Raw genomic sequence first — 63,764 nt, 5'->3', positions numbered from 1 at the left:
ATGCTGAGTACGAACGATGGACAAACATGGTTCAGCTTTCAGATTCTTACTAGATAAGCATCCAGATCTCTTGCTGCTCACCCATACTGACTATGCAGCTTGAGTCTAAAAATTGGGCCAGGCAGGGCTCATGCACAGCTTTTCTTATTGAAATTTGCCATTTCTGGTTCAATAAATGAGAAATGAAAATATACTCATGCAAATATCAAGTATTCAAAACTCTTCCAGCTGGATCTTGGGCCTTAAATTGGGCAAAACTTAATGGAGGATGTTGTCCATTCTTCATTTTATTTGCATTGTGGCAGTGCCAAAGAACTTAGGATTCCATTATACAAAACACTGTTCAAATAGAGAACAAAAAAAGGCTGTCCCTGCTCCAAAAATCCTATTGTATTCCAATAGTTCTCCAGCCCTTGTTTGATGATTTCAGAGTAAACTGTATATACCCTGCAGTGAAGCTTGTTGGTTTTTAACATAAAAAGGGTCAAACTGTGCCTTTGTTCCCTGGAAGTGTTGGGGTTCAGGGTGTATGAGGCTAAGAAAGGGTTACAGTTAGACCTAACCCTAGTTAGGTCAATCTATCTAAATGATCCGTACAGACATTTGGGGAAGATCAGGCAAAAAATGGCTTTCTCACTCTAACTTAGTTCACCTGAGAAGATGAACGAAGATCAGCAGAAGTTAACCCAATCTAATGAACATCTGCACGTGTTCAGAGCACAGCTCTGGGGCTCAGAAAGCCTAGCTGCTCACCGCAGCCCTGGGTCTATGCTCTTCCTATCCCCATCATGCTGGCCGGGTGACCTTTAGCCCCCCAACCCCACCGCTTCTGAATTGACACCCCACCCCCACCCCACAGACCTGCCAGCTCCCCCACTGGCAGGTGGCACTGCCAATGATCACTGAGGACCCACTAGCCCCCTGATCCTATCTACCCCCACAGCCTTGACTTGTTTAAATCATGTTCCTGGCGTGGCTCCCAGCACCAGTGACCGTGAGCACAAGTTGGACCTGATCTACAATCATGTGGCTTAAAGTAAGCAGCATGATCATAGCCTGAGTATCATGGCCATGTACATGTAACCTAGGAGTGTGTTTTGACAACATGAAAAGTATAGGCATGCAGAAAAGTTCTTTCAAGAGCCCTTAGCTCTTCAGAAAAGTTAACAACATTCAGAACAGTTTTCTAATCATTTTCCTCCAAAAATTTGGCAAAAAATTCACCGTGAAATGCTTAGAAATTTACATTTTGACGCTCCATAAATCAAACTTACTTTACATATTAGAACAGAATTACAGTCTGCTTTACCTTCTTCATGATGTCTTTTAGTATTACCTATTCTTCCGCACTAGTGGATTTAGTATCTCCTTCCACTGGCATACTTAAGATTTCTTAATATAATTCATAGATTCATAGATGTTAGGGTCGGAAGGGACCTCAATAGATCATCGAGTCCAACCCCCTGCATAGGCAGGAAAGAGTGCTGGGTCTAGATGACCCCAGCTAGATGCTCATCTAACCTCCTCTTGAAGACCCCCAGGGTAGGGGAGAGCACCACCTCCCTTGGGAGCCCGTTTCAGACCTTGGCCACTCGAACTGTGAAGTTCTTCCTAATGTCCAATCTAAATCTGCTCTCTGCTAGCTTGTGGCCATTGTTTCTTGTAACCCCTGGGGGCACCTTGGTGAATAAATCCTCCCCAATTCCCTTCTGTGCCCCCGTGATGAACTTATAGGCAGCCACAAGGTCGCCTCTCAACCTTCTCTTGAGGAGGCTGAAAAGGTCCAGGTTCTCTAGTCTTGCCTCGTAGGGCTTGGTCTGCAAGCCCTTAACCATACGAGTGGCCCTTCTCTGGACTCTCTCCAGGTTATCCGCATCCCTCTTGAAGTGTGGCGCCCAGAATTGCACGCAGTACTCCAACTGCAGTCTGACCAGCGCCCGATAGAGGGGAAGTATCACCTCCTTGGATCTATTCGTCATGCATCTGCTGATGCACGATAAAGTGCCATTGGCTTTTCTGATGGCTTCGTCACACTGCCGACTCATGTTCATCTTGGAGTCCACTAGGACTCCAAGGTCCCTTTCCACTTCCGTGCCACCCAGCAGGTCATTCCCTAGGCTGTAGGTGTGCCGGACATTTTTCCTCCCTAGGTGCAGCACTTTGCATTTCTCCTTGTTGAACTGCATTCTGTTGTTTTCTGCCCACTTGTCCAACCTGTCCAGGTCTGCTTGCAGCTGTTCCCTGCCCTCCGGCGTGTCCACTTCTCCCCATAGCTTTGTGTCATCTGCAAACTTGGACAGAATACATTTGACTCCCTCGTCCAAGTCACTGATGAAGACATTAAAGAGTATCGGTCCAAGGACTGAGCCCTGCGGGACCCCACTGCCCACACCCTTCCAGGTCGAAACTGACCCATCCACCACGACTCTCTGGGTGCGACCCTCTTGCCAATTCGCCACCCACCAGACTGTGTAGTCATCCAAGTCACAGCCTCTTAACTTGTTCACCAGTATGGGGTGGGATACCGTATCGAAGTCCTTCCTGAAGCCTAAGTACACGACATCCACCCCTCCTCCTGTGTCCAGGTGTTTCGTAACCTGGTCATAAAGAGAGACCAGATTAGTCAGGCATGATCTGCCTGCTACGAACCCGTGCTGGTTTCCCCTCAGCATAATTTGTCCTGCCGGGCTCTCGCAAATGTGAGCCTTGATAATTTTTTTTAAGATTTTGCCGAGGATGGAGGTGAGACTGACTGGCCTATAGTTGCCTGGGTCCTCCTTCCTCCCCTTCTTGAAAATGGGGACCACATTGGCCCTTTTCCAGTCCTCCGGGACTTTGCCCGTGAGCCACGAGCGTTCACATATTCCCGCCAGTGGCTCTGCTATGATGTCGGCCAGTGCCTTCAGCACCCTTGGATGAAGCTCATCCGGGCCTGCCGACTTAAAGGCATCCAGTTCTTCCAAGTGACTCTGCACTATCTCAGGGTCTACGCATGGCAGTCTGGCGCCTTGCTGCTGCCTCTCTACAACCCCAGTGTGAGATTTGTCCTGCCCCTCACTTAGGAACACTGAGGCAAAGAACTCTTTGAGGAGTTCAGCCTTGTCTCCCCTGTCCGTCACCAATAATATCCATTCAATTTCTCAATCACATAAAAATAATTCCTCAGAATTTGCCTTCCTGAAATCAGATTCTGTTCTGGTACTGAATTCTATGAATCCATCTTTGTTAAGGTGAATTTGAGGAAACCATGATCAGTCATGCTGAACTTTATTATTTTCAGATTCTCATTAGCTATTCCCTACTGTATTTTTATTTTCTATCATATCAAAGGTGATTTACAAATAGAATGAAACTGCAGACCAAAAAATGGCTTCTCCTCCAGTTAGGGCCTCATTACATCTTACATTGTGAGTTGCTCAAATGTCCATCTGTTAGTACTAGCTTGAGTTTGGAGCAATCACACTTCAGGCCAGCAGGGGTCTAGAGGAGTGGAAGGTAAGAATCCTCCCCCTGCCCCCATTCTAGGCTTTCCTCCTGCCTCTACCCTGGGGCTCCCCCATTCCACCCCCTGCCCCAGGGGCTCTCCCTTGCTACTCAAGGCTCCCCCGTCTCCTGCCTCTCTTCAGCCCCGTGACCTTACTTACTTGTGGCTGCTGGCTGTCTGTCCCAGGGGAGCAGGCAGGGAAGGGTTAACCCAGCTGCCTGGCCAGAGCTGCTGCTTGGATGCTGTTCATCTAACCCAGAGAGCAGCAGCAGAGGAAGCCACAAGGAAGCAGGGGAGTGGGGGACAGTGAGCTGGGATCTGGGGTGCTGGGAAGGCAAGGGAGTAGGCAATGGGCTGGATCCAGGCCAGCAGAGAAGGAGGGGCAGCAGGGTGTTTACACTAAAGTGTAGCCTATAGTGGCTACACCTTAGTGTAATGCAAGCTGGGTAACATGGATCAGAGATAATCTTGCCGTGGAGTGATATGACTTTAAGCCATATAATGAGTGCTAAAAACTAGTTTCAGGTGTTAATGTGCAGACAGTCCATGGTTTAAGAGCTCCAGGAGCCACCCAGAATTTCCATATTCTGTAACAAGGCCCTTAAAATACCTACTCTCTGGTTCATGACATTTTCTTCTTGGTGATATATTTGACTGCATTGTAAATTGATGTGTGTGTGCATGTGCACCCATGTACAAACAAAGGGCAGAGAGTGTGTGCTTGTACAAGTTTTACATACAGCTTAATGTAGATTTGTAAAATTCTTTTCAGATGTGATTTTTGTTAAAATAAAATAGAAACATTCCCCCTTTTCAAGGGATTGGATGAGCAAAGCATATCATGTAACGAAAAAAAAGTGCTGGGAAAATAATAGTAACTTTCAGACACTAACAAGCTGGGTTTGGTTTACGTTAGTTATCTAGAATTAAGAAATACTATATCTGTTTACCAGTATCCTGAACCACTACTTTCACATTGCACCACATTTTTGTAAGATTATAGGAATTTTAACTTAGAAAGGCAAAAGAACTCTGGGGTTGAGCTCAGTTGGTTGCATTTTCCAATTCTATTTTAAAATAATCCTATTACATCTGATAGCCCATACTTGTCTGTGGGGGCATCTACATGTGCACTTCATCGTAGAGTTGACTAATTAGCTCCAGAGTAAAGTGTTACCATCTACATGTACAATGCTATTAGGCCACAGTAAGCTAATTAACTCCATTGTAGAACAGTCCTGCCCAACACAAGTACTATCCTACAGCAGAGTTATTTAGTGCAGTGTTTCTCAACCCATGGTACGCATACCCCTGGGGGTACACGAGACACAGGCAGGGGTATGCGGGTGCTGCATTTTGGTCTTTGCCTGCTCAGGCTAGAAGTTCTGGCTGCTGCCCCTCCTGCCATGTCCGGTGTGCCAGGGCTTTTACTCCTCAGCATCAATGTGCTGGGTGATAGGGAGAGAGGCCCTGCACAGGCTGCTTTGCCTCAGGCCGCGGTGGAAAAAGTGGGACTTGGCTTGCAGCACTGAAACCAGAAGTGCCATGGTGGGACTTCTGGTTTTGCTTTTGCCACATCGATCAGCAGGGAGTACGTAAGGTACCAAAGGTTGAGAACCACTGATTTAGTGCACCACAATGCACGTGTAGATGGTGACTGGGTCTGGCTGGGGCATGAGGGTGCTACAGTGTGGGGCTGGCTTCTAGCTAGACCCATACTATATCACCCTTGTGCCCCAGCCAGCCCCTCTGCAGTATATAGAGCCAGGCCAGAGCAGCTCTGGGTTGGCAGGCTGACTCCCTGGGCCAGCTGGAGCTGTGCTGCCTCAGCTTAACATGCTGCAGTCCCATGCACATATATAGACTCTGCACCTGGGAGCAATATAGTCAGGTGCAGGCTGTGCCGGAGTTTATTCAGCCACACTAATTGTACATGTAGATGCACCCTGTCAGAAATGTAATATGTATATATCTTCCATGCATAAACAATATATAAATGGCATAGCACTATATTAACTATCTAACTTCCACTGTCTGGAGAATAGTCTTAATCTTGCTGAGTTAATGAGGGAAATCAGTGTTGCAGTCTAAGTGTCACATAAATAATGGTTTCTTTTCCAAAAAAACTGTAGTACCACACCCTGGCCAAAAGCTCTAAAGGTTTCCCATGGAAGAATATATAAACCAAGGCTAGATTTTCTTTTTTCTCCAAAACATCTAGTTTTGTCTGTCTCCCCCTCTCTCAATCTCTTCTTTGTGATGGTCTAGTTAAATTGTTGTGTCGGTTTTCTGCAAGCAAAGATAAAATACACCCTGATGTAGAACATCCTTTCCCTGGCCTTGAGGTCATTAACCAAACCCATGGTGTTATATAAAATGGCGCACAACACCATCTACACCCTCTTTGCAAAATCCTAGATCCTCCTACAGGCCCTTTAGATAATAACTAGAGTGACTGTATAAACTCTTTTAATGGGACAATCCCATATTATCATGAGGTCCTAGAACTGCTTCAGAAATACCAGAAATTACTATGTATTATTTGTATTGAAATAGGAACTAGGAACCTCATTCATGAGCCAGAATCCCCTTGCATTAGTCACTGCACAAATAATTACAAGCAGAAAGTCCTTGCTTCGAATTGTTTCCAATTGTCTGAGACCAGGGATAACAAGCCAATACAGATAGGCAGAAGGTAACAGTGAAAAAATACTAGTGCTTTCATATTGAAATGTTCCGTATTTTTTATTTAATTAAATGAAATGTCTGGGGAATTTTGTAAAAGGCATATCAATACACAGAGTAAAATTTGTTTTGCATTTACCAAGAGCAAACAGTTATATGTAACGAGCATTGAGTACGATGAGGAATGTTTGTAAAGTTGTAAATGCATGGACCCAATCAAAGATGTTCTTTGCTCAAAGAAAATGCTAACCACCCTTGTTTGGTGTTATGATACTCATTTAGAAAAGTATGCCACTTTATAAAGCTTCCCACTTTAAGAAATACATATACATTTCTGTTGAGTAAATGGCTACAAAATCACAATATCAGTGCACATTGAAAGGCAGGCTTTTGTCTTCTGAATGGGTATTTTACAAAGCTAAAAAATATCACCAGTGCATTTTTATTTATAGGGCTGTCAATTAATCACAGTTAATGTGTGCGATTAATGCAAGATCCAATTAACACATTAACTGCACACACGTTAATTGCACACATGATTTTGGAGCCTGTACCTGGGCTCCCTTCTCCCATCATCACCAGGCCACCAAGTGAGGAGGCACAAGGCAGCGTGGGCTCCAGGCTGCTGCAGCAGCAGGGGTGGGCACAAACGCACCGTAGAGGTGCACTGATATATTGGTGCCATATTGGGACACTGCATGCAGGTGCTCAGCTACAGTATGCATGTGACCAGAAGTGCAGCCTGGTGGCATGTAGAGCAGGACCCAGCACATAAATCTATGGAGAGGAAGAGAAAGGGGCAGACCCCGGCTCGCAGCGGGCAGCCCGCCTCTGCCCTACACACAAATCTAGGGGGCACATGTACCTGGGTGTGCGAGCAGTGGTGGAGAGCCATCCCCCTTGCACCTCTGGATGAGACTCCTGCAGCTCCGTCCTATGACCTGCCCCAGCCTGAGTCCTTTTCATCCCAGCCCCTCCCTCCCTCACCATGGGGCCCTCCATCTGCCCCCCTGCCCCTTCCTTCTCCTTCTGCCCTTTCCCCTTCCCCTCCATAGACTTATCTACTGGGCACTTCTCCATGTACCACCAGGCTGCATTCTTGTAGGGTTTCCATATTTCCAGTTTAAAAAAAGATGACACTGGTGGGGGGTGGGCTATATGATTGTGGGGGGGCAGTGATATGCCTGTGTCCATCCCTGCCATTCACTCCCAAGCCACAGTGCCCCCCCCACCCCTGCTGCTGCCCCTCACTCCTGACCCACTGTACCCCGCATCCTGCCAGGGTCCCCTTTTCTCAGGCTGTAAACCCTACAGCCTCTGCACACTTTCACAAATTCCCCAGACATACACCCTACACCCATCCCTCAACCATACAGAGTACCTGCATAATTTTGCATATTTTTTAGTTTTTCTGTGTATAATTTTGAGTTTTTAGCTGTGTGATTAAAATAGTGATTAATTGCAACTAATATTTTTAACCATGCAACTAATCACAGCCAACTTTTTTTAATCATTTGACAGCCCTAATATTTTACTTTAAAATTATAGTTTAAAATATACTATAGTTTATTTTATAAAACCAGACAGAATTTTAAAGTCACAATTTATCTATAAAGGACAAATTTGTGGTGTCTCTAGACAATGTTTATAGATACATAGATTCATAGATTCATACAAATAGGGTCAGAAGGGACCTTGTAGATCATCAAGTCCAACCCCCAGCCTTGGGCAGGAGAGAAACTGGGTTCAAATGGCCCCAGCCAGGTAGACATCAAGCCTCCTTTTAAACACCCCCAGAGTAGGAGCCATCACCACTTCCCTTGGAAGTTGGTTCCAGATCCTAGCCACCCTGACTGTGAAGTAGTGCCTTCGGATGTCTTGTCTAAACCTATTCTCTAACAATTTGTGGCCGTTATTACTTGTTACCCCGGGGGCACTAGGGGGAACAGGGTCTCTCCCAAACCCTGCTGGTCCCCCCCGGTGAGTTTATAGATGGCCACCAGGTCCCCCCTCAGCCTTCTCTTGCGAAGGCTGAACATAGGGTCTGCCCTGCTGTCCCCAGATCACACATGTGGCCCTCCTCTGGATCCTCTCAATGCTGTCCACATCCCTCCTGAAGTGCAGCACCCGGAACTGAACACAGTACTCCAGCTGCAGCCTGACCAGTGGCGCATAGAGTGGATGCTCAACAAGGTATGGTTAGCCCTACTGACCGTCACCTTGCATTGTCGGCCCATGTTCATCTTGGAGTCAATAATGACTCCAAGATCTCTTTCTGCCACCGTGCTCTCAAGAAGGGAGCTTACCAGCTTATAAGCGTGCTGCTGGTTCCTACTGCCCAAGTGCAGCACCCTGCACTTGTCAGTATTGAAACCCATCCTATTTTCGTTGGCCCTGTAACAGCCCTGTAACCTGTCCAGGTCCTTCTGTAATCTGTCCTTCCCTACTAGCATGCCCACCTCACCCCAAATCTTGGTATCATCATTTTACCTCGTTGTCCAAGTCACTAATAAAGAAATTGAACGGTGCGGGCCAAGGACCGAGCCCTCGGGGACTCCACTGCCTACTTCCCTCCAGGTCGAAAAAGACCCATCCACCTCTACCCTCTGAGTATGACCCTTCAGCCAATTTGCAATCCATCTGACTGTGTAGGCATCAATGCCACAGTCACCTAGTTTTTTGATGAGAATGGGGTGGGAGACAGTGTCAAAGGCCTTGCTGAAGTCCAGAAAGACTACATCCACCGCGGCACCTGCATCCAATGCTTTTGTGACCTGATCGTAGAAGGCAATCAGGTTGGTCTGACAGGACCTGCCCCTAATGAAACCATGCTGGTTGCCCTTGAGCATCATCCCTGCTGCTGGCCCATCACAGATGTGCTCCTTGATGATGTTCTCAAAGAGTTTCCCCAGGATTGAAGTAAGACTAATGGGCCTATAGTTGCCTGGGTCCTCCCTCTTCCCTTTTTTGAAGATGGGGACCATGTTGGCTTTCTTCCAATCATCTGGCACCTGGCCTGAGTACCACGAGCGCTCATAAAGCTGTGCCAAGGGCCCTGCAATAACCCCTGCTAGCTCCCTCAACACCCTGGGATGGAGAGCATCTGGAACTGCTGATTTGAACACGTCCAGCCCCTCCAGAAGCTCTCTAACGCGGTCCTCCCTGACCTTAGGCCTGGCGGTGTTTCTCCCGAGTCCATCTGGAATCTTGGTCAGAGAGTCCCAGTCCCTGCATAAGAAAATGAAGGCGAAGAATTTGTTAAAGAGGTCTGCTTTCTCCTCTGGTGCAACCACCAGATTGCCAAGCATATCCTGCAGGGGCCCCACATTACCCAGTGTCTTCTTCATTCTCCCTATATATTTAAAAAAGGACTTTTTTATTATCTTTGATCCTTGATGCTAGCCCTAGCTCCACATCTGCCTTAGCTTTTCTAACAGCACCCCTACAGACCTGAGCGGTGGAGGTATACTCCTCTTTGGTGATAGCCCCTCCCTTCCACTGGGTGTACGCTTCCTTTTTGGCAATCAGGCATTTGCGAATGCCCTTGGTGAGCTGGGGGTCTTTTGGGCACTCTTGCCCCCCTTGCTTCTTGTTGGGACTGTCATCCCTTGTGCTCTGAGTATCGTCTCCTTAAGGAACGACTACTCGTCTTGGGCACTGAGCTCCCCTACTCTCGAGGATCCCAGCACCTCTCCCACTAATCTCAACTCATTGAAGTTGACCCTCTTAAAGTCTAGGGCTACTGCCTTGCTGCAGGCCCTTGGCACCCTGCACTGGATGGTGAATTCCAGCAAGCGATGATTGCTATCACCCAGGTGGTTGAGGACCTGGAGCCCTCTTACCAGGTCGTCGCCTGTGGCCAGGACCAGGTCCAGCAGGGCATCCCCCCTGGTAGGACTGTGCACCTCCTGGGTTAAGTGGAGGTCCTGTATCTCAGCCAGGAACCTCCGTGAGTGGTCCGACCTGGCTGACTGCTTCTCCCAGCAGATGTCTGGGTAATTTAGATCACCCATGACAACTACATCCCTTGCCTTAAGTGCCTCCGCAAGCTGACCCGAGAATTCACGGTCCAGCTCTTCCCCTTGGTTGGGAGGTCTGTAGTAGACCCCCACCATTAAGTCCATTTCCCCACAACCCCCCTGTATCCTGACCCAGAGCACTTCAGCCTGCCCCTCCTCTGACCCCATCCTGCTGGTAGATGATGTATATTGCTCTTTGATGTAGAGCGCCACACCCCAGCCTTTCCTTCCTGTTCTATCTCACCTGTAAAGCCTATAGCCCCTAATATTAACCACCCAGTTGTGGGATGAATCCCACCAGGTTTCTGTGAGCCCTACTATGTCTGGGTTTGAACAAGCTATTCGGAGGGTGAGTTCCTCCTGCTTATTCCCCATATTACGAGCATTTGTGTAGGGGCATTTAAGGCCTTGGATTGCTGCGCGTGCCACCCCCCAATTTTCAAGACTATCTGGACCCCTGTTATGTACCTGGGTACTCCTTGCGTATGTCACCTGTCTTGGTCGGGAGGTGTCCTTAAGTCTTCCTGCAGCCCCATTCCCTGGTGAAGCTAGTTTAAAGCTCGCTGCATGAGATCAGCCAACCTGAAAGAGAAGACACACTTGCCTTCAGGAGAGAGGTGTAGCCCATCCCACCCAAGCAAGTCCCCTGAAAGCCGGGGTCGTTATCCAGGAACCCGAGGCCTGCCTGGTGGCACCAACTCCATAACCACCGGTTTACCTCGCCAATGCAGGCCTTGTGTCACCGTCCATGCCTACTCACTGGGAGAACAGAGGAGAATACCGCCTGTGCCCCCATCTCCTTAAGTTTGGGCCCCAGAACCTTGAAGTCCTTCATGATGTGGTCTGGGTTGCCCCTGGCCATGTCATTCATTCCCACGTGGATGAGAACCATGGGGTACTGGTCTGCAGGCCGGATGTAGGCTGGGATTCTCTCCATGATGTCCTGAACCTGAGCCCCAGGATGAAGCAGACCTCTTGTGCCATGGGGTCGGGACGGCAGATGGGACCCTCCAGTCCTCGTAGGATGGAGTCCCCAATGACAAGGACCCGGCATTTCTTCCTGCTGGTGTTCATTCTCTGTGCCGTCTGTGTTGTGTGGGGACTGGCATCATCCCCACTGGAGGCATCCCCTTCATCGTTCTCCGTCACGGTTGCCAGGGCCTACTTTCAAACAACTTGTGGCCATTATTCCTTGTTACTCCAGGAGCTGCTCGGGGGAACAAGGTCTCTCCCATTCCCCACTGGTCCCCCCTGGTAAGGTTATATATGGCACCTCAGCCTTCTCTTGTAAAGGCTGAACAGGTTTAGGTCCCATAGCCTCTCTTCATAGGGTCTGCCCTGCTGATCCTGGATCTTGCGGGTGGCCCTCCTCTGGACCCTCTCAATGCTGTCCACATCCCTCCTGAAGTGCGGCGCCCAGAACTGAACACAGTACTCCAGCTGCAGCCTGACCAGTGTCACATACAGGGGGAGGATCACGTCCTTGGCCCTGCTTGAGATGCATCTGTGGATGCTCGACAAGGTATGGTTAGCCCTGCTGACCGTGACCTCACATTGTCGGCCCATATTCATCTTGGAATAGATAATGACTCCAAGATCTCTTTCTGCCACTGTGCTTTCAAGAAGGGAGTTCCCCAGCCTATAGGTATGCTGCTGGTTCTTATTGCCCAAGTGCAGTACCCTGCACTTGTCAGTATTGAATCCCATCCTATTCTCATTCGCCCACCCCTGTAACCTGTCCAGGTCCAGCTGTATCCTGTCCCTCCCTTCTAGCATGCCCACCTTGCCCCAAATCTTGGTGTCGTCAGTGAATTTGAACAGGGTGCTTTTCACCCCCTCATCCAAGTCGCTAATTAAGAAATTGAACAGTGTGGGCTTGAGGACCGAGCCCTGGGGGAGTCCACTGCCCACATCCCTCCAGGTCAAATATGACCTGTCCACCACCTTCTTTGGTTAGATGCGATATCTTTTATTAGACCAACTGAGTAGTTGAAAAATCCCATGCTGCAACTGGAGACCATTGCTCCTTTTTCTCTCATCTCCCACCACTGAGAACAGTCTAGCTCCATCCTCTTTCAAACTACCCTTCAGGTAGCTGAAGGCTGCTATTAAATACTCCCTCATTCTTCTCTTCTTTAGACTATGTAAGTGCTTGTAGACATGCAGGGAGGCGGCTTCAATGTGTTTTAATGAATTCAGTTTGCTGGAGTGTGCTAATTAGCACATTCCAGCAGCCTCCACATCTTGTGTATCAGCATTTTGTACCAGTATCTCATGTACCCATGGTTCAAAATGGCGGTGGAGATGAGCTTTAATTAAAACTCGCCACCATTTTGAAGTGTGGGAATGCTGGTACATGAGATACTGCAGGTGCTTTAATTAAAGCTACTCTTGGAGCTGCTCTAATTAAAGCACTCCCCCTGCACCCCTAGAGCATGTGTAAAAATGCCAATTAAGCCCAGTTCCCTCAGCCTCTTCTCATTAGTTATTTTCCCCAGCCCTCTAACCACTTTTGTTGCCCTCTGCTGGACTCTCTCCAGTTTGTCCTCATTTTTCTGTAGTGGGGGGCCCAAAACCAGACACAGTACTCCAGGGGTAGCCTCACCAGTGCCGAATAGAGGAGAATAATCACTTGCCTTCATCTGCTGACAACACTTCTGCTAATGTACCCCAGTATGCTGTTAGTCTTCTTTGCATCAAGGGCATGCTGTTGGCTCCTGTTCAACTTATTGTCCACTGTATTGAACAAAACCAGCCCCAGGATCAATCCCTGGGGCACTCCACTGGATAGCAGCTGCCAACTAGGCATCGAGGCATTGATTATTACCCTTTGAGGATGATGATCCAACCAGTTTTCTATCTACCTTACACACCATTCATCCTCAGAAATGGTACTCAATGTCACTTTGGTGGGGCCAATCTGGCCCAGCTGAAACACTTGTTCCCTTCAGGCCTCAAACTTTTGTTGGGGCTTCAGCTTTCCTAGCTTTGGCCCCCTTTTTCTGGGTGTGCTCCCTTAGCTCATGTCCACTGCCTCAGACCTCAGCTTCTGGGCCCCAGCCTCAGTCTCGTGCTCTCAGGGCGCAGGCTCTGGACCTCTTCGCTCTGGCCTGCCCCACCTTGGTCATACTATACATGACCCCTTTGCAGGGCTTGAAGCCCTAAGTACCCAAGGTACCTTAGCACGTGGCCTCCAATCCTCCCCTATATCCACAATCCAGTCCTCCGATGTTAAACTTAACCATAATACAAATATAAGACAACCGCTTCCAAACTAAAATTTATCCCCACTCAGGCTCAATGCTCCCACTCCAAGCCATACTTCCCCCTTAGCTGTCTCCATCCAGCTCCCTTGGGTATCTTGGGTGTCTGTGGGCTGGTTTCCTGAAGCCCCTCTCTCCCAGGAGCTCCTTCCCCAGCAGCCTGCAGGGCCAGACTGCCCTCCTTGCTCCAGGCACTGGTCTTATATGTTTCTAAGCAATGTCTCTTCTGGTCAGGTGACTCTTCAGCCACCCAAAAGTGTTTCCCCTTTCTTAATGGCCAGCCTGCCCTCTGCTGCAGCTCCACACAGCAAGCTTAGCCCACTGTACTTTCCACTTACACACAAAGCAGGGCCCACAAGAACAGGACTCCAACACTGACTTGATGTTTGACTATATGCAAGTCACTTCAACTCTCTGTGACCCTCTTTTTCCTCTTGTCCTGTTTTTTCTGGTTAAACAGTGAGCACGTTAGCTAGGGTAGGGCCTGTCTTTTAATGTGTGTTTGTACAGTATGAAGAACAAGACATTTTTGACCCCAGTTGAGACCTCTTGGTATCATAGCAACAGCAAGACGCTATTCCAAATGCAGTTTTACAATGTTAGGCCAAGTGACACCATGTTTATCAGTCCTTCAGACACTAAATCTACTCCCAAGACTACTGACACTTACCATCACAAAGTGTATTTAGAACTAGTTTATAGAAAGGGATATAAATCTCATTGGTCTGAGCTTGTGTATTCATTTTTGTGCAAAGTGAATGAAAACTGGGGATAGAATGCTTCAGAATTTTGCCAACATAAGGTCCAAAGCAGCGGAGAATTAGTCTCAAGTGTCTGACATCAGAGAATCAATTGCATTTTTCTTCTTGATGATGTGCAGGGAGATAAGAATTATTTTATTTAAAACAGTCATTTCTATCCTATTCCACAATTTCATTTATGTGATTCAAGAGAGACTAGCCTCAAAAACATTTCTGTAGTATAAATGCTTTAAAAAATTCTGCCATGATATTTTCCTACTACCAGAGTGTGCCTCTCTACTTTTGGGTGTATGTTCATTCCTTCAATAGACATAAATGAGTTTATGCAGATTAACAAGACTTTCCCATGAGAATTTATGAACAATTGTAACATATATTGCAACATTTTATTAGTACCTATTCTATGAGTTACTACTTACTATGATTAACCTAGGGTCATAGCTAAGCAAACAGACATGGAGAAGCTTTAAAAACTGTGGGGTAGGAGCAAATAATATGAATAATAGCCAGTGTAGATGACCACAGGAAATTATAATTTTGAGGTGAAATTTCCTGCATTTAAAACAATTTTTAATATAAAAAAAATCCAAACTTCATACATAAATACTTAAAAATCAGGTATAATGGATATTTCTCTTGAATTCTTTATAATAATTACTTGCCAATGATATATTATGTTATATTTGGCAACAGACACTGCTCATCAAAAGAGAGAGCCCCAAAGAGCCGTTCGTATTGCTCAGGCACACATACTGACATACGTACATTACCTCACATCAATTTTCATACCCATTGCTTCATATCTTTCAAGCTGAAGTTTCAAATGACCCTCATTGCTTCAGTATCTCAGGGCATGTCTACCCAGTACACTTACAAGGCCCGAATGTACTCATGCATTCCAATGCCCAAACTAGAAGCACTGTCAACATTTTCAAAACATGCTCTGCAAGGGCAGACTAATTAGCACTGCTGGGAGTTGGTGCTAATTAGCCCTTTGCAGCCAATCATCAACACGGCTATGCTATTTCCAGTTTGGGAGCTAGTATGCATGGAGCAGTATGGCATGTTTGACTATGCAGGTAATTTACATTCTATTATATTTACCAGACCCCCATAAGGCCTTAAGCACCTAAGTGCTACATTCCACCCTGCTAAGTTCCTGAAATCATGTTACAAAAGGTGGGTGAATCTAGCTTCTCCTTACTTTTTTGTGACTTGTTTTAAAGTTAAAATAGTAGTATGTTACCAAAATGGATGCATCAATGTATTTTAGGGAACTTAGGGTGAAATAGGATCCTGGTTAGTTATTTATGTCAGCTTAGACACCTAATAATGGAGTGAGATTTGTCGCTAAGATCTCTGAGGCAGATACGGTTTCTTATTATGTATATGTTCATGAACTAATACAATGGGAATCCCAGTCTCAGTAGAAGCCTCTAAAACCTAGTATAATATAAAACATAGCATAAATAATTCACCAAAAAACTATCATTATGACTAATACATGCAATAAGAAAGACAACTTTTTTGTGTGATACTGCACTAGTAAGAAGAGAATAAGCAAGGAGGATGAAAGATGGTGGTACATGTATTTTTTCTATAATGATATCTTTCTAGTCTTCCTGGAGATATTTTTTTCAGTTTCTGTATCAGTGGGTTTTTGTTGTTTTTAATTTTTGTTTCAATTTTCAAACTAACATTCTAATAATTATTTTTGCAATTCAACATTTTTTCCCAAGGATTGGAAATTTCAATCCTTGGAAATAGATTACAATATTTGGGATTACAATATTTTGATGAAAAAGTTAAAAGGTGCCCTTTAAATCACAGGAATTCCACCAACATAAATTATCTGTACATATCAAAGACAAGTCAATCACTTTTTCAAATATTGGGTTTCTTTGAATTTTCCTCTGTTTCCTGAAAAGTATGCTATTTAGTTCAATACTTTTGAAATGTGTATTCAACTCTTAGTATTGCTGGTAACCACTTTAACGGGATCCTTGCATTCAAACCATATACACTACAGAATACTGTAGCTGATTTTATAGCATGGAATTTAATTTTAATGCTAGCTGTTATACCTGAAATACAGTAAACTGATTTCTTCAACTTATATTACCCATCGTAAACTTTTTTAACCTGTGACTCATTTTCAAAATAATAAACGTAACTATTCCATAAAAATATCTCAACACAGAAGAGCCAGAAAAGTGAAGGACATGAACAGATGGCACATCAATCTTCTACATTTATACAATTTGTTTTTTAATGCAAATAGTGTGGGTTGCCTGCTCTTGCCTTGGATATTGTTCCAAAGACGAGCACATTTTCTTATCTTTCTGGATCAATGTGACATTTGCAGTTATCATAAAGTGGGAGCCCATTTAATGATGTTAATGCTTCCTTAATGTAAAAATAAAATCACCTCCTTTATAAAAGCAAACAGATTAAAAGTCCCAAAGAGACCATTGAAATCTGTGACATTTACAGTTACTGGTGGCTAGATAGCTTGATTATACATAGGTAAAAGATATCTTAAAAGCATTGTTTACGCTCATTAATCAGAGCATTAAATAGGAATGTTAGAGTCTCCTCAGCTAGAAAAAGCTTCAATAAAATTGTTTTAATACTAAGAACTGAGAGATTTTTTAGGCTGTTGCCAGTTTAGGATATGTATTTATTAGTATTTATGGTCTCATATCAGTGTGGTATACCATATATGTTCAGATCTCACTTGGAGCATGAATTCTGCATTCTTTTTGTCTATGAAGCTAAAAGAAACTCAGCCAGAAGTACCTTATCGGTTACAATGTCTGCCGTAATACTATGAAATTATTTGCATTATTATTATTTCTATCACTATGGTACTGATCAAAAGCCAAAATTCTGTTCTGCAAAAAATGCTGAAGAAGAAATGATTTTGTTTCCGAACAACAGAATTTTCTAAAAAGTTCCCGTGGAAGGGCAAATATAAACATATAATTTCAAAATAATCAAAATATCTCATTTTTTTAGATTAAATTAAATTGAGCCTGGGAACCCAAACTCAAAGGCTCCAACATAAGGTCAGCTGCAGCTGCCAGGGTGAGCTCATGTACTGCTAGATTTCGCTGGAAATTTTTTATTTCACTCTATATAAGACGCACAATTTTTTCATCCAAAATATTTATGTGGACATTTTCAAATTGCCTGACATTTTCCATGATGAAGAATTCTCTTAATGGCCTTTTTTTCCTTAGGGATGTTAATTGCCACAGGCCTTGGAAATGTTAGTCTTCAGGCTAGAGAAGTGCTTTTTCTTTATCCTTGGAAATTCCTTTCAAATTTATCTGAGTTGTAAAGTATTAAAAAAGACTATTCTCCTTTTCTGACTTGGGTCCCTCAGTCTGCTTAAATCATTAGATGATCTAACTATGGTACCCTGGTGTCAGAACTGTAGGCAGGCACTTTGGTGCCCAGCGCAGGTCATGTGCTGAGTACCCCACTATATGCTATTACGTACGATTACTTCCATCTGATATGGTGCACTCCCCTGCCCTTGCATGCAAAGGTACCTGGTGCCAATGCATCACTGGCACTGCCCTTGCTATGGTACTGCCTGCTGTCATCAAACCAGCAGCAGAAACAGTATGGAGAACATTTTAGAACAGCCAGAATAGCTTTGAAAGGAACAGGTGGAAAGATAGCCAAGTTAGGCTTCCCTAAAGAACCATGCTCTGTCCCCAACTCAACCAGAGGATCACATGGAGCAGAAGTGCACCAGTTTCTTGAGATGTGCAAATGAGCAGGGTAGGCATGGTGCCTCCAATCACCCTCTTTCTACAACCCATCCTTATCTTATCTTGTTGCCAGCTAATCCTGTACTTTATGTGAAAGAAGTACATGCTGAAGTGTAAAAATTCAGATCTTGATGAAAGATGGGGAAACTGTTTTAGTTGTGCAGAGCAAATTTTTTTTTACTATTTCCCCTTTAAAAATAATTTAAGATATTACATACAAAAACTATATTAAAAGAACATTATTTAAGTGGCAGTGTGCACCCAGGAGTTAAGCAATGGAAGATAATTGTTAATACAAACTTGGCTCATCTACTCTGTGCATATGTCATGAGAGCCCCTATGTGAATGATCATATCTTTCTTCCACAGGTGTCTTGGCTCATTCAGTGCATAGGATGGATGCCCAAAGAGGCTGAACTAACATTACATGAACACTGCAAATCTTTCTTTTCTTAACTTTTGAGTACTTCATTTCCAGCCTCAATAGCACATATATAACACAGGCTTGTGTTTGTGTAGGGAAGTATTTAAACATATCAGCAGCACAACATGGAAGTTAAGCTGAATCATATAAAATTTAAATTCAAAATCAATAAATTAAAATGTGCTAATCCCCTGTGTGGAGGCTCTCATTAAGGTTCATTAAGGTGTACAGAGCCATGTATCTGAATGGATTAAGCTACAGTCATTTTAGGGTTGCTTTGCAGCTAAATGAGAAATATCACATGGGGGGTTAAAATACATATGTGCTTTAGGGCTACACCTGATTTACTTCAACTTCCTTGAACAAACAAGCCCCAAGTATATATGATGTAAAGCAACATTTGATGGGCAAACCCTGGAGAGGAGAACTATAGCTGCTAATGGACTAAGGTAGAATAATTCCATTCCATATTTCTGATTTTGTATTCTATAATGATGAGTGTTTGTCATGATGAGAAGGAGATGAAGCAAGTACTTGCATTGTTGCACATAATAAACTTGAGTAACTACTGATTATTTTACCCTCATCCCAGTTTCCCCCCGAACTTTGTCTTCCATTCCAACTCATAGCTTCCTGAAAATCTTGTTGTTCTTTCAGCAAGATACTATACCTGAACCTGCTCAGCTGATGATGAGCATTAAAAATAATAAATATGAAAACATGTGACAATATTGATAGTTCTATGCACAGCTAAGATCTTCAACAGTACAGAGTAGTGTACCTAACGGGGAGTTATAAGAGGACTTAAAATGGAATTAAACTGTATGCATCTGTCTCCCCCCTCTTTCCAAATCCTTAATATATTGTCTCAAATTATAGCAAGGTGGTGTCACTGTTATTTCCATAACAGTGATCCTCAAAACAGAGCCTAAGTCAAGAAAGAATAGAAAAATGTCTCTCTCATTCCCTGTCCTTCTCCTTCCTCTTCTGAATGAGCTGTTAAAAGACCAAGGAAAGCTGTTGTAGAGATACCATAAAAAACAAAGAACTCTCAGCTCAGGGTGTGTCCGATGGGTTGGCATGGAGAGACAGCCCCCACATGGAAAAGCTCTGTCACCCCATCTGAGATATCACTTAACTGTGGCAGCACTCCAGAGGCAGAATGACTCCCACCTGTTTGCAATGTGTTTAGCTATTAATATTTATATAGTAGTTCAAGGGAGTAAAAAAAATTGTATGTCAAAATCAAATTGTATGTCATCTTTGGTGCTTTAAATTAAAATCTCTGCAGTGTAGAGAGAAGGAATTGATGTAGTTTCTTGTCTCCACAGGAAGAAAGTTTGCTACCCACAAAAGTTCAAGTCCTAGAAATGTCTCTACATCAAGCATGTTGTTTTGACAGTCATCTCAAAATGATCCGTATACTGAGACCCAAGCTATGTACCAAAACCACAAGGTAGTCCTAGTTTCATGCAATACGGCATAGGTCTGCGTGAATAACTGATTTTTCAGTTCAGCAGTTAAACTGAAAAACTGAAAACAAATGTGTTTGGACCTATCTAAATTCCTCCCCCCCCCCCCTTTCCTCCCTGAAAGGATGAACAAGAACAAAATGATAGTTTTAGGATGAATAAAACATTGTGCTTATTTAGGGGATCTTTAACAGCAGCAAAGAAGGGATAGATGTGGCACAAATCACGCTAGTGATAGTTCGGTATAAAATACTTAAGTATTCCTTGAGCCACAGAGAAAACAAAAATGGCGCTCAGATCATGGTGTTTATACAGCACTCACCTTGGTTCCAGGACATGTTTCAAAGAGTATTTAAGTGTTTTATGCAAAATGGAACAGTTTCAACAGGAGCGAATGAGAGACCTGCCCCAGACTAGACGGCTGGAAACCTACGTACAAGAACTTGCTCCAAATCCGACGATTTGGAAATCTGAAAACAGGCCTCCCACATTCTATGTTAGCACCCTAACCACAAAGCCATTCATTGTCCCTGACTCAATTAATATTTAATTCATTCAAAACAGTGTTTCAGTAGAAAACACTGAACATGACCAAGTACTAATCCATTTCTATTTAGGTTACAGATTCCTTGGAGCGGGCACCATCTTTTATGTTGTATATAGGTACTATATCCACTCTGATCTCATCCCTGTAATGCTGATAATTAATTTTAATACCATATTGATGTTGTATTTGATTCACTTTGTTTGTACAATGCCTAGCAGAATGAGAATTCAATGCAAGGTAAGGCTTCTAGGTGGTAAACAGCTGGTCTGGAATTTTCCGACAGACTCCGATTTTGTTGGAAAACACAGATTTGGCAAAACTTGACTGTTTGGAGGAAATTTCTCAGTTTCAACAAACTTCTGATGAAACACAGGCACTGCTCCATTGGAAAGCTGCCTGGGTAATCTGGCTTAAACCAGGACTCTCAGGGCTTCCAAGATCCTGGCACCATGTACTTCAACATCCAAACTCTGATTCTTCTGATTCAGCAGTAGTTTCCAGGAATTTAAGGCTGCCCCCTCCCCAGCCTTTTCTTTCTAAACCAGTTTTTGTCCAAACTGCTTGGTTGAGAATTCTCCCAGCAGTGATGGGAAAGACAGAGGACTCTTTGATGGCATAAAAAATATAGAGCTGGCCTCCTTCCCTGAATCTCTTTTGCCTAAGTGTAAGGCACATGTCATGATGTATCAGGGTGGGATGGATTGCAGTTCTGCACTGCCAGTTCATGACTGGTAAATGGATTGTTGCTGTAAATTATGGCAGCCCCTACAGATCTCTCAGGGATTATCTACATAAAGAAACCATATTCATCTAAGTGAAAGTTAAAAAACAAATTAATTAAACTGGTCCAAATCCTTTTATGTATGTTCAGATCTGACTAGATCACACATGTGAAATATACCCATTTTGTATGTGTAGATTAAGCCTCAATTATGTCATAGTTATTAAAGACAAAATCTAAAAACTAAACCCTAAGTAAAGTTTTCTAAATTAACCTCAACACTAAGGTGATGGACAAGAATTTATTTCTAGCACTGTGAAATTTCTGGCACTAGAAAATGAGGTTGGGAGTTGGATGTATACCAGCACTTTGGATGCTCATTGGATCACCCCTGTCCTTAAAGGAGTCCAGTGATTGACAGCCTGCCCTCTATCCTGCCAGGGCTATAAGAGAGCTCTAGCTCCGGGGACATCTGCATCCCATCCTGTGCACTCCTTTGGGGTAACCTGGAGGGATGCAAAAAGCGGGGGGCATTCTGGAGTGATGGGATGGTTCCCACCATGGGAGAATAACCTCCCCTGCCCATCCTGCCAATTATCTGGTTGATGGGGTGGGTGGGCAGGAGGCATCCTCCTAGGGTTGGAATGCTCCTGGGTTTTAGGAGGATTTGAGCCCTGGGCACATCTGCCTCCCACTCCTTCAGATATAAACTTTTGTTTACATCTCTGCCTGTATTTCAATATATGATTGTGATCCATATGATTTCTCCTGTTTTATAATAAATCTTTTTGTTGTTTTCTTATGCTTATTGTAAATGGCTAAGTATGATTTCAACAGTAGCATAACGAGGGTGGGGTGAGCAGGTGCCAGTTAAGAGGGCACCAGAACCACCTCTGGAAGCATTTGCCACAAAAATCAGGCAGAACAGTGCTGCACCAGGCAGTGTATCTGAGGGGTTGGGGGTGAGTGGAGCTAGCAGAACAGGGAACCTTAGTCAGAGCAGGCACAGCCCTGCACCCACCATGCATGTATGGGGGGTGGGGAGAGCAAACAGGGCACTAGAGTCAGCTATCACGGAGCCTGGCCATAGGGCTGCTACAACCAGAATGGAGCTGCTGCATGGCAGTACAGTGGCTGCACCAGCCTGAGAAGGTAAACCTTCCCAACCATTCACCCACATCCCCTTCCCCTCACCCCTATATTCAACTGTTGGCTTACCCTGTACCCCCACCGCACCCCAGGTGCTTAGTGAGCTGGATATACCTCTAGATTTTAGAGTATTTGATCATACAGACAGGTCTTTTCTAAAGAGGAGAGGATTTATAATTTCTTGCATAAAATGAACCAAGGGTGTGATTCTTTAAGGTAGTAAAATCTCCTCTACTGACAGCTGTCAAGGCCTAAGTGACACAGCTAAAGCTGAGGCACCCTGGTCCGAGGAAATGATCCCTGGCACATCTCCGCTTGTTCACAGTAGTGAAGAAGCAGGCAGTGGAGATGCCTTTAGGGCTCAAGGACACCCCTGAAGTGGTGCACAATCCTAATCTAATCTCTCAGTGAATATCTATTTTTGTTCCAAGAGGCCTAGTTAATGTCTTATTGTTTACATTCATAATTGTTACCGTATATTTTCATATTTTCAGAAACATACAGTAATGGATTTTATGAAGCCTACATTAAAATAAAATTACAAATCCTCTTGTGCTGAATTCATTTCTACAAAAGCACTTACCTCTATCGCACAGGCATATTTTATTATTGTTGTTTTGAAACCTGAGTGACTGCCTTCTTCCAAAAAACAAAGAGTAGGAAAGTCCTTCCTCTGTTTTCAGCTTCAATCCGCTTAAACCTTTTCAGACATTACAGTTATAAACAATGGCTTCATGTTACTTTCTCTCATTTCATTCAACATACATGAACAGGCATCTAAAATCTCAGCCCTAACGAGATCCTCCAATTGGCACAGACGGTTAAATAAATTTCATTTTGTGTAAGCAAGGAGAAATCTTTTCTTGGAGGTAAAGAGGATCTAAAATCATAAATACAAATCAACCTAACATTGCAACACATCCATGATTAATAAGATTGATATACAGAATAAGAGACAGAACAGCAATCCATCCAAATGGAAAATGCTTCCAGAACATAGCTAACAAGCTCATTTGGTTATTTTGTGAAATTCTCTCTCCTGCCCAACCAAATTGGTACTGGGCATAAGCCAATCCGATGGTGAGGCTGGAAGGAAGTTTAACTTTTTCTCCTATATGCTTTGGGCCCTGGCCAGGACTCAAAATATCAGGCAGTTACTCTTGTGGTATTTCTTGCCCAATGTGGATCACGGACTATCAGAGGTCTCACAAGAGAGGAGTTTGTTTTCTCACACTTCTCAGCTGAATTCTGAAGACACAAAAACTCTGAACAGTTTGGGAAATCTTCAAATAAATAGCACAATAATAATTTATTCCAACTACACTGAAGCAAATCAAAAAACATCCTATTTCTTCTTCCTTTCAATTTAATACAAAATGCATGTTGCTAAGGTTGTAGCCTTGTGTATGTGTAAATGGAGGGAACTAGAACTGTTTAGCTGTGCATTAGATAAGATAGAGAGAATTCTCCTGATCAAGCAGAAGGACGAGTTGAACTCTGCCCCATGGTAGATGCAAAATTCTAAAAGGCCACAGAGTGCAGCAAAGGCACTAACTGGAATTACAAAGCTGGTGACAAATGTGTTACAAGGCATTTTCAAAAATACCTTCTGACCTTGGTCTCAAACAATTCAACACAATAAAGGTACAACCATGATAGGGCACATCCAGACAAGTATGCACATGCGTTTCCCCAGGGACAAATAGCAGCGGCACATAGTTGTGCCGCTGCTACTTGTCTGCAGGGAATGCCCCTGCATGCATGCTCTGGCATGCAGCAAATTGCCCTGGATGGGGTAGGGAAGGCTGGTGCCTGCACCTGGACTAGCCCCTGAAGTCCTGGGGTCCTCCTAGGGATACAGCAGCAGTGATCCAGGTGTGTGCAGCCCAGGCTCTGGTTTTGGGTGGTGCATACTGCTGCCACATTCACTGTCCCACTTTTTTCTGGCACATTTTGTTTTTGACACACAGATCCCAGTGTCGAATTAGCAGTGTGGCGAATGCATGCATCTACAGCACATGCAGTTTGCAGTGGCATAGATGTGTTTGTGGCACCGCAAACTTCATGTGCACGCTCATGGGGATGTGCTCATAAAGTCAACACTGAGTGTAGCTCCTAAACACTTTAAGCTACAAATGAAAATAAAGTCAGAAAGAGTCCCGTTGGTACTGACCTATTGGTTCTCACATTGAAAGGTATCTTTCACTAAGGAAATACACAACATGCCAACCGTTAGCATAATTTTAAATAAAGCTGATGCTGATCTATCTTTTCCTGGTCAGTTCAGTGGTATACAGGTTTCATGCTGCATTTCTATAAAACTTGACGTCTTTTATGATGACAAAATCCAAATTTGTATCTGAATTTCCCTGAAGTTTTAGCTGAGATGCAGTTTGCATTTTTCTCTCTAAGAATGAACCCTCTCACCAGGGAGTACTGTTTTTTTTAGCATTATTGGTGAATAGAAAAACAATCTAATTTTCAAATAATCTTAATGTTCAAAATGCCTGAAACAGATAACCTCCTTTTACATTCTGTTTCCAGCCGGGCAGACCATGATTGCCTTTCTCCACTAATACATTCCACACAGTCCCAATACAAATCCTGACCCTAAGTGTTTTACCTTAGTGCTTGCCCACCATTATGCTATACTTTACTTTCCTGGCCTGTCTCCCAAACACATTTCAAAACAAAAATACATATCTTTGTTTCAATTAGACCATAACTCCAGGACAGGATAGCATGGCCAGAATTAGGACAGAACATCACCAAAAGGTTTAATTTAATCCATCCTCCTATATAGTATCTGATGAGCTGCTATCTTGAAGACTAACTGCTAGTGAAAGATTCATAAAGCAGCAGGGACATTTGCTTGCATTCCGTTGGAACATGAGCATTTCAAAGGAGACATACGTACCAGCTGTGACAGGCAGCACTGTGCGCATTTTGCTTGCCTCGTGTATCTGCTATGTGATGCAGAAGAGATATGGTTAAACAGCCAAATATATTACTGCTTTACACATTAAATTAATTCCACCTACATTCATTGAGTGTCAGAAACCTTGTATGGCTGGCAATTCCTAGAAGAGGACAGATCTTTTCCAAAAGCTAAGCTGAACTTAAAGTAGATACAATATAATAGTATATATTTTCTCTCTCTCCCTCTCTTCCCAGCCCTAAGATTAGCATAAAAATGTGCTATCCTAACTAAGCAGTCTGTTAACTGATAAGCTATCAAAAAATCATCTGTTATTTTTATAGCTCAAAGGCAGATGCCATTTCAAGAACCAGAGCTGATTGAGTAGGATTTTTAGAGCTTCATAGATTTATCATTGTAAACTTGAGGTATTTTAAAACAGAATGATTCAAGACTTGAAATATTACCCCAAGAGCAATCAAGCATTAGGATTTTGCTAGTCTTAAGTTTTATCCTGGATGAAATCATAAAGAATATCAGTAGTTTTCTTATACTTGCACTGAAAATCTTTTCTGCATCAAGTCCAGACCAATGCAATTAATCAAAAGCCTGGGAGTTAAAGCTTCCCAAGATTGTCCTATAGGGCCCCTTATGCCAGTAGCATGTTTATGGGCACGCAAAATGACAAAATGTGATCAAACTTACTGTCAAAAAATAATGGTTTGAGCAACATGGGTTAGACTGAGATGCCTCTTCAGTATGGGCATGTCCAGATGAGTGCGCATGTGCCTCTTGCCCCGTCTCAGACCCCTTTGAGGCAGGGAAACAGGCATGTGCGGGAATGAAAAAATGTTTCCCATGCTGCAAGTTTGCAGTGCGGGGAAAAAATTAGACCCCTGGATATTCAGGGGTCTAAAGAAATCAAAGTTTAAAAAAGCAGAGCAACCGGAGGCTGGGTCCTCCACGGAGACACCAGGCCGTGTGTTTCAGCACCAGGGCTCCAGTGCTGCTGAGTAAGGGGTCGGGGGGCTGAAGGAGGGGGGAGAGACCATGGGGGGGGCCCCCAATGGCCCCAGCCACTCTCCCAACCCCCCTCAACCCCTGCCCTAGTCAGTCCCTCCCCCCGCCAGCCCCCCCCGAGGCCCCCTCCCCCTGCCCTGGCTGGCCCCTCCCCCCAGACCCCTCGATCTCTGCCCACCCACCCCATAGTTTTAAAAAACCAAACCCGCACACCCGACACTTACCAACAGCTGGAGCTGCCATTTGGCTGACTGGGGCCCTGACCGCACAGTGCGGGGCAGGGTGACAGCCCCAGCGGCCCCAGCCCCCGTTGTCCTGTGCTGCCTGGGGGGCTCTGCCAGGAGGCTCTGGAGCCACCCCCACCCCTGCTTCTAAGGTAGGTAGAGGCTTTTTTTTCCATTTTTTTCTGTGTTTTTTTTTTTTTTAAGTGACGGTGCCTGGGGTTGTGAAGGCAGCCGTGGGGGCCTGGGGGTGCACCTTGGGGGGTGAGGCTGGGTGGGGCAGCCATTGGGGGGGCCTGGGGGTGCAAGTTGGGGGGTGGGGCTGGGTGGGGAAGCCATTGGGGGGGCTGCAGCAGATGGTGGGGGATGAAGCCAGGTGGGGCAGCAATCGGGGGGCTGGGGTGGGGCATGTGGGCCTTGCAGGGGGGTGATAGCCCCTGTGGGTGCCATTTGGTCCCTATTGGGGGCCATACCCCTTGTGTGGGGGCTGTAGCCCTGTTGGGGGGGCTGAACCCCCTGTTGGGGGGGATAAACCCCTTGTGTGGGAGCCAAACCCCTTGTGTGGGGGCCGAACCCCCTGTTGGGGGGGCCATAGCCCTTGTATGGGGGCCAAACCCCCTGTTGGGGGGCCGTAACCCCTGTGTGGGAACCATCACTCTTGTGGGAGGGCAGCAAAATATATATTCATGAATTTATGAAACATGTATTTAGAGTTCACTTTATTATTATGATAAGAGACTTGCTCTAACACAATAGATATATCAATAAAACATTGTCCAACTGATCTCTGTCTCTGTCTCACTCTCTTTCTTTATAGTAGTCTTTTGTTTTACTTGTGGAGGAACATGGATTTGGGGTATTTTACAGAGTGACTTTGAGATTTTTTTTATCAGGGATGTTTCAGTTTTCCAATAGGGAACACCAGAATTCCTGCTAGGAAGGCGAGTGGCAGGACTCTGCCTGCTCAGAGCTGGCACCTTGGACCCAGCTGGCTGTGGCTGACCTCCTGGCCAAATGGGGCCAGGGGACATGCTTTGACAGGTAAAAGCACATCTTCTGGGTGATAGCTGCCCAGATGGCTGGGCAGGAGGCACACGTGACAGTAGTGCTGCACAGAGGCCAAACCTGCAACCACAGTCCACTGGCAGCTGGCCCAGAGGGGCAGATGCCTCTACTGGCTGTGCAGTCCCCATCCAGGTCTGGCAGGTGCACAGCAGGTCATAGCCAGGCAGCAGCCCCCACTGCCAGACCCCTGCAGTGGGTAGAGGGTGCAGGGAACTCTCAGGGCTGCTTCAGCAGTCCAGCTGGCACAAGGGGTAGTGTCCTCAGGAACCAATTGGCTGTGCACCAGAAGCTCCTGAGAGCTAGTAGCTCTGAGCTACTTGCCAAGGCATCTTTTTATACTGCTGGGGCCAGGACAGGGCAGCTTTTTATACTGCTGGGGACAGCACAGGTGCTGGCCCCAGGCTCTAGTTCCCCCTGGCTGCAGATGTGAGAGAAGTCAGGCAGGGTTATTTTGCCCCAAGTGGCACAATTTGCTCCACACCAAAGTACATGTCCAAGCAAAAAGCCCTGGCTCAAATTTGCACCGCTTCTATTTGACCTGCTGCAAGCACACGTGCATGCATGTGTGGATGCACCCTATCTGTCCTGTGGTCCTGTTCCAAGAAGGGCAAACCTTACATTGTAAAAGCTATGAATGGCCTAGGTAAGGATACTATTATAGGGAAACACAGAAGATGTCAAGAAAAAAACAACAGTTCCAGACACTAATTAAAATAGGCTGAATTTTCTGTAGCTTTCAGGAAGTGAGAAACCCAGCAAATGAAGGGATAGGAAAACACAAAAGAATGCTACCCTGTGTTATGTGTGACATGGGAAAGTTCATATCACCATGAACAAGGATCAATGATGCAAGCAGCTTTGAAGAGTTTCTTTGTGTTTTTTCTTTTACAACAAGGTACCGTTGCCAATGTGATTTAAGAGTTCGCAATTAGTTATTGTGATTAATAAAGATGTTTGTGTGGTCTATGAACCATTTACATTAAAACATAGATATACTGGCCTTCCAAGGAAATCTTCTATATCCAGAAGGACAGTTCAAATATGTTGATAATTTTTGGATAGAATCATGACATTACCAAAGAGAATTAACATAAATGTTATCATCTGGATTTCTAAGATATGTGCCTGCAAAACTTTATGATATTTGCAGCATCATTAATATGCTATGATTACTAGGAGGTACCCCTCTTTCCCTCTTACTGGATTAAGCCCAGTTCAGAACTCCTTGCATAAGAAAGAATTCTGCTCCTGCTTGTTCAGTGAACTGCATGTTTTCAAAAATGTTAAGACCACAGATCTGCTCATTTTTCCTGTCAGGCCTGACTACTGGACTTCTACTAATTTTCTGCATGGCTGCATATGCAGATGTACATACAGACATGCAAACAATGACAAGCTTGTCGGTAGTGAAAGTTCCCAAACTATGGTCCATGAATCACTGGTAGCTCTCAGAGCACTTGCTGGTGTACAGTGGAGAACCAGTTATCACATGGTACTAATTCCTCCTTGCTTCCATTTCCAGCTGCAAGCATCCTAGCTATTCATTATGACAACAAACATGGATTCCTGTAAAAGCAGCTGGAAACAAGGAGGAGGAGCTGATCTAGCTGTCTCCATTAATAATTATTATCATATACAGTAGAATGAAAGGCAGCAACAGCTGCCTTCAGGCATTACAATCATTAGTGGAACCATTAATAATAATTAAATATGTTTCTAATATTATTCATCAGGCTGAGTACCCCAGTGATGTGATATGACCGTGAATCAGTAAGGATGTGGTCCCGATGGTCATTAATATGAGGGCAGGTGATCTATAAGTAGGGCTGGGTCTGAATTGCAGGGCCAGCTCACTAATATTGTAGCTCAATCATGGCCAGGGCTGTCACTTTCAAGCCCAGATTGTGGGCCCCTCCCCTCCCCTGCCCCCAATTGGCTGAGGGGGCAGGCTTACAGCCAGGTTTAACTGCAGCTGCTGCAGGCTCAGGAAAACATTTCCCAGCCATCAGCAAAAGCCAAGCAGCCCAGGGGAGGGGGGAAGTGGTTGCAAGAGAGACAGAGCTGAGGAGAGAGCTTGGGGATGGGGAAGGGCTGTTTGCTCCTCCAGGTGAAAAAACTGGGGCATGGGAGCCTGGGGGCACCTGGGGGCTGCCTTACCAGACGGCCCTGGCACCAGGTAGTGGAGGGGGTATTTGTTCCTCCATGAGTGTGTTCTGTCCCACACCCAACAAGTAACCATATAGTGGAATTTGGTTAGACATCAATTTTTTTGTGTGAAAACCATTGAATTTCCATGAAAAATGCAAAATCACAATTTAAACTAGGCCCTATCCATAAAACACTGTCTAGATGTAGTCCATACTATGAAAACATCAGAGAACCTCTGCTCTGGGCTATGGGTTGACTGTGAAGAGGCCTCAGTGGATTCTTCTTGCATGGGTAATGATCTACATCAGGGGTGTCCAACCTTTTTGAATGTGGGGCCGGATCATGAACTTTTTATCACCCAGTGGGCCGGAGAGCCATATTCAAAGACCTTACAGGCAGTGGTATCACATCAGGAAGTGATGTCACGTGGCCTTTGACACCAATGAAGTTGCAGGAAGTGACAATGAAATGGGTCTAACCAGTTCAAAACTCTCCCTCTAAATGACTCATTTCCTGGATCTTAGCAAGTAAGCTGGAGTTCTCAGATAATATGCAAGCATCACAGAGCCATTAATGTCACAGTCCATTAGTCCAGTTGCCCTGTGCTTTAGAGTCCCAGCGAAGATGTTAGCATTATTTCTGGCTGTGCAATGTCTGAGTATCCCCAGTGGAGGGAAGGCATCCCACTACAATTCATTCATTTTACCCAACAACATATATCAAATCCTTCCAGGGAAACATCTATTTCACTCCACCACCTTTCCTGCCAGGAACTCTTCTCCCCTTTGCTACACACCTCCAACGTCAAGGAGGGGCCGTGGGGTCTGGTGGGTCTCTGCCCCCTGAAGAAGCTTTGTCACTGCTAGAGACTATTGGGGAGGGCTGCCCCCTCACCCCCCATATTGCGGCTAGCCGTAGTTTTCCTTTAACTAAAGTTTCGGGGCCGCACCTGGCACCACGCAAATGCCTGGACATTCCGGCGCAGGGAGGCAAGGAGGAGCCGCTGGGGCTGGCGCAGAAGGGAAGCGTGGCCGCACACATGGAGCCCGGAGTCTGTGCAAGGGCCTGCAGAGACACTCAGGCCCCGTGCCTGTAAACGGAGCAGGATTTGGCCTGAGGGGTTAGGGCGCCTCTTGGAGCTGAACGTGATGGTAGTAAGAGAGGTAATGGCCCCTACTCATGCAGATGTCTCAAAATATTTCAGAAGTTCTACTTCCAGGCTTATGGATATTGGTGCCTGAAAGAAAGTCATGCTACATGTTTTGTTTCCTTGCACTGAAAATGCAACTTCCAAAATGTGTTTCCATTGGCTCCTCTGCCATGGCTGTTCAGGATCCCACCCTCTTATTAAATTAGATAAATTAATAAGAGTGACACAGTGTTTACAGGAAATACTGCTGTGACACATCATCCCAAGCCTAGCAAAGCCTCAATGACACAATGTATATGTAAAGGACTCCTGTAGACTCATGAGGAAACCAAAACGAACTTGGTAAGTCAGTAGTAGGTTCTCCACCCTCTTACTGTGAGTGATGTCTGCAGTCTACCAATATTTCAGCTCATTTGCTCCTCTCTTGATCAAATCACTGCAGTCATCAGAGGGCCAGTGGCAGAGGATTTGACTGGCCTTATCTGACAAGAAGGGTGCATTTGAATTCCATTTGAATCACTAATACACTGGCTAACCCACTAGTAGGAAAACATAGTAGAGACAGGGCAACTGAGTTTTACTGTGAGATGCACTAGGCAAGTTCATCTCCTGGCAGAGATGTGGAGCAAACCTCATTTAGCTACAATGAGGTAAATACTGCAAGTGCCTTGTCTGTACTTAAGGTTTTACAGCTATTATGACATTGATTATAATCTTTTTAAGCAGCAAGGATAAAACCTGAGTAACAGTAGATTGCTCACTAAAAAGTGATGGGCAGACATTTCTTTTAACCCCTTTGACACACAAAGAACTATTTTTGCTTTCTTTTTGCTTTACGCATGCATTAAAGTTTGCACCATTTGCAAAAATAAATCAGTGCTTTAGTATAAGCAACTGAAACTTGTATTTAAGGTAGCTTAATATGGATTTACATTCCCCTCGGCCTGACCAAAAAATCAGGCATAATAAAATATCTAATCAGGTTAAAAGCAGATGGATTAAATAGGATAGACTGTTAACAGCATAAGACCACCTCCTTTACTACATGAATTTGGCCCATCAGTTCTAGAAACTAGTCCACAGGGGCCTCAGCCTTTGTTCCCTGTCTCCCAAAGGCAAGGGCAGAGATGTTTTTCTTGCCAAAAATAGTTAGAAGTCATCAAATAGCTCTGTACTTACAAGGCCAACCTTTCTTGACCTTTCTGGCTAGACCAACTCCTGTTACATTAACCTCTGACTTCAAGCCCTCTTAATAGCAATATTCCTGGACACTGTAATTTCCCTCCCACTGTGCTGGCCCAGGGAAATATTTACTATCTAGGCTTCAGAATTTATTTTTCAACAGAGGTGGCAGGGACCACCCCATACTGCTCTCTCCTCATTTGATACAAGAAAAAGTAATTCCTGAGATATAATTTTACCGGAACAAATGTGCTTCAGAGTCTCCTTTAGCATTATAAGAAGACCTGATTTCCTATCAAATTCAAACAAGGACCTTGTCAGATTTGAGATGGATATAAACAAGAAATGGGAGCCCATAATTGGTGATGGAAATCAGATAAGCCCTTTTTAAATACAACCATTGATAGAGAAATGGGAACCCAAATTACCTTTGATTAAGTCGCTTAAGAAAATAAAGCTGTGGGGAGAAGGCTTGGTAAAACTGCCCTGGTGGATAAAATCACAGGAAAGGGGGTGGGAGAGATCTATTCCATTTGTCAGACTCACAAGCTTAGGAGAAGCAGAACTGAAGTCAATGAAAAATGTGACTGTATTGATTTTTATCTTGCATAAGCATATCTAATATCTCAGCTGCCTGTACATAAGAAGGGTCTCTGGGCTTCCAATTCATTCCTTCGTCTTTTGTTTCCTGGCCTCATTCCTTGGGGGTAGGGTAGCACAGTGGGAGGGAGCCAGGCTACTTATGCTGCACACCTGACAAGGGAGGGCACTGGGTTGCTTGTGTGCTAAGGGAGGGAAACAAGCTACCTATGCTCCACACACAGCAAAAGGGGGGGGGGGAGGGGCTGAGCATATGCATGGCAGGGTGGAGCTGGGATGACCATGCTGTGGGCATGGTGGAATGGGAAATACCCTGGATACCCACGTGGCCTTTGATGCCTACCTGCAGCCCATGTGGTATGTGACCCCCCAACAGACCAGATATTGGACAGCCCTGATTGAACATGTGAATGTACTTCACAATTTTTAACAATCCCAGTAGTAGTCTGAGGTAGGGAAACATGCTCCTCCCCCATTTATAGATGGAAAGCAAAGGCACAGAACAGCAAAATGACTTGCTAAAGGCTCTGCAGGAATTTTGTGGCAGATCTGGGAACTGAATGTTTGTTTCTTCAGTCCTTGGACTACGCCAAACTTTATTTTGGCTGAAACTGGATGGCATAAATGATATTACTTGTTGCAAGGTCAGGGTCTGCTTCACCACTTTACCTCCTTGTAAATCCAAATTTCAAACCTGCTATAGAGGAATGGAGAAGGCCACAGTCTGATATTCTTAAGACCAGTTACACAACCGGTTTTGTGGAATGCCTGGGACTAGTTGATAGAAATCTAAAAATTAGACAAGAAATATCTGATGCTTAAGATTTGCAAACCTTTTGGATTAATTTGAGCTCCCCACCATCCCCATCACCCCCATCAATACAGCTCCCCACCATCCCCATCAGGTGGTTTTTCAAGCAAAAGGGAAGCTTGAACCACTTTTTTATAGGTTGCATGTGAAAATGGGATGTCAAGTGCATGTGACAATGTGATAGAGAGAGGATTGCTTCACTCCTATTCTATCTTTTACATTGCATTCAGGTTGTAGATGGGATACATCAAGTGTAAGCCTTAATTAACACTCATCCTGGAAATATAGAGTAATTGTGATACAGCAAGTGTGCGCATATAAAATTAATTAATTCCTAATAGGGTTAAATTCTGATGAGGCTCAGAAGCCAAGCAATATGGGTGTAGCATTCCTGTATGCTTTCATAGAGAGGTAGGTTGATTACTACTATAAAATGTTCTCTTCAGAAATGGAGAGTAAATTCAGACTTACTCTCATGAAGGGATTCCCCCCTACCCCTCTTTTTAGGTTGAATAGGAAAAAACCTGAAGTTCTTCCCTAAACACACAGGATTAAGTCTTTATGGCAATATTTGCTTGAGACTTGAGAAAAATTACCCAGAAGAGACTGAATTCTTACAAAAGAGGTTAATGAGACAAAGTTTGCTTATTCCTGCAGTGAAGTAGAAGAGGAAAGTGGGAAAAGAGTGCAAAAGGAGTTTGTTTCTTCCCTACCCACCAACGGGGAGCAGGCTAAATCTGGAAGGCTGCTTTAAGAGCTTAGAGCAGTAGGTAGGGAGTAAAGGTGCTAGCAGCTAGGGAGAGGGCTGGTGCCCTATGGTGAGGGAGGAGGTGGGGTCTATTTTTACTTGTATAACAGTAGGGCTTAAAGGTTCCTACAGAGATGGAAACTCCATTGTGGTAGGCACTGTATACACATATAATGATATACAGACCCTGCCCTACAGTGCATAAAGTCTAAATAGTGTCATCAGCTGCTTTTACATAGCAGGGCAGTCTTCCATTATTACCAGCAAATATTAGCAAGACAGCATTAAAGGGGAGCTACAATACAGTTTTTCAGTACCCACAGTGCTTCTACCAGTGTCTTTGGAGGCATATTAACACCTAACTAGGGTGCTGATTAGCTAGGGCAGCTCTTCTACCACTCCAACCCACCCTGCCTTTGTAATAGAACTGCATATCTGAAATACATAACCATGCCAAAAGTCAAATAATGTTCACACTGCAGGTGACACATATCATATTCTATTTTAGGAATGTATTTCCAAACAACAGCAACAACTTTGTAGAATACCTAATGCCAGGTCCTTCACTGATTAATATTAACCTAGCCTCACTGAAGTCAACGTCAGCTTCCACCACCCAAGGACTGTACCCACACAACATTGTCACTTAGGCTCCTTGAACTATAAGTAAAATAAGTTAAACATTCTATCAAATTGCATGGGTTTGGATTAGGCCCTTTGAGCACTCATACGTAGGGCCCTACCAAATTCACGGCAGAAGTGGGCTGTACTGCAGCTCCTTTAATCTTGCAAGTTCCCTCATGCATCCTCCCCACCTCTGCCATTGATTGGTGGAGGGGCCCCACTTGCAACTTGCTCCTGATCCATAGGGAAACAAAAACCATGGTTTTAAACATGGCACCATTTTTGCCTCCTTGCCGGTCAGCAGCAAGCAGTTGAGCAACTGGGGCCCCTTTGCCCATCAGAGGAGGGAGGCAAAACCAGTGCCATATTTAAAACTGCAGTTTACGCCTCCCTTCTGATCAAGAATCAAGCCACAAGCAGGGCCCCTCCACCAATCAGCAGTGCGGTGGGGGTGCCTGGGAGAACCTGATGACAAGGGCCGCAGCCCAGCCCACTTCCGCTGTGAATTTGGTAGGGCTGTACACAATCCAAATATAATTTCCAAGATACTGAAAGTAAAACCTTTAGCTTAAATCCAGGAACTATGTTTGTGGGTCAGTATTGTGTCAGAAAAAACAAGCATTTTCACATAGTATTAAACAGTTCCCTTTCTTTTGGCTGCTAATATTGGATACCACTCAAGAATGTCCCTAATGACTACAATAATCATTCTTATCTTTATTCTAATCAGTGTCGTATGCAACCTTATCGTGCACACATCTTGGTAAGTACATACTGTTTAAACAAATGTAAGGTCACTAGGAACTACAGTATTTCAACCAAGCCAGCAAACACATATTTTTTTCTTAAGAGCTTTAAAACAAAACAAACTTCAGACCATAGAAAAGCATATAATTTAGAGATATTTTACTGAAGAACAACTGCATGCAAAACTGATCTCTATAGTGACTGATGGGTCCCTTTGTGCAGATAAAACTCAGATTTTAAATATTTTTTTAATTGTTATTGTCTTTGTGCTCAAGGACTGATTGTGGGAAAAATGCCATTCTCTGACCATAAAAATAAAAAGAAAATATAATAAAGCAGTAATTGGTCAATGATGATTGAACTAACGACTTTATAGTGCCAGTCACACACACATAATAATTGCTCTTTGGACTCTTTATGAAGGTACAGTACTGTTTCATAAGACTAATCCAGCATTATAAATTCCCCATTTTATGTCAGTTTCTACCATTATCATATAAACCTTATGATAAATTATGTATGTTATTAAAGGTTCCTAAATTAGGCTACATAATCTATGAAAAATGAAAGGCTATCTATACAAAAAGTGCAAGAGTGAATCATATGCAAGTTGTCTTTCAAATAATAAAGATGTAAACAACAATTCTAAAATTTATGTTCTGAATGTGTTTTAAAGATTTGTGATTTCCATCTTGCTTTTGCAACTGAACAGAGTCAGGCAGATCATGCTGGGTTCCCCACAAATTGCTGAGATTTATGGTACAGTAACTGATCTCACTGTGTAATCATGACCTTTAGGTGAAACGGAAACATGCATGTGCGCACACACACACACACACACACACACACACACACACACTATGTCTACAAATCAACCTCACATAAGACAAATTCATGAAGAGCTATAAAGTTCTTGGTGCAGGAAACCTTTTGAATATTATTACTTTGCAATTCAAACTGCTTCTCAATACAGTATGTTTATCACGCCCATTTCTTTCTACAAAACTTGACCAAAACTACATCTCAGACCTTTAATCCCTCATAGGATATGCCAGTATTTGAGGCACAAAAAAAGAGCTCAAAACTACTTCACACTCTTGCAGAGATCAAAATTATCTAAGAGGTGTTTTCCACAGTTCATTTAAATATAAACCTGCAAAAATACAAGCTTTCTTAGTTTTTTATACTTTACACATAAGGAAGAGCAGATACTAGTTTTATAATTTTTCATTGAATTAAATGAAAAAAGGAAAAAGTATTCCAGATAACTGCTATTGGTAAGAGTAGTAGTAGTAGTAGTGGGAGCGGGACTACATGGGGGGCTGCAAGCACCCAAAAATAGCTCAGTCCTGCACCCCAGCTGTGCAGGGCCTGCCCCTGCTCCAGCCCCACACTGTCCCTCACCTTCATTGAGAGGGGGCAGATCAAGGCCCCAGTGGTAAAGGAGGAAGTGGGGTTAGGGCTGGGGCCTTGATTTACTCTGCCTCCCCTCCGCATGGCCCTTTCCCCTCCCCCCACAGTCTTACATTCTGCGGGGGCATGCCCTGAAATAATTTTTTCTCCCTCTGCCTTGATCTGCCCCTCCTTCCCTCCCCACCGACTTACTTGCTGGGCATTGGCGGGGGAGGTAGATCTTGGGTTGCTTTGAAATGCCAAAGGTGATCTTCTACTTAAAAAGCTTAGAGACCACTGGTCTACATGCAGCATTACTAGCTAAAATTTGCATGAGACCTCCTCATCCTGATGTGATTGAGAAAGCAACTTCATATCTCCTCAAGCAGTGTAGGATCCACAGGGTGCAGTGGCATGGCTACACCCTGCTTTTGGGGTGCATTGCATCATGGGAGCCTATGGGGACTTTTAAAAAATCCTTCCTCCCTTCCACTTCCAGCTCAAAGGCATGCCCTCTCTCTGCCCACTTCCCTCCCCCACCTGACTTCCTCTACTGTCCCATGCATCAGAGTTGTTCCTTCCCACTGTGCCAAGGCTGGGCTCAGCTACAGCCAGGGACAACAGCAGCAGGGATGGACTGGAGGGATCCCTTTCCTGTGCATGCTCTGGGCAAGGTGAGGGGAACTACTCTCCTGCCATGCTGTTACTGCTGTACCTTCACCAGAAGGACCCATCCCCTGCCCAGCCTGGCTGGTTCTGGAGATTTGCTATCCCACAGCAATGGAGAAAGCAGTAGTGGCAAGCACAGGAGTTGAGGGGGAGGGGAAGTGGAAGGGATGGGATATGCCTCTGAGCAGAAAAGGAAAGGGAGGCAGGACTTTCACCTGCTTTTGGGATTTGAAAATAGTTTGCACTGGTGTGGGGAAGTGGATGCTGGGAGCAGGGGGTGCAATGAAGATTGCTGCAGTGAAAGTTGCTGCTCCCACACCCCTCCTTGGGGAAATCTGGGATCTGGCCCTGTCCCCAAGTCCTGACTCTGCAATTCTGGGAGGCCTTGGCATGTGCTGCACAAGGAGGAGAATTTCCTGTGCTGTCTCTCTTCCTCTTCCATGCAAGTTCCATTCACAGTCTGGGGGCAAGAAAATTCCCCTCTGGCATTTGTCACCTTGTAAAAAAAGACTTCATATAACTCCTGCATTTGTTATATTTGATGAGTAGCTATATTTGAAATCTAAGGTGACTTCTGAAATGGTTTCACAAAATTACATGTGTGAAAGGTGAAATGGGGCTGCTTAGTCATATTTGGACTAAAATGTGGCAATGTCTAAGAAATTCTGTAGTACCAGACTGACAAAGTTTGCACAGTATCTTGTCTTGGACAGGGTGTCAGAATTAGAGCTGTACAAAGGATGGGCATCCCAGTATGCAAAGGCTATTGAGATACCAACATGTGATTTGTCTCCACATTGGAGGACACGTCAATTTTCCACGAGAGGAAAACTGTGGAATCTCCATCCTTGGAGGTTTTTAAGACTGGGATGGACAAAGCTTTGGCTGGGATGATATAGTTGGGGATGGTCCTGCTTTGAGCAGGGGGGTGGACTAGATGACCTCCTGAAGTCCTTTCCAACCCTAATTTTCTATGATGCTATGTTTCTATGAAAATCTTGGCCAGGGGGTGGAGGCGGGGGGAGGAGAAGAGGGAAATGCTCAATCTACATTTCATATTTAAAACTCTGTATTATAATTAATTCAATGCAAAATACAAAGCTCACACCAAAATAAAAAATCTATAGCATTTCTTTCTGAAGATGCTGACAACTTTATGAGGTTGCTTCTGAAATAAATTCTGGCAAAATAAACCTGATTTTGTAGTGTTTTGAATTCTGTACAAGTGCAGGTTCTTATAAATTACAGTTTTGCTGAAGTTTCTCCAAGCAGATCTGCTAGGAACAGATACTTTGGATCAAGATGTAGAAGATACAAAAGAATCATTGAACAAGTTTCTCCCTCATCTCAGGCCACTGGTGATTGGCTTATGACTTCTTGCATAAATAAATACAAATGTCAATTAAGTCCCTAATTTTAAAACAGGGTGTGTCTTGTACATCCCCTAAAACGGCAGGTTCAATCTCAACTTTCCTTAAGTCAGTGGCAAAGCTCCCAAGGACTTCAAAGTAACCAAGAAGTTTGCTTAGTTTGCCCAAGAAGTTTGCTTAGTGGCAACATAGGGCAACTGGAGCTGTGAATTCTTTATCACCTTTCTTCATACTTCCTTGTTTTCTATCTGCCAGCCCTGAATTTAATACTTGAAAATAGATTCATAGATTGTAGAGTCGGAAGGGACCACAATGGATCATCATGTCCAACCCCCTCCCCCTGGCAGGAAAGAGGACTGAGGTCAGATGACCCCAGCCAGGTGACTATCTAGCCTCCTTTTGAAGACCTCCAAGCTAGGTGATAGCACCACCTCTCGTGGAAGCCCATTCCAGATCCTGGCCACCCTTACTGTGAAAAATTTCTTCCTAATATCTAACCTATCTAACCTAAATCCACTCTCAACTAGTTTACACCCGTTATTCCTAGTCACTCCCTGGGGCGCCTTAGTAAACAGCGCTTCCCCTATTCCCCACTTACATCCCCTAATAAATTTATAGGTGGCCACAAGATCTCCCCTCAGCCGTCTCTTGTGAAGGTTGAAGAGATTCAGCTCTCTCAACATCCCCCTGTAGGGTCTATCACAAAGGCCACTAATCATGTGAGTGGCCCTCCTCTGGATCCTCTCGAGATTTCCCGCGTCCCTCTTAAAGTAGATGCAGGATCACCCTCTTGAAATAGGATATAGGATCACTGAGAAACAACAAACAAGAACAGCTGGATCCTCCTGTCTGCTTTGGCTAATTTGTACTATTCTGGCATGTCAGGGCAGTCATAGCCTATGCAGATTCACCTTCCCCCATGCTGTTAAATGCTCAGATGGTTTAAGGCAAGCATAGTAGCTCATAGGGTGAAGTCACATGTTATACATAAACCGTACTAAATCTGTGGAACGTTAAGTGGTGTTAAAATTAGACCATGCTGCAAGCAATACACTTTAAGGGTTAATACTGTTTCTTACCTCCACAGCTATGACTTGCCATTGGAAGGCTAGCAAGCAGGGGCATGGCTAGGAACCAGGATACTTGGGCATTATCTCCTCTCTGGGTGGGGATGGGCAGGGCTGAGAGTGGCGCATCCTTGGATACTGGAGGACTGCAAGTTGCTCATTTTATCTCCATGGAACAGACAGAAGTTACCTTAACATTAGCTAGGTTGCACTACCTGGAGTACCACCCAGAGTTAACCCTAGCCTGACGTGGCATAACCTTGACACCTCAGAGGATAATTTGTATGAGTTAATGAACTTTACCGTGTAGCTGCAAAAGTTTTAAATACCTTTAGTATGGTCTAAGCATAATGTGTAAGTTCACTCATAGATAACTCCTAACCCAGCCCACCACTAGAAGGACTAGTGGAGGGAATGGAAACATGGCTGGAGGATCCTCGTTCCTCAACGATACCAAGACACTAGGGGACATACGGTCTTTTTTTGTTCCCCTTCCCTCCTGATCTTTATCAAGTCAAATTTGAATGCATTTCAGGTTCTAGGCTTCTGTTTGAAACACATTTTATATGCTATGGGCCATCTTCTATTTACAACAAAGTGAATATTTCCACCAAGTCAAATAAAAACCAGATCCATGTCCTTCAAATATTTGGGGGGCTCTGATTAGGAGAATATGTATATATAGACATATGCAAAGAGGCAATGAACTTCAGCCTTATCTCATAGAAACCTTTATAGAACACCATGAAAACACCTATTTTATTTTGTATATACATGTAGATCCATCAAGAAAAGGCCTATATTTAATACTGTATTCTAGTATTCACAGGAGTTCCAGATGAAGGAAGACACTGTTTTAATTTTCTGTCATCCTGGTGCTATAAGGTTCACCTTCTTAGGGACTACATTCCAAATGAGACTTTGCTGTGACCAATGAGGATACAGGCAAAATACTCAAAGAGAGTTTGCTCCCATATTTGTCCTAAATAAAGTGGAAACACAGCATTTGGACTGCATTTTGGACTAGACCTGATGGATGATTACTTACCCATATTTCCTCCAAGGAGGAGATGTGCCTGGAACTTTTGCCTGTCAGATGGAGGAAGAAGAAAATGTCCACTCTGAAATACAAAAAATATTGGCTTTATCCATCATTCTTGCAAACTGCGCTGTAGTAGCCAGATGCAAACTGCTGGAATTTGCTCTTTTTAATCAGAAATTGGTCTGTGGTAAACTACAGCTTATACAAACCCACTGAAAACAATAGAGCTTTACAAAAGAACCCAGATACCTACACGGTTCTTGTCCCAGGTACCCATGGTTCTTTAGGAGTTTAAATGGCACCAGATGAAACCATATAAATTATTCAAAGAAGATCCTTTTAAAGGATCCTATTAACTGATGAAAGTTGATATTGTCCTGAGCAGCTAAATGTAACTACTTACTATTATTGGCTGCAAAGACATACTGGAATGATAGCATTAAGAGATTTTAAATTGTCATGGTGCAAGTTTTCTTAGTCCATAAAAGCTGTGCAAATGTGCTAGTGAAAAGTAGAATTAGTCTACTGCACATAAGCGTCACTAAAAAGGTGTGCACTGGCACTATTGCACAATAGCGCCAGATATTGTACATTGAGTTAGTACCTGTTATTACAGGTACTAAACTTAATGTACAGTAACAGTGGTTCATTAATGCACGTGTAGACATGCCCAGTGTCCCTCAAACCTGACCTTGAGTAACAACTGCTGGGTTGAAGCTCTAGTACAGTCTTTCCTTTGTATGCATTCAGCTCTGTATCATTGCTAAAACTAACAACACATAAGATAAGAACAGCTGTCCAAGAGGAGTAAGTTCAAGAGCAAGAATAACTTCATACAGACTTCTGAATGGCCATCAGATAACACTAATATTTAGACTTAGATGGCCTAGGCTGATTTTAAACCAGTGACCCAATAGCAATGAATCCATTATAGCTTTTTAACTATTGCCTGCACCATTTATGTCAGACAGCAGCAAGAAACAACAGAATTTTAAAAAGCTGGCTATGGACATTCTAAATGATGAACACTTACTGTAGTGATCAAAATTTATATTTGCTCTGGGCAAGCAGCAGTCTCAAGCATCAAAGCTTCTGTTTCACTGCTGTGCCAAAAGCCATAAAGTTTAAGGCTTGACCAAGCATTGATTCAGCACTAAAGTAGAAGCCTGGACTCTTGAGACTACTACTGAATAGTTAGATTAAATAAACGGTTTAAAAATGCCTCTAACACTGCTAATAAAAAAATGAAATAAAGATTTACACAAATGAACCTTTGTTTCCTGAGCTGCAGTTTTCAATTTTATATTCCTTTTGAAACAGGAAAATACTAGTCAACTAATTATTAAAAAAGAGGCATATGAATATATTTGAAGCTGAGACTGACATTCATTGTATTAGATGCTTGCCACCAGGCTAGATGATCACCGGTCCTACCCAAGCCCATATATGAATTAGCTCCTGGTTCTCCCTCTCCTCCTCCCCCCACCCGACTCTGCCTCCCCCCCCCCCCCATCTTCAAAAAGAGAAGGAAGAGGAGGAGAAAAAGGAAGATAAAGGTAAAAGAGAAGATATATTAGGAAGGCAACATTATGGATTTTGAAATCTGGATGAAATAGAGACATACCAGTAATTTTCATGAAAAATTCATCCCACTTTTGACCGGCTCTGTTTGAAACTTAGATAGATGGTGGTACTGCACACTTGTCCTACATTCATAAAACTGTTCAGAGGTGTTGCAAGCTTTTTCAGTACCAGAGGTGGAGTGCTGGTAAGAGGATGAAGATTTATACTGACTACTGAAAACAAGGGGTGGGGGCTGAGGAGAAAGAGAAAGGAGTCTTACCTGCCAGGGCTCTCCTTACTTGAGTGGCAGCTGCTAATACAACTGCCTTAACAGCAGGGATTAGCTGCTGCCATTAAAGGACAAACAGGCACTGCCCCCCCCCCCGGTAATCTGTTTGCCTTCCCACCCCCAGGGGCAGACCTGACCCTCCCATGCCAAACCCCCCCCAGGGGGAAGAGGCATCATGCCATCCCCTTTTCACCCTACCAGGTACACTATTGGGCATGGTGCTGCCCCTGCCCAGCTCCCTATGACAAGGCTGCAGTAGACTGTGGAAAGACTCCTAGGGAAGGGGACCATACTGACACCCCCTCTAAATTAGCACCTGAGGCTGCTGCCCCTCTCACCCCGTCCTAATTATACTACTGTACTGCTCATAGTGCAGTCCTTCTGGCTGATTGAGTATATGTAGAACACATAAATAGTTCCATAGCCCAGATTATAACATCTAAACACAACTAATTTTACCCTGCAACATCCATTTGTTGACCTCTCTGAACCAGTTTTTACATTTTAAAGTCAGGAACGGTGTTGCAAACTCTCATGATTTGATCATGAATGTCGCAATATTTTGAATTTACCTCAACGCCCCAGCTCCTGGTGTCATGGGATAACAAAAATCCACCTCCAGTAAATAAAACTCATGTTGCAGTATTCATGCTGTATGAATAAAGTAACAAGACCTTCTAGTGTCATGGTTTTGTAGAAAAATTTGAACATATGCACCCTCAAAAGTCAGTCTCATGAGTTGAGGAGAGTTTATTTATAATTTTTAAAACTGTATTTTTATGCTGCCCTTCCCAACAAAGACTTAGTGTGGCTTGCAATAAGTAAACATAATAATTTAAAAATGGGAGATCAACAAGAGAATAAAACAACTTAAAAAGGAACTAGAACATCAAGATGAAATACACCTCCTAAACAATGTCTCATCCTGGTTTTGTTTGGTAAATGCCTGCCCAAATAGAAAGGTCTTACAGCACTTCTGAAAGTTTCCAGGCTTCGGCTCTGGTAAACCTAAAGAGGGAGTGAGATCCATAGCTGATGAGCAAGGATCCCGGTTTTCCTTGATTAAAAAACATCAAATTCTCTGATTAAAAATCGCAAAATCCATGATTAAAATGAAACACTACTCTATATATAGATATCAATTGAACACAATCTTCTATTGATATAGTTACAATTTTAAAGCAATCTGGAAGTCTACCAGTAGGGGTGTGTAAAGCGGGCCCTATTTGATTCAGATTTGGATTCAGCCCAAATCAGGGATAGTGATTTGATTCGCTGATTTGGATCACTGTCCCTGATTCAATTCAGCTGAATCTGAATCTGAAGAGTCAATGCTGATCTGGAAAATCAGCAGTTTGGACATAGACACAGCTTTAGAAGTTTTTTCTACATACCTTGAGGTAGCTGGCGTGGCTCGTGATTGCTGCAATGCTGGGGCACATGAAGCGTCCCACAGGAGTGCGGGGTAGGGGCACCCTCCATGTGCTCAGCAGCAAACCTGGAAGTGGACTAGAAGTACTTCTGATCCAGTTCTGGGTCTGCTGGGAATGTGCTGGGGTGGGCTCCTGCACCTTTCCAGCTCAGCAATTGGCTGCAGGGGGACTCCAGGTGCCCTCCCCTCCCCCCGCAACCTAGAAGGCACCAGTCACCGAGCTGGGGGAAGGGTGGGCTCCCCCCCACCTCTCCCATGAACTCCCTGGCAGACCTGGAAGTGGACCACAAGTGCTTCTGATCCACTTCTGGGTCTGCTACCAAGCATGCTGGGGAGCCTCCTGTGCTTCTGTGGGACACTCCATGTGCCCCAGCATCACAGCATTCACAAGCCCCTCCTACCTAGAGGTATGCAGAAAAAACAATAAAACTATCTCTATGTCCAAATCTCAAATCTTTCCAAATCTCTCTGAATCAATTCAGAGGATTCCAATTTGATTCAGAGAGATTAAAGGGGCCTCTGATTTGATTCGGATTTGGAGATTCAGCCATTGAATGAGGCCAAATCTCTGCCAAATTGAATCAGGGTCCAAAGCTTCACATAGCCCTACCTACCAGTGCCTCAATCACTATAATAAAATAAATTCTAAATACCTATACATTTTGGTATTTGATTTTGGGTTTTAATCATGGAAAATCAGAGTTCCCCCTGCCCCCTTCACTCACCAGGATGCAGGTCCAGGACCTGTCACTCCCAAGCCACAGCCCCCCATGGCAGGAAAGAGTACTGGGGGTTAAATGACCCCGAACAGGTGTTCATCCAGCCTTCTTTTAAAGACCCCCCAGGATAGGAGCCAGCACCACTTCTCTTGGAAGTTGGTTCCAGATCCTAGCCACCCTGATAGTGAAGTAGTGCCTCCTGATGTCTAGTCTGAATCTACCTTCTGCCAGCTTGTGACAATTATTTCTTGTCACTCCTGGTAGTGCTCAGGGGAACAGGGACTCTCCCATTCCCTGCTGGTCCCCACCCTGGTAAGTTTATAGATGGCCACCAGATCCCCTCTCAGCCTTCTCTTGTGGAGGCTGAACAGGTTCCGGTCCCGTAGTCTCTCCTCGTAGGGCCTGCCCTGCTGTCCCCTGACCATGTGAGTGGCCCTCCTCTGGACCCTCTCAATGCTGTGCACATTCTTCCTGAAGTGTGGCACCCAGAACTGGATGCAGTACTCCCACTGCAGCCTGACCAATGTCGCAAAGAAAGGGAGGATCACCTCCTTGGACCTGCTCATGTTGCATCTGTGGATGCATGACAAGGTGCGGTTAGCCTTACTGACCGCATCCTCACATTGGCAGCCCATGTTCATCTTGGAATCAATAGTGACTCCAACATCCCTTTCTGCCTCTGTGCTGATGAGAAGGGAGTTCCCCAGCCTGTAGGTATGCTGCTGGTTCTTTCTCCCTAGGCGCAGTACCCTGCACTTGTCAGTACTGAATCCTATCCTATTCTCATTTGGGCAGGGATTTTGTTACCTGATTGTAAAAGGCAACCAGGTTGGTCTGACAGGACCTGCCCCTTATGAACCCATGTTGGTTGCCCCTAAGCATAATCTCCCCTACTGGTCCCTCACAGATGTGCTCCTGGATAATTTTCTCAAGGAGCTTCCCCAGGACTGAGGTAAGACTAACGGGCTTATAGTTACCTGGGTCCCCCTTCCTCCCTTTTTTGAAAATGGGGACCACATTGGCCTTATTCCAGTCCTCTGGTACCTCCCACCAGGATTCTGGATGGACTCAGGAGAGGCACCACCAGGCCTAGGGTCAGGGAGGACCTAGTTAGGGAACTTCTGGTGGGGCTGGACATGTTTAAATCAGCAGGTCCAGATGATCTCCACCGCAAGGTGCTGAGGGAATTGGCAAGGGTCATTGTGGGATCTCTGGCATGCCTTCTTATTATCTTTGATCCTGCCTTGTTATCTTTGATCCTGGTCACTAGTCCTAGTTCCATCTCTGCCTTAGCTTTCCCAACAGCCCCCCTACAGTCTCAAGCAACAGAGATATAATCCTCCTTAGTGATAGCTCCTCCTTTCCACTGGTTGTCTGCCTCCTTTTTAGCTTTCAGACATTCCTGAATGCCTTTGGTGAGCCATGGGGGCTTTTGAGCACACTTGCCCCCTTTGATTCATGTTGGGACCGTCACCCTTTAGGCTCAGAGAATCATCTCCTTAAGGAACAACCACTCATCTTAGACTCCCAACTCCCCTACCCTCCAGGACCTCCGTGCCTCTTCTACTAATCTCCTTAATTCATTGAAATTGGCCCTCCTGAAGTCAAGGGCTACTGCCTTGCTGCAGGCCTTTGACACCCTGCGCTGGATAGTGAATTCCAGTAGGACTTGCCCTTGTCAGAAAGCAGACCACTGCTTTCCACACCAGCTAAAGCTTCCAGACGGTTTTCAGGGGAAGCTGGACATAGAGCACTTTACAGTAGTCTAGCCTGGAGATTACAAAGGCATAAATGATGATGGCCACATCAGAGTTTGCTCAGAGACTGAGGAGACAGAGTCAGAGTTGACACGTGATTTTTTAATTCCTGGAGTTGAAGAAGGCAAGAAGTCTTTTGGGTTATATTTTTTATTGGACCAACTGTACTGGGATAGAAGCCATTATAATAAACTTTTCTGCTCACCTGTAAAACATAGGCCATAGCAGTACCAACAGAGAAGTTTTATTTCAATTTTGTAAATAGGGAACTTTGTCAAAGGTAGATTAATTAATTTACCCACAATCACACAGGATGCCTATGGTAGAGCCAGGAATTATAACCAGGCTCATCTGTGTCACAACTCTGTGCCATATGAATTAGACCCTTTTCCTTTCATACTGATGGCTGATTTTTTGGGGGTAAAATATTTTATTTACTGAAAAGTGCAATTTGTGTTGGTCAGAACTACTCACAGATTCATATAACTACAAGCAATAGAGATCCAGTTCTCAAAATTCATGCTAAAAGGGAATTATAGTAATCAAGTTTCGTGGTCAGAGGCATGAGTTGCTATTGAGAGATCAACGTGGGATGATAAAGGACTCACCACAGCTTGCGCAAACTGTTCAACCAAAAAAACCTTTGGGACCACATCTAACACATGACAGCTTTCCATGGATAGGGTGTGATCAAAAGTGTTGCCAAGGGTGCCAGCCTTACACACTACCTCTGAATAATCCTTCCCACTTAGAAAGGGTACAAAGGAAGGAAAAGCATCCATATAAAATAATGACTTCTCACCAGGGGCACGGCTGCTGTTTTCCTATATTCCAGACATTTGTTCTGATCATTCATCTGGTAATATCATCCAAGCACAAAACTTGAACTGTCCACGGAGGAAAAAAGATATCAGTGTTTAATAATTTTTCACAAAAGGCATACTAGTGAAACTTATTTTTTTCTGCTTAGAAATAACCTTGCCATGTTGTTTCATGGTCATGGTAAACATGTGAGATTGCATGCTTTTTCAGCAATACTGTATAACAGACCTTTTTGTGATAATGGTACAATTGACCTTCACCACTGGCTGACGCTTCCCTTCTAAATACGAGTGCAGCAACTGGAGGCCAGTCCCAGTCATGCCTGTTAGTCATGGTTGTAACCCATGGCCTGTAGCAGCAAAAGCTCCTGAGGGGCCTGTCATAAGCAAAGTGACTTATGGACCCTCTTCTATAGGAAATTAGTGAAAGATGCATTCTGCATTCCAGAAAAAAGCTTCTCCCTGCACAAAATATTACTGAATTCCAAGAACATTGATTTGCAATAGCCACAACCTTCTCAATAATTTTTGCAGACAGTGGAAAGTTTTTGAATGGATATAAGATGGGGTGTGCCCCTAGGTTGTAAGCACAGTTCAGTACCCAGACCTGGGGATAGTCCAGATCCAAGTCAGAACACTGCAGGTCAGGAACATCTTTGCCTATACCTATTATTCTGATTTGTACTTGCCTTTTCTTCAAATCTGGGAAAGGGACACTACTTTGTGTGATTTTTGTTAAACTACCTTATTGAATCCAAGGAGAAGTTAAAAAAGTAATCTCCTTGCTATCAACTAGCACACCTGGTCATGTCTACATGTGCACTTAACTGCCAAGTAGACTAATTAGCTGTAAAACATCACTGTCTGCATATGCAACGCTCTTAGGCCACAGTAAACTAATTAATGCCGCCATAAGATAGTACTGTCCCTGCAATTAACTGCAATTAAATTAACATGTAGACACTGACCATGAGCTTGAATTGTACCCAGTCAGCCCAGCCAGCAGGGGGTCAGACTCCTGCTTGCCACCTAGCCATGGGGATTTGTACTTTCAGCATCCTGGTGCCCCAGACAACTCCTGCACTGCCCAATACCACCACCTGGAGCCCACTGCTTACCCTCCATGCTCCCTGCCAGCAGGGCAGGAGTGGCCCTGGTATAAGCTGCTTCGCCCCAGCTCAAATTGCTGCTGTCCTGAGTGCACGTGTAGATACTGCACCTGAGAGTAGTTTACCCCAGCTCAAACTGCTCTGGTGTTTACTGTTTCAAATTAGATGCATATGTAGATGCATCCTCCTAGGTCTATTCCTTTGTAACTGTACAATGTTTTGTAAAGTTCAAGGTAACTTGATGCCAAGAGATTCCTATCTGGAAAACCAACAAAAAAACCCCTACCTTTGTTATTCCCAGAAGTAATCATGGATTCAAGATTACTGTAATTACTGTAGATTTCAAATACCTTAATATCAGAATGAAATTGTAATCCAAGAGCCACACTGCAGGATTAGATGACAGCCAATGCTGTCTTGAGGAGTTAATTTATAAATAATAGCACTACAGTCATCTAAACCAGGAACATCAATGATACAACCTGCACAGCTCCTAGAGGGGCCAGGAATTGAGGTGCTAGGTGAGTAGAGGCAGGGTCTACCCTAAATTTGTAGTTATGGAGCCCTACTGGAGATGCACGTCATTGTCTGAGGTGGAGCAGGCAGGAAGCAGGGCATGGGGAAGTGAACCCCATGCTGTCATTTGCCCTTCTGCCACTACCAGATCCAGATCTGACCTGCAAGGCTCCTTGTGGCCCCGATCCAGCCATGACGATTCCTGAGGCCTGGATCCAGCCTAAGGACACGGGTAAATTTGACACCTCTTACCTAAGCTAAGCTGATAAAGGAACAACACTTATACTATCTGTATAGGTTTGCAGGTGAAGATATAACCCCAATGACAAACACTACATTTTGACTTTATGTGTGGCACAGATCTAAATGCCCTAATACCACATACAGAAGAGCTCATTTAGTAAAAATCCTGTCTATGCAGAGAACACTCTTGGGCTCTTATGTGTAGGCAATGCCCAAACAAACGTGAACAGATCTGCCAGCTGTGTTACTATGCATACTCTGGTTGAACCTTACTTGGGAGGTAGAGGTAGTCCTGGAGTTCTCTAAACTCTACTCTTTGGGCAAGACGTGGGGCAGGGTCTGTGGCATTAATATACAACACAGAGGAGTCACTGCATGGGTGCAAGCTTGTGGCAAGACAACCCTCAAACTATCTACGTGTCTCATCTCTCTTTGACTCATGTCTGTCTAGGTAAGAACTGGTTTTGAATAGAGTCTGTGTTAGCTAATGGTTTCTTCCTAAAGGAGAATATCAAGGGCCAGTTTTCAGGTGGTGAAAATTCTTATACTGCAGACTTCCATATGCACCCTCCAAAGGGTGCCCTTAAACTTTAGTAATCTCCACCAGACTGGGCAAAGGTGGGCTGAGAGTGGGTGACTAGGATCCTCAAGGATATGCCTATACTGGGGTGCCTACTAGGGCTGTGCAAAGCTTTGGTCACTGATTCAATTCAGCAGAGATCTGGCCCAATTCGGTGGCTAAATCTCCAAATCCAAATTGAATCAGGAGACCTACTAATCTCTCTGAATCAAATTGGAAGCCTCTGATTTGATTTGGAGAGATTCGATGATTCAGACATAGACATATTTTTATATGCTTTTTCTACATACCTCAAGGTACCAGGTGGCTCATGAATGTTGAGATAGTGGGGTGGATGGAGCATCCCATGGGAGTGTGGTGGGGGGGCAGGGGTCCCCAGCATGCTTGGCAGCAGACCCAGAAGTGGACCAGAAACACTCCCCCTGCCCCTCTGGCTCAGCGACTGGTGTCTCCTGTGTCTGGGTGGACACCCAGGGTCCCCCCCACGGCCAATTGCCTAGTCCTGTGGGACACTCCATTCACCCCACCATCTCAGCATTCATGAGCTGCACTTGAGGTACGTAGAAAAAGTAATGAAAGCTGTGTCTATGGCTGAATCACTGATTCTCTGAATCAGAATCGAATCTTCAGATTTGGATTCAGATTCAGCCAAATTGAATCAGGACAGTGATCTGAATCAATGAATCAAATCACTGTCCTCTGAATCAGGCCAAATCCAAATCCAATACAGCCTGCTTTGCACACCACTAGTACCAACATGACTCAGCAAGAACACTTTTAAGCATGCCCCAACTATGTATTCCCATTAGAATGCTTCAAACCCAGAAATGCAGCAGTGAATCCACACCAGGGGTGGTTTACAGCTGCTGCTTTCAAGATTTCAGTTTCTGAACTACTTTAAAGCCCCTCCGGGGATTGACCTAGAATGGCCTCACCAGTGCAAGTGAAAACAGGTCCATGGAGTGTGCTTCAAAGTATCTTGCCAGGACATGTTGCCACCACAGTATAGATGGTGGCAACTATCTATATCACAGCACCTCATCCCATCCCGACATCCCATCCTTTCTACACTTGGCCAAAATGTACCCTCATTACTGGCTGACCTGCTTCATTGCCTAGTTACACAGGAGCAAAGGATTTATACACCCATGCCTAGGTGAAATTATTAGTCAGGATTTGGCAGAGATATACAATATACAGTAAAGAAAATCAAAGGATGTATCCACAGAGTATATGTCTTATAATAAGTAGGATTTGGCTGGACACCTCAAACACTTAGCTCTCCTTCCCTTTCATAAATTGATCCTTAAATTAATTCAACTACATATGTCAATGTTAATCATGACCAACTTAAAAAAAAAAGCCTGACCCAAAACAGTTTGTATGAATAAAATAAGTTGAGCTTGTAAGAGAACAATTCTACCATATAAATATGTAACAGTAGTATAAGAGTGATGTTGTTGCTGTGATGGTACAGAAGTGATGCAAACAAGAGACAAGGATTTCTTAAAGTAGTACCTTTTATTGAACCAACTGTGTAGTTGGGATAGAGTTGGACAAGCTTTTGAATGCCAGACATTCCTCATCAAACATCAAAGTCTTGTCTAACTCTATCCCAACTACACAGTTGGTCCAATAATAGATATCACTCTAAGCAACCCTTGCTTCTCATATAAATATGTACTATGTTTGGTATTCCCCACAAGATTAGCTTTATACCAAGAAAAGAGATCAAATTAGCCCCTTGTCCATTTAAACAAGCCTACATTTTCAAACACACTGCAGCAGAATTTAGTAGGTAAATAGCCCAATTTTTCGAGCTGTTGAGCACCTATCAGTCCTGTTGTGAGTCCTTAGCACCTCTGAAAAAAACATGGAAACTGTCTGCCTGCCTCATGCTCCTCAGTCCTTTAAATGAATCTACACAGGTGGACCATGGACTTTCATGGAACCTCTTGAAAGCCATGATTAAAACATGAAGGATGACTGCTGGCAGACCCATTTGGAAAAATTGGCTTTGGCTGTTGTCTGAAGTGGCTGTTTTTGCAGAGATCACATCTTTCTATTACTGAATTGCTTTTTCTCTAGCCTGTTCTTTATTATTCCAGAAATATTTGTGAGCTAATGCTTGTAGTCAGTAAATCACATATTCAGGGTACTATTCCCTGAATGGAAAGACTCCTATTATTAAGCCAAAGGTCCTTTCTGCTTCAGCACTGCCTCACTGGAGCGCACTGCCTATAGCCATCTCTAAATGTCAAGAGCTTGCCCCTGGTACGAGTACTAACAGACTTTAACTACATTTTAGATATCTTTCTTCACCATGATCATAAACTAGGTGAAGACCCACCAGTTCCTGGCTTACAGCTCCTTTCCCGTCTTGCATTACCTCCATGTTAGTTTAAGTGAACTGAAAGCACCCGGATATATCTGTGGTTTGGGGCTCATATCACATGACATAGAACAGCAAGAGGCAGCTTCTGTAAATACTCCAGGCTGCCATAGATGACAAGGATCTGGCAATTACTACTGAAAAGAAACCAGAAAGGAGAGACAACAGAGACAGCTGAAAGTAAGCAAACTATTGGCTTCAAGGAACATGACAAAAAGGAGAAAGGAGGTAGGGTTGGCATATCATTTATACAGAAGATGCCTCCCCCCAGCACACTTATTCCAGGGATAAGCAATTAGGCAGGGATTCTTTGCCTGCCTGCCCATCTAGAGAAAGGTAAGATTGAAATCTGTCATCAGGGATCTTCCTAATATGTGATGTCTGCCTAGTGTTATGACACATCTAAGGAAATAATACAGCCTGTAGTATGCTTGCAGTGAAAAGCATGCTGTAGGAGGGGAGACAAAAAGAGAAACTTGTAAAAAAAATCCTGCAATGGAACTAAGCAGTGATATTATTATTTGTATAACCCTAGTACCCAGGGGCCAAGCAAAATCAGGGCTATGTTGCACAAAAACCTTGTGAGAGACTGCTCCTGGCCTCAGAAAGCTCCCGGTTGAAACAGAGAGTGACATTTCTTGCATATTAGCATTTCTAGTCAGTTTTTCACACTTGGTATTTGACAATTATTTGTGAGATGTTCCCTTAGAAATAACTTTAAACAGAGCTTCTCATAACAGGGGGAAGTACTTTTCCATTTAAAAATTAAAAGTCACGATACTTTTGACATTCAAAAAACATTACCATAAGATGTGTTTGTGCAGCAAGCCCACTCTTCTTTTTTTAAAGCCACAGAGATATAAAATATAGAACATCCAAAGACCACATGAAAAGGATGTCTGGATCTGTTAAAATATAAAGGCGGCTCTACCAGCCAAGGGCAAAAGTTTAGCAACAATAAAAGTGTCTTTAGGGTTTTTTGTGCGTAAAGAGAGGAAAAGAGTTTGTGGTCATGTTTTCCAGCTCTATGTATATTTGTCTATCATTTTAATATGAAACAGGGTGTAGTTATAAAGCCTAAAGAAATAGGAAACAGATTCACTGGTTCCTAAGTGCCAAGAAATATCGTCAAGGATGATAAGCAATTAGAGAGAAGAGTCAATCAAACTTTCATGACACTTCTGACCAAGGGTTTTATTTTTATTGCACAAAATTCAATATGACAACAACAGATATATACAGTAGCAGCACCCACCAGTCCTTCTGTTGTGAGGGACCTGCCAGCATTCCCATTATAATCCCATTCCTAAAGGGAAACTGACACTTAAATTCACATGCAACTTGACAGAAAAGTTCTCATCACTTTTTAAAGTTATATATATATATAACTTAAAAATATATATGTAAAATTTTATATACTTAGAATAAGGCTTTGCCTGCTCCTCAGCAGCCAAGGCCTATGTACCGCAGCAAGGGCTCTGGGGTGTCCTGTGAAATGGAATCTGCAGTGGTCACAAGGGAATTAAATATAAAAGAAAATGTTATTGAGTGAACAGTGTAAATGTAAATTAAAAATGTACTCGGTGCATTATCCCAAATACTCAGTTTGAAGCATCACAGATATTTTTGTGTTAGCAAGGCAGAATGACTGGTGTCTGTGGAGGAGGTGAAAGTGCTGAGAGTGAGAAACCGAGGCATTTTAATACTGGGAAAGACTTGGCTTAATTTTTGGCAATCCATACCGTAACCGGGCACATCTACACATTAATTAATGTGCCATAATTACAGCACATTAAGTTTAGTATCTGTAATTACAGGTGTTAACTTAATGCGCCGTAATTGGCACTACTGCGTATTAGTGCCGGTGCAAGCTTTTTTTGTTATATTGATGCACAGTAAACTAATTGTACTGCACATTAGCATAGGTTTTGCCTACTGCACTAATGTGCAGTACAATTAGTCTACTGTGCTTGAAGTGCCTCATGTAGACATACCCACTGAGGCTTTTGGCACTGCGAAAGGAAACTACACATTTAGAATTACTATGGCAATAGGAAGATAATAAGGCTTCTTCTGATTAAACTAATTCAGATGGACCAAGCACAGTACCAATGAAACACTCTATTTTACAATAACAGGTACACCACTGAAATCCTTCCAATATTTTCAGTCCATCTTTTGAAGTATGCTACTATAGAAATTTTGAGCCAAATGCAGAGAGGATGCATTATGTGATGTAAGTTTCATATCAGTAAATGGGAGTAATGGAATCTGAATTTCTGCAACTTACACTCCATATACCCAGCAAGCAGAGTAATTAATAAGGGAATGTAAGATAAAGTAACCAGATGGCACCTCATGCCAGATCCACTTATAGTCTTTTCTGCCTCCTCAATCCAGTATACAATTTGGAGATCCTTAGCCCTAGCTTGCCTTACTATATATATATCTCTTACCAGAGTAACCAAACACCATACACATCATCTCACAATTTGGCTCTTTATCTCAAGTATGATCTGCTCCCATTTTAATTAGAAACCTATACAAATTGTAGAAGTTCAATCTAGAATACAATACTTACCTGAAAGACAAAAAGATTGTGTGTGTTTTAGGCTGAGATATATGCTGTACTGTACAAAGAAGAACATTTGTGCATAAAAAACAAAGCTTGATTGTTAAGGTCTCCAATTCTGTGTCAGTTCTCATCTTTGCCACAGACTAGAGTAGATGTGAAAATGATTACTGAACTCAATTACCAAAGAACATGCATATTGGACTTCCTAAAATTCTGTGGTGAGAGTCACAGTTCATTGAGAATTCTGTTAGTTGCATTCTTACTGTACATATATACAAAAAACCACCACCATGTCTTATTGGCTTCCTCCTTAAAAACACAGAACAGAAGAAAAAAGAAGTATAAGTTCCCTAACCCTTATTTTAAATAGATTTTAAACAGTTTGGCTCTCAAGAACTTGCAGTTACTTGGTTTGCTGTTTTGTACATTACTATTTTGTACATCCTATAGATTTTATCACTCTTGGATTAAAATTCCTGAAGTTTCATTATGGTTATACAAAATTTCTTTAGCCATTTACACCAACAGTTTAGATGCATTTCCTTAAATGCTTTAACTTTGGCCAGTTTTAGTACAGGTATCAGATGTATGTTATTTTAAATACTGGACCAAATTCTGGTCCTGTTTAGACTGGTGCACAGCTGGAGTAAACCTGGAAAAGTCATTTGAGTTACTGAAGATTTATACCAACTATAGAATCTGACCAGAGAATTTAATACTGAACATTTGTTTTCCAGCAAAGATGAGCCAGGATTCCAGCTTGAGCAGCTGCCTGTGCATTATCCACAGCGATGTAACTCAGAGCAGGATACGACTATGGACATTAAACAGGTAAATGTAGTAACTGAGCATAATACAGTTTAAACTGCTGTCAAATAGTAATTGATGTTTTTATTACAACCTAAGAACACTTCTTTCCCCTTGGAAATAAGATCACAGCTCTCTCTGAGGACAATAGGAGTTGTTTGTGTGTAATTCAGGATAGAAATTGGTCCTAAAATGGTAGTATTACAGACAATTTATCAGATTTATCACATCAGTTTGCCAAAATTTCTGATACCACTTCAATCCATCAAACATTTACCCATTTGACTCTCTCCCTTCCATAGAAGCAGTCCCAGGATTTTGCAAAGGGTGGAGTAGTGACAGGCACTGCAAGGATGGCTACAACCCCCGCTCCCAGCCTCCGACCCCACAAGGAAGGGTTGGAGACAGCCAGGACTTTTGTAAGTCCCCAAAGCAGGTAAACATCCCCTCACCCCCTTCCCATACCTCCTCAGAAGCACATCCCCTTCCCTTCTTGCCTCCCCCTCCTCCACCTCCCACTGCTGTTGTCTTCACTGTCCCAGAGGGAAGGGAGCCAAGCTGTGTGGGGGCTAGACTCAGCTCAGGACAGCAGTAGTGGTGGTGGGCATGTGGGTTCCTGCTCCCTATGCCTGCTTCTAGGCTGGTGGGGAAAATCTGGGAGGATCAGACAGGGAGAGGGAATCTACCTTCCTGCTGCCTTTGCCACTTTCCTGGGCTGAGCCTAGCCCCCATGAAGTTGGAGCAGGACAAGAGCTCCCCTCGCCCCTGGGACAACAGTGACAGGGGAGGGGATGTTCCTCTGAGCATGGCAGGGAAGGATGTGGGTAGAATTCTTACCTTCTTTGGGGACTTAAAAAAGTCCCACCAAGCAGCCCTTTACTCTTTTTTACAATTACTGAATGGAGCTAACATTACTACAGAAAATGACAAGAGAATCATTGGACACTTAAACACTATCTTCCCTTCCCAAAGTATTTTGTGATTCCATCTCCTTTGCATGATGGCTGACCCATAAAAATGGAATGTGCTGCTGCTCAGGTCCAAGCAGCAGCAGCATAAGCCACTTGTTCATCCCCATCTTTTGCAGTTTGTTTCTGTCAGCCTTGGATGAGACAAGTGGGTTCAGTGAGAAGGAAGAAATGCTCTGCATTCTCTGACTGCTTGAGTAAGCTCTAAGAGCCAAGAGGAGCTGTGGGGAAACTTCATTGTCTTCCAGAAGCCCAGTCTGTGAGTGGCATTTCAGCTGACCCAAGTGAATGAATGACAGCAAGGGCAGCTGTGAGACACTTGGCAGCTGTGAGCCACTAATGCATTCTGGGATGTTTCTAACCCAGCGCCCATATGATTCTTATTCCCTTCTCCCCATCCCCCAAAAGTGTAGTGTTAATATGGTAGAAGTCAAACTATAAAGAATTAATATTGAATGTCTGACAAACTAATGTGAACAAAGAGTTGGGTTCTGCTTCTGGGTAATACAGAATTGATGGTGTGTTACATCACCCAATATTCTGAACCCACTAATGAAGAACAGCATCACCAGCACTACAGATGGAGCTTGCTGAGCCCCAAATTTCCTTGCTTTGCTGGGATTAGTCAGACCCATAATATTTCTTTAACATGTTTTTTGTGGTTACATTTTTTATATCATGAATATCATCCCAGGGAGCTCCCAGAAATAATAGCAAACATGCATGCATTAGGGTCACAAACCTGGTAAAATATTAATGCAGTTTATTCTCTTTGGAATCTATAGTTCTACTGACCGAAGATGTGAGTAGATCTGCAAAGAACAAAAGAGCATGATTTCTAGAACTCTCCAGAAATTTTGAAATAATAAATTTACATCTTTCTAATTAGTTGCATGGATACAAACATTGCAGCATGTAAAATATAGATACTAAGCTGAGTTAGCAATTGTTCCATAGGCCAGATGTTTCTCTAAGATATTTGGCCACTTTTTCTGGGTTAAGGTTTTGGCTTTTGTTATTCAAAGTTCCTGGCCTTTTGTAGAAGTAAATTTGAGCTGATGAATGATATCAAACTGACAGCCATGGAAACCTACATTCTCTACTTTCTGAGAAAAATTGTGCTGGCAGTTACAAGCTTTCTATGTAACCGTTGACTCAATGAAGAGCTGAATAAGCCTTTTGACTTACAATCTATGGTTGTAGGCTCCCTTTTCTGTGCAATGTCTTTGCTTCTGAGGCTCCTTCAATGAAAACTTGGCCTCACTGGCCATAGCTACACAAGATACTTTATTGAGTAGTAGACTACTCTACTGCACAGTAAAGCATCACCATCTACACATGCAGGTGCCTACTGCACAGTAAATTTACCACCAGCATATGCAGATAGTAAATTTACTGCGTACTAAATTTATTGCGCAGTAAAGCCAAATAGCATTAATTGTATGTGTAGGCACACCCACTGAAGTGTAAGTTTTGCTGCTGAAGTCAACCAGGACAGGATAAAACCTGGTGTCACCTTTATTCTTTTTTTCCCCCCATTTACCATTAGCAGATGGACTCAACCATTGTTTGTCCAGTTTCTTTGCTTTTTTTGTAATAATTCCACTATCTCATAAAGTGTTATCAACACTTCCAGCCTTGTTGTTCATTCATGATGTTTTCCCACCCAAATGCATAGAGGTATTTGCAGATTATATACTACCACAGATACTGATACTCCTCCCTTACAAATGAGTATGATCTTTGGATAACTCTTCCTAAGAACTCCATATAATCACTTTTCCCATCTACCAGTACCATAATGTAATTAAAGTGTCTAGGGGGAAAAATATTCCCTGGAATCAGGTGTTCCTGGATTCCTGCTCACCTAGGCAGAAATATGGATGCTTGAAGATATGTGCCAGGATTTTACTGCACTACAATATTCTCAAACATAGATTTTATTCAAAGAAAACACAGTTCATTGAAAAAAATCTTAATTCATTGTGCAACTGAGATTGCAAACAGTACTAACATTCTATTTAAGTGTAAAGAACAAAACTACGTACAAGCATCAAGACAATCCCATCAGTGCTAGTTGAAAAAAGCTGCACATTTTGCATGTAAAAGAACAAAGTGAAAGTTAACATTGTTTGACAGTTTTCATGGATTCTTTTCTTTTTATGAGCTAAAACCAAAAAAATTTGATCACAGTTTTTGAAACAGAAGAAGTTAATATTTCCCTCTTCACTTCTTTGTTTAGAAATGTGAAAGGTACAAAAAAAGCACAAAAATTAAACTATTCTTTTGTTGTTTTATTTGCCAACGAACATGGATAATTTAAAATAAAAAATACTAGAGAAGTGTACATATGAGTCAACACTATTTCAATTAAAAATGTTTTGATGAATATTTTTAATTAAATTCACAGATTCTCTTAAGGTATATGCTCCATATGAATATACATTAGTTGTTTAACTAGTTTAGGCATTCCTCAGAGTCCCCTACTGTACTGTCCTATGAGAAGCAGAGATATTTGTAACATAGATTCCCAGGAGAGACATCACCAGTGCTGCTAATTATTTTCCCCATGCTGTTAACAAAAGGGGAAGTGCAATTTCTCTCACATGCAAATGGTTTGTCAATATTTACAATAGTAATGAAGAAATCGTAAAAGATCTTTAAGGAAATAAACTATACTGGTTAAACAAAAGTCTCTTTGAAGGGGGTGAGGATGGGAGAGAAAGGGATTCTCTTCCACTGTTGTTCCATGGAATCTAATTCACAGCTTATTTACTGAAAAGTTAGTATCAGCAATGCAACTGGCAGAAATCATTTTTCCAGGAGAGCAAATAAGTTATTCAGGACATTTTCTGACAGACAGGGGCTAGAAGTCCATTGTAAATGAGGACACATTTATAATGCACCAGAATGCAAAGCAGTGGACATAATGCAAAAAACTCTTCAGATATTTGACCAACTTCAAATACAAACTCATTTTTGCAGCATCCATATATCTGTAGTGTTTACATGCTTTGAACAGTTTGAGCTTGTATGCTATACTGTTTACACCAGGTGAATTTATTAGTATCCATGACTGAATAGCAAGCAGAGTAAACAAAATGTATGAAAAATGTCATCAACTAAAAATACATTTTGATAAATAAATCTGCTTTGGGTACTCCATGAACAAACAGAAAATTTCATTCACTGAATAAATTATTTGATACTAGTTGGTGGATCAGCTGTAATATCTGATACTTTATTAGCTTGTAGGTAAGGGTAAATGGATTGCTGATTTTTATCATCTGATCTGTAATGGTGGGAACACAAATATTATTTGAAATCTTTGCTTTCTTCCTAACTCCTAAATTAAAATATTCTAGGACCATGTCTGTGTTAAAAAATTGCCCATTATAAATCAAAACTTCCTTCCTTTTCATGTCCTTGTGAAAAGGTATTTAGCAGATTCATTGGAATCCAACAGGGCTGTGCCATGAGCACTTCTGCTATGACCTCAAACTTGCTGTCAACCACACTTCTTAGTGCCTGTGCCACCCCAGCCCCCAATGAAAGCCTGAGTTACCATATTCAACTTTCTCTCAATTGCTTGCTTATGGAATTGGTCTTCAGTTCACTTCCACTTTTACAGATATATTAAATCCACCTCTTTGAAATATGTTACTACTTAATGTTGTCAGGAAGCCATGAATTAGTACGCTGCTACTACTCAAAATACATATCCAGTGTTCACTTTTTACAGAGGAAGTTCAGATTTGTGGAGAGGTGCCTGGACAAGTAAAGGTATGGCTGTGTAGAAGCAAAAATAGCTGCAGTGTAAGAAATAGGTATAGGTAAATATATAGTTGAACCGTACACCTCCTTTGATGTTGAACAATAATATTGGCTTTCAATGGATTTAAGAGCTTATATGCCATTTCTAAGAACCACTCAGATTCATTTGAAAATGTTAACCACATTTAAGTGTTATGAGACAGGTATTATCAAGTCAAGTTAATGGGTATTGTATTTCTCCTTTACATGGATAATGTAGCATTAAAAATTATTTGCCACAATCAAATTATATTTTATGTTCTCTCAGAAAAATAGATCTTACTTACAAAGCCTGAAGCATGGGCTAAGTGAAATTCCATTCAGAAGTCTCTGAAATGTTCAAGTGTTTTCCTATCAGTTAACTTATCATTAATTATAATTGTCATAACTATCTCACAGTTGCTTTTTTTACTATTTGTATCTACTGGTTATAAATTTGGATTCAGAGCTACTCAGCCAATGTAAATTTAGTAGCTCAAGGGACAGATCCATCGAGCTTTTACAATTTATGCTAGTTGAGTGTCTGTCCCTTAATCTTTTGGTCAGTGCCGAAAATTAATTTTAAATGTAAAGTATTAAAGGTTTAGCAATTTATTGTTTCACTCATTATTACTCATTTTATTGTTTTACTCATTACAACCACAAACCTAGAAGTATTATGAGCTTACAAATCAAAACTAGTTATCTGCTAAAAGCTTTAAAATTATGTGGATAGTTATGAATGAACAGAAACTCAAGAAATGCAACTTTACCGTTGATAACAGGATGCAGTAGGTATTAACAACCTCCGCCCCCTCTTTTTAAGTTATATCTGAGTGAATGTGTCAAAGATACCTGCAATTTTCTAAGCTTAAATTAATAGTGAAGCTTCTTACATACGGACAACTTGACCTAATATAGCCCCTTTCTAGTTGATTTTCACATAGTTCAGGATTTTTCTAGCATGTATGTCCTCACTGCTTTTCTAAAATAATTTTTCAAGTTTTAAATAAAAATACATCCTTAAAAATAAGGAACAGTTTCCACTGAAAAAAATGTCACAATATTTTTTTAAAATTGCAATGTGGAATGTTTTTATGCTGGTTTTCACCTGTGAATAGTCTGAATACAGAGGTATGTATGGAGAAGGGAAGTTACTTGCACTCCTGAAGAGGATGCTTTCCATTTAACTTTGTGAATAAAAATAATGATCAATCGTTTCTGATAAATTCAAGCCATACGCATGTTTGGCAGCTGCCCCATTGTGCCAAGAATTTAACCAACACTTCTTTTATTTATGATGAAACAAAAATGACATAACGCTTTGTCATGAAAGAATGCTGTAAATGATGCTTTTTTAATTACATACACTGTTCTTGAAACAGCTCTCCAATGATTTATGTTTATAGTCCTGCACACATGCTACGGAAGTTGATATAAAATGCAGCTGTGGTCAATGCCCATGTGATTTAAGCCTGACACTTGCTCAGAGTTTGACTGGAAAGAGAGGGAGGGAGTAGACTCATCAACAAGTGCTTTTCCCACCATCTTTTGCACTGTTATTGAGGTACTGACCTACTAATCAAGTGTTTGGTGTCTGCTGGGAGAGAAAATGAAATTAACACATCTGATTTGAATCTGAATTCTTCTGGTCTTAGATTAAAGGCAGAAACAGAACTACTATATTATACTGGAAATTTAGAACAATGGAGAGGAAAAAAAGTTACACTGCCCTTTCAACAACTGAGTCTAAGTGCATCTTTAATACTCAATGATTTGCAATTGGCTCACTTTCGTTCCTGAAGTTGAGGAGTTTTGAATTGCACAGCAATTCCCAAGTTTATCGTTGAGATTTTCATCTAACACATATTTTTCTGACTTGTTTATTTACAATGGTAAAAGTGTTCATAAATTTCCTAACATTACCATTTCCCTACTTTATTTAGATTAGGAAATGGCATACTCAGTAATCTGGAATTTACTGTTTGGTGCAATTTTGGAGCCTAGTAGGAAATATTTTAGTTTTGCTATGTTTTCTATTAGTAGACTCATTCCAATTAATACTTTTTAACATGAACGTTGCACTTTATTCAATGTAATTTTGGGTGTCTGAGAAATGGAGGAGGAAGCCCTTTGAGTTCAATATATACAGATATCTTTGAGCAAAGGTTAACCAAATTGGGTTTGCTTAGTCTAGAAAAGAGAAGATTAAGGGGATGGAGGGATACATGAAAAAGTTGTCAAATATGCAAACCTGCTCTAGAGAATTGAGTTGAATATATCAAGAAGGTAACTAAGAAGTTGGCAACTTCAATACACTGTTGACTTCATAGTTATCATGTCCAATCTGAATATTAAACCTAATCCTGCAAGACCACCACTCACATCTACTGGCCATGCCCAAAAATGTGAAACACCTTGTGGGTTATTTACACTAGAATGATGTAAGTGGAAAATGCTACCACATTCTGATTTGTGTATAACGATGCACATACAAGGCTATGGAGGATCTAGGCCATTGAAGATTTTGCCTAGATCCTCCAGTCATTCAAACAGTTTATTTTTTCTCTAATCTGATTCATTCAAAATGACAGACAGTAGAACAGTGAAAATGGAAATTAACAACGTAAGAATTTGAGAATGAAACAATTTAGTTCTGGCTGTCACAAACAATCACCTAGAATTGTCTACATTTTAGGTAAAATTTAAAGAAAATAAAATACAATGAATCAGATTAGAGAAAAATAAACTGTTTGAATGACGTATGAAAGTAAGTTCTGCTCCTTCACTTGATGGTAATTAAAAGTATCTGCTCATTTTCTTGAGCTTGAGATCTGTTTGGAAGCTTTAATTAATTGATTCTTGCACTACTGAACTAATGATTTTCAGTTAATATCCAAAAACATTATCTATTTATGTTTAAATGCATTCTGCACACTTAGCTCAAGTGGCTAATTCCTATACTACAAGCCAAACTACTTAGCTCCTACTGAGATCAAACTCTTATTAATCTTAAAATGTTAAGACTTTGGACTTAACAGACCAAATTTATTCCTGGTGCAACTCAGCTGAGTTGTGCACCATGGACAAATCTGGCCTGTTTACAACAGCTTGCATCCTGT

The 63,764-nt window shown here is 42.9% G+C and overlaps 1 long non-coding RNA gene across 1 annotated transcript; it reads right to left on the bottom strand.

The window, feature by feature from the left end:
* Nucleotides 1–7,221: 7,221 nt before the first annotated feature.
* LOC109284247 (uncharacterized) lies at nucleotides 7,222–41,160 on the bottom strand. Its single transcript, XR_002091624.2, has 3 exons — nucleotides 41,086–41,160; nucleotides 10,657–10,770; nucleotides 7,222–9,397 (listed from the first exon to the last, which is right to left on the bottom strand). It is a non-coding gene; the product is annotated as an uncharacterized LOC109284247 (long non-coding RNA).
* Nucleotides 41,161–63,764: the final 22,604 nt, after the last annotated feature.

This window comes from Alligator mississippiensis, chromosome 4 (assembly GCF_030867095.1).
Source record: "Alligator mississippiensis isolate rAllMis1 chromosome 4, rAllMis1, whole genome shotgun sequence".
Taxonomy (NCBI): domain Eukaryota; kingdom Metazoa; phylum Chordata; order Crocodylia; family Alligatoridae; genus Alligator; species Alligator mississippiensis.
This window is presented reverse-complemented; position numbering and strand designations above follow the sequence as displayed.